Consider the following 65,845-nt stretch of genomic DNA (forward strand, 5'->3'; position numbering starts at 1 on the left):
CTGGACCTCCCTTGATTTCACTCTTGAATTCATATCCACTACCTGGTTCCAAAGGCTTAAACCGCAGAGTTATATCAGCGAACTGTCCTTGACAGCCTGATTGTTTCTTGTGTATATTTTACTTTTGACAACTTGGAAATACTCTCACGGTAGTTTATTGATCGTCGTGCCTTCGGACGGATTAGTAGGGGGTTTTCCCCCCATCGGGTATTTGAAATAGGCATTTCTACTTTGAAGGAGCTCTCTAGCGCGAACCTGGTTAAGACAACATATGCTAGACCTCCCGTTGTCGAATCACGACACGAAGTTCTTAAGCGAAATTCACCTTTAAAAAAAATAATGCACATAGTTTCCCATTTGCTCCAATAATGAATACTAAATTTGTTCTTTATGTTAATTTGGTTTGTTTTGTTTGGTTTATTCCAAAACGATTTAATGCTAAATTATTAGATTATGGCTCTTAGCTGGCCTAAAGTAAACATTCTTAATTGTGTTTTATTGAGTAAATTAAAGTATTAAACTATAAGTTTCTTTTTTTAGAACTTGATCAACCTTAACTTTTCTCTTTAATCGAGTTTCTCTGTGAGTCATTAATAACATATATTGTATAATTATGTGTATATATATATATATTGTATAATTATTTTTTTTATATTATATTATAAATGAAATGAAACTTGAACAAACTCAAAAATAAATTACTAATGGGTCAAATGTTTTCAGACGCGCACCGTTTGATTGACGAAAAACAAATAATAACACAATAAAGTAGAACAACGAAATCCAAATCCTAACGAAGCGGGATATGAGAAACGTATAAGACTTTATTCTTGAAAGATCGGTCTCGACGGCAAAGCAAAACAAGCGCCCCCCCCCCCCCCCCCCCCAAAAAAAAATAAAATAAAAGATCTCTCAAGAGAGAGAAAGACAATGTTAACTATTACTAACATGGTCTAGTCAACGAGTGATGGAGAATATTTAATCTCTTAGTTACCTTTGGATCAAGAACTGGGTGAAGAAGGTCCCAATGACATGGAAAAGCTGGAAAAAGATTTATTTTTTGTAAATAAATAGCTATAAGGGTGTCTATAATTCAATTGGTGTATGTAATGGGGTTTATTGTTTAATGAAAAAGTCATTCAAAAAAAACTAATACTAACATCTTTAATTAACAATAGAGTATATGTTTATTACACAAGTATGATCTACACAGTAGTCAAAGCCGGAGCCAATCCTTAAAAAGCGTAAAGCTGCATGTCTGCATTCTTTTGAAACAAGCAAGCTATTTGTTAATTCCTAGAACTGCTTTGACGGACCAAAAAAAAAAAAGGTTGGTTCTATGAGCGTACCATCATTCATGCGGAGTGTACAGGGAAAAAAAAAAGAAAGAAAGAACAAGAGAGGCCAAAGATCTAGACACCCCGACGTCTCGAAGTTTCACAACATATAAAACATAGTGGCCAATTTGACTCACTAATGAAGTCAAAACAAGAATATTAAGAACCAGTACTTTTTTTTTTTGAAAGGAACCAGTACTGAACCACCTTTCATGCAACCACACTAACAAATTTGGATTAGTCAGATACCAGATAATAAGTAAATAGAACACTATGAATCAACACCCAAGAAATAAGGTACTTGTCACCAGATTGTGTTGCAGGTCCTGCTTCACTCCTGCCTGGTATTCACTTTTGGAATGCCAAAGGGAGCCAGCAGTTCACCTTCCGAGCTAGTTCTCCCTTCATGAGACGGAATTACAGATTTTGAGAGTTCTCATTTTCAAATAGAACTGAATCAAATATATTTAAGATGATCAATTCCATTAGAATGACACCTTTGACCATCTTTACTCATTTTGGAAGGAACATTTTCATAAAATTTACATACCTGGAAAACAAAATTGATTTTGTTCAAGACTCTTAACAGTTTGCAACTCTTTTTTACATTTAAATAACCTCAAAGAACACGTTGTTTAAACCTGCTGCTACTTTTTCATTGTTATTTGAGTTATTAGCAAAACAAAGACAATCAAAAACTCTTAGATGGGAAAGGTTTGATTCAATAACCAAGAAGAACAAGCTGTCTAGCAAAGTCTCGAGCTCCCTCGCTCTGCCTTCTGAACAGGACCCATAGAAAATCCATACACCTAACGCCTGCCGACAACCGTAATGGTATACTACAGACATAAACAAGCAAGTACTAGAACTCTAGAAGTATGGAATACCTCACAACGATGACATCCAGAGTACAGGCATCAAAAACACAGAACATATCAAGATAATGCCAACTTATAGCCTCTAATACCACCCGTATCATTTAAAGTGAACATAAAGTTGCAAGGAACCATCAATTTGCCAAACAGAAAACACTAACTAGATCTTGCAATGACAGCATAAAAATACTCAGCATTAGTATTTCCGTTGCACCTTCAGCTTTTAGAAGACAAAGCAATGTCACCAAAATTAAATTTGAAAATTCCAGTTTAAACAAAATTAACAGATAAATTGATGGCTTTAGACCCGAGAAGAATGATGATCAAAATCTACGACCTAACATCATGGATCCCTTGCCTACAAACACACATGGAATATCTAACCAATTGTCATTGTGAAAACAGAAACAAAAAATGCAAGATGAATGTATAACATCATGAGCAAGTACTCGACCGTAAAAACTGGTCATGAGACCTTGGGAACACAAGTCCATGAAAAAAACATACCCAAAGATTCTAAAGTTAGCCATGAGGAATCATAGATTTAACTATTTACGGACCTTCTTACGCTACCCAGCAACTCCTTGTAACTTCTTCTCCCACGATCATTGTGCTCTTTCTTTTAGAAGTTTCACGACTTTGATCTTGGCCATCTTACGATACCCAGCAACTCTTTGTAACTTCTTCTCCAGCGATCTTTGTGCTCTTTCTATTACAAGTTTCACGGCTTTTATCTCGACCTTCTTACGATTGCTAGCTTTTTGTACCTTCTTAAACTTTCGGGCAGCTCTATGTGCTCTTTCTTTTAGAAAAGCCTGTTTCTCGATGTCTCCCAATTTCCTTTTTTTTGCCCGATATGTTGGGTCTATAAAATTAGCCTCCTTGTGCACTTCTTTCATCAGCCTTCTCACTTCAGTGCCGAGAAGTAAGAATTTAGACTCCATGTCAGACCTAAATCTAACATGATTATTCTTCGCTTCTGCTAAAGCCACCTCCAACAAGTCAATCTTGATAGCTTCTGCAGCAACCAGCTTTTGACTTCCCTTGAAGTCTCTTTTTGCCTTGACAACTCTTCCCAGTCCCTCCACATACGTTGAGTCCACAGTCTCATACACCTTGCAAATCGCCATCTTTGACTGCACAAAAAATCCTAATTAGTGACAGAAAATTTCATAAAAAGGATACTCAAAATATAAGTAGTAGTGTTAGCTTAGATTGATGTTGGTCAATAACAACATAAGGAAGGGACATATAGCATAAAAAGGGTTATTGGGACTGTCATTCATGACATATGAGACTTGTTAGCTGCAGCGGCGGCTGACTTATGGATGGCAACTTAGAAAGGCTGACTAGAAATCTACAATTCTGTTCTCCCAAGTGTATGAACATTATAATCACTACTATTCTCGACCGATAAAATTTTAGCATCTACCACTAGGCTACTTGTTCTACTTGTAACTCCTATACTTAACTGCCAACCCAATTTGCACACTACCAAAATGCTCCTATTTACTTACCCAGTCAAACTTGAAGAGCTACCAAACTCAAACTGCCATATGATTCAAACCCGTATCTGACCCATCTGTGTGATTTCTTCACACGTCATGCATCCAGAGTGGATTAGAATAGATGATCCAAAGAAAGTGTAAAGTTGCAGGAAGCTCAACGGATGATGCAAATGCTAAAGTAACTTAAAGAGTGTGAGGCAGCACGAAAACCTATTGAAGAAGCTCCTCCAGTATTTAAGAAAACCTCAGTCATAGTTCAGGACAGAGAAAAAGTTACCTTTTCAACTGAGGTTGAAAGCTTGAAGTTAGGCAGGCCCTTTACCTAAGTTATGGTTCATTTAGATGGTTGGGAGGGGTCAAGTTGTTTTAAGTTTAGGATAGTATCAGGTACTTCACTGGGATGTGGTAACTCCATCTATTACGTTGTGCAGGCTTTGCTGCTAAATCCAAAGCAAGATGTAGAAGAGACTAGAAAGTCTTTGATAGAAGGTGATACAGAAATAACGATCTAATGAAAAAGTTTGAAGAAGCTGAGAAAAGAGCAGACCAGCTTCAAGACTCTACTTAAAGGTTTGTGGTCAATCACTAAAAAACGATATCCATATTGGATTTTTATATTAACGCAGTCATGTAAATGTATCAAGGTTTGTCTGTTGTTTGAAAGGGGAGTTGGAACAAGTTAGGGGTTTAGTAAAAGGATTGGGGATAAACAAGCCGAGATTTCTCATTATTCGACGTTTTAGATACTGCTAACAATAATGATGGAAATTATAGTCAGTTACAGAGTTTACATTATATCTTGGTGATGTTTGGATAGATGAGAGATCGTTGCTTAATGCTAATTCAGAAATGGATACAGATTACATGGATAGAAGGGCTTTAACAAGGGTTTATTTTGATATGTGTCTGGCGAAAGATAGGAGAGCGTTAATGAGAATTAACTCTGAAATGGGGACGTTCCAAATATATATGAATAAGTTTAGACAGTTAGGTTTATCAGTTGGTGGTGATTATGTGAAGAAAAAGAACAGGCCGCCAAAGGCTGATCAATATTATAGGAATTCTGATTTCCTAGAGAAACAAAGATTACCTCTTGAGAGTAACAAAAGGCTAAGTTTAATGCAGCCATGCAGGAATAAAGTTGGATAACTCCGTTGGTATTGAAAGACATAAGAATCAAGCGTTTAAGAGTTGCTTTAATTTGCTTCAGAGGTTGATCAAACACGACCAAGTTGAGTGTTTAAAGAACATGTTAATGCGAAATTACCCGGGCTTCGTAATTATCATGACATCATCAAACATCCAATGGATTAGAGAACGCTTAAGTGTCGATTATCTCAGAACTTTTAGAAGACACCTGGTGAATTTGCGGAGTATGTGAGACTCGCATTTCGTAAAGCAATGACATATTTGAAGAAAGATGGGCAGTGATCGAGTATGACTCGAGGTGTGGAGCATTTCATTGTTCTCTTAATAGTGGGACGCTGACGACCCTTTGTATGGAGATCAATTAACGGCTGAAGATGGTGACAAATGCAATGCTGTGCACTACAACAATAGGCGCTCCCACTGGCAACATCCTCACAAGACTAGACTACCACACTTCTTCAAGCAAACTGAGTATCACACAGTCATAAAACATATGTTGGGATGTATGTAACATGTTTGTAAATTTTTTTATTTGTAATATATGTTATGTTATAAAGTTTCTTCAGCATATAACCTACTAAGTTATCAATGATTATTATAGTTTATTTGTTTATATAGACAATCCCTAAACCATTTATCAGTAAATATGCCATAAACACTTGCCATAGGGGATTTATTCATTATGGTCCTTTGGAATTTATGGTTGCCATGGCTTATATATGGATAAAGGATTTCATGTCTAAATGTGATATTATTGAAGTTTAGGTTCTCATGTTCCAGGTGAATGTCAAAAAATTTATTCAAAGGGATGGTCTTGATGTTGATGTTTCAAGTTTGCATATAAAAGGAAGTGTTATTTTTTGTGAAACAATATTGTTAGCTTTCAAGTAAGTTAACCTTCTAAATAGGCCAGTTTGTTTTAATATATTGTAATTTACATGACTGGCCAGTAAAACAGCTTTATCCTAAAATTACCTCTGGAATGGTGTAGAGAACCATCCTCCAATTAGTTGTTCTCTGATCCACATCTTTATAGCTGAAATGTTGGAGTTGTCCTTCCTGAGCTGTATAGTCCGAAAATTCGCAGGAGATGGTGGAAGAAAAGCAGGTGGCTTCCCATAGACCGTTTGTCTGATCTTGGATATGTAGGTACCCAGTTTTATCACGAATGGTATTGGGTACCTCGCAATAAAACAAGAAGTACTCTTGTGTGTCCAGCATACAGGGATGTAAATCACGGTTTCCTGGTGATATTAAACAAGTTAAATGATGATATTAAACAAATTGATGATAATGGCATATACATATACACACACACACACACAGAGAGTCTTATTGAGCTTACGAATTATTACGGCGGGATGCATCTCAAATAAGTTAATGTGTGATACTTTGTCTGGATGGGTATCAGCTCCATTATTCAATCTGACAAGAAACTCAACTAACTCTTGATCGGTTGGCTTGAAAGCAAAATGCTTGTTAACGTAAGTCACACTAGAAGTGTGTGAGTTGGCATGTTGTGGTGAGTGGTGGTTGCTGAAGGTGGATGTGTTATGAATTGAAACCCGGGGCTCTGTTTCGCCGTTAGCTTTATCTTTATTGACAACTACATATCTATGGGTCCATGTAACTTCACAAGTTTAACATACTCCACTAGATCATCTTCTGACCGTATCATGTTGATGTTGTTTGAAGTATTGGGAATTCTATAGATAATATCCTCAAAGTCATCACCTGTTTTGGCCTTGATGGATTCAACCAAATGATCATAAGTTAATAGTAAAAGAAAAGAAATACATCCCCAAATAAACTATTATACTCACAAATCTCTCCAACCAAGTAAATAACAAATATACTCAAGCTCATCTTTTGGTCTGGATTAGACAAATATACCCTTTTTTTTCTTTAATATAGTTCTATTCCCTTATTAATCCACTAATCAATATGGTATTTCTTTTCTTATAAAAAGTTTGAGCCATATGCTACTTAGTGATGTTCATTGGCAATTTATAGTTATGATTTCTGTGTTGTTCGGAAAGAAAAAAACTTATCTTGTCTAAAGGAGCAAAATAAGAGGAATGATTCAATTATGACGGCGACTTTTTTTTAGTTATGAGATGAAAAAATTTAAAACAAGTAATCTTATTAGTAAAGAAAAATTGTTGCTTGTGATTTCTTTTTAATTCTTTTGTATTCGTTAGACCATCTAAATAAAAAAATTCATTGTAGTTTAGCCGTTTAAAACCAAGTATGTAATCCAGGAGGGCGAGTTTGTTGCTTAAGCGTAGATTGATTTGTGTTCAAATCCACTTAATGGTATGACAAATGACAATAAATACACTTTTGTGCTCCTTACCTTTCAAGTTTATTTTATTAGGGTAAAACTTACCCTTTACCCAAAGAAAGACCTAACAACAAAATTGATACCTTAACTCTCGATGACTCGACCACAGGTCCATAACACCTCTTGACTTTATAGGAAAAATCATAACATTTTTTCATAATAAACACGTACATTTCAATAAGCGATCAACGATTCATTTGTATATTTTAATGTTTATGGTCATCGTTATTGTTTATATAATGTTTTTAACTTCAATTAGAGAGGCACTTGCACATGCGACAAAAAGCGGTGGTGGTGGTGACAGCGTCGACTATTGGTAGTGGTGGCAAGTTAGGCAACATTGAAGTGATGAAGTAGTGTAGATAATTAATGTGAAAAACTCAACTTGTCAACAAAGTGGGAATATAATTTTTAGAAAGTGATAAATATTAATGAATGAATGAATATATAGTATTACCGTGATCGAAATGGTTATTTATATTGGAAATATGTTAAAATTAAAAAGTATTGATTTTATGTTAAAGAGTGTAGACAATGGGTTAAAATGAGTAAATATCAAGACTCATTTTAACAAAAATACAAATTGGGTAACCAAAGTGATAAAAAAAAGTGAAAAATTGATTATATCATAATAAAAATAAAAGATGAATGACTAAAGTGGTTAAAAAATCTAAAAAGTTACAAATAAAATGCAAATAACAAAAATAAAAAATAAAATAAAAAATAGTGAAAGATTACATACAAACGAGTCATTTTTCAAGCTCTTCCAAAAAAAAAGAATGATTTTTTCAGAAACCAAAACAACCAAGTTTTTTGAAGAAATTTTTAGTTAAACACCCAAATGTACCCATAAGTTGTTAATGTTATTTTTAAAATATAGTTTTAATCATAAATAGACTCAAAAGGACACATGTCATTCAAATAAAACACCTAGTATCAAGTCTTAATATTGTTTGAGTACATTGTTACATTAAATAACTAGCTAATCAATTCGGTTTCAATATGGACTAATCAATTAAAATTTTAAAAGCTAAAAAATATGTATAAAAATATATGTAATCTGTGTTGTGGGTACATCAAAACTTGTAATGTTGATAGTGAATCAACTAATACATTTTTTTGTAAAATAAGAGTAATAAGACATTAACATGATCAAACGTGCAGATTGAAAATATATATCAAAATTATACCACATTCTAGCCCAACGAAATAGGGCAGTGTAGATCATCATTGCCAATCCTCATTACACTATGAGACGGTTCATTGGTTTGCATATAACCAAACGTGAGAGGTGTATTGAAGGTTTAGATTGATCAAAGTAAACTACGACTCTCCAGCTCACAAAGAGCCTTCTTCATTCTATTTGGGGCATTCGTGGCATATCGGGCACACTTCACCATTCAAAAGGGTTGCAACAACAATCAAATCTCCAATTACCACCGAGTAACAATGCCCTAGATACCATCTGCCCACAAAAAAATAAAAAAAATAAAAAATCCGAACTATTATCAAACGCATAAGCATTAATTGAAAATTACCTTTTGATAACACCTAAAGTATGACTGTCAAGTAACATGGAATTATAACCACCGAAATTCAATATACATTAGTGAGACCGGCAGTGACAAGTTAATGAAAAATCAAACTTATGAGTTATTGGTGAAGGATTTTATTGGAACTTCAATTAATTGACAATATAAGGCGATGACATATTTGACAAATCAAAATGGGTATAAACTTTATGTCCACATGTAAGAGATAACGGGGTACATGGATGTACTTATACTTTCATGTGCGATATCATTAGATAATAAATTACACACTCCATTCAAATTATAACCAATATTTCTGCTGGGATGAGAACAAAACTTGAGCTTAGCTAAATGGAGAATGCACGGTTTAAGTAAATCATAAACCCTTTTTAATAAGTGTACTGAAAACATACCTGCTTCTTTAGTAACAAAGTTCAAATAGAAAAATTTATGTAGATATGCTTGGTCAAAAATACTTACTCCAGATAACAGATTATGGAGAACTACAATCGCCTCACTCATATGTCCAGCAGTCCAGCACTATTATGATCAAAAGGAAACCCAGAGGTTTTCTACATGAATATAATTACTTTCAAGTGTGTATCAAATTAATTTATATAGGAAAAAGTATTTTAAAAAGTATTAAAACGCATTAAAATATACTGCTAACAAAGAGGAAAAGAGAGAGATAGATGTAATGTTAACGAAGAGAAAAAAAGATTGAGCTTATGTGATCTACTAAGTAAATGCCCCTTCCTATCTTGTATTTTAGAAAGTATTAAAGTATACTGTCAACAAAGAGGAAACAAGATTGAGCTTACATTTCAAAAAAACAGCATATATATAGGAAAAATAACATAACTTTAAGAATTTGGCATAACTTTTTGAAGTTGGGCCAGAATCCTATTGGAAAACAGAGAGTAGAAAATAACTGTACCCATACGGCCATACATAATAATAATGATAATAATAGTAAAAGTTAACAATAAGTTGTATAAAAAACTAAAAAAGACTACCATCATGAATTTCGGTAAGAGAGAGCATGATGTCATCAAGTAAATACTCCAAACCGTCCACATAATGTTTCTCAATACAGACCATGATAAATAGAGTTAAATAAGGGATGAAGGCAGATAACGATACACATGGTTCATACCGTTAACAAACTCAAAATCTTAGAAAATGGACAAACATATAACTTGAAAACAATGAATAGCTGAGAATTTTTAAACAGGTAGCAGTAGTAACATAACTCTTGACATTGATTACATCATTACAACTAATTTCGTCCATACATCATCATATGCCTGTAAACAAGCCTTAAAATTCAACAAAGACGAATACGATTTGATTAATGAGACTGTGAATCACATGAATACGTAACTATACCAAACGATTTACTGTGAGCTAGCCTTAAATCTTAAAAAATGTATAAGTCAAGCTTGATACCTTCCGATACACACACAAAACGGCTTAATTTCTACCAATAAATTCAAAATATAATAGACGGCTAAATCTCCAAACTATTGGCATCACACTTTTAAAAGTGAATGCTTAAAGCTTAAATTCACGTATGTTGAAGCAAAGGTGAATAACTAAAAATATAAATACTCAATTTCAATTGAAACTTATTCATATTACCGATTGATGTGTTTTTGGATGGTAAGTGGCCAACAATTCTGCCAACAAATTGGCATCTACTTCCTTCTCTTTAATAATTGCTTTAACAAATTCGAAAAATACATATTTTTTAAAAAACTTCGGTGTCGTTTTTAAAGGCTAAATCAATATCTAAGTTTTTTGAGAATTTAAGATTCGAAATTATCTGTTGGATCTGAGACTGCATTGAATGAAATTAGGTTTCTTTTATCAAACAAGGATTTCATGGTTTTAAATGGGTTTTATGTTTTTGTTTTACGTGTACCGCAATGGAATGAAATTAGGTTTCATTTATTGAACATGGATTTTAGGGTTTTGAAAGGGTTTATGTTTTCCATTACACTACATTCTCCAGTTTTTTTGATAGAAAGGAAAGGAGGGGATTAGACATAGAAATAAAAGATAAGAAATTATATAGAAAAAAATGCATTCTTAAGTTGAAATGAAAAGATAAGAAATTATATAGAAATTTAATTATAATCTTAGTTCATAAGAAAGGAAAGAAAAGGAAAAAAAAAAAAAAAACTTTACAATTATACCTTTAATTGGAGAGTAAAAGTTGGTTTAATTAAGCAAATAAGTAACTTTATAAAGACTATTAACTTTTCCTCCCAAATCAGCCCACTTTTGGTTTTAAAATTTGGAATCCAAAAAGGCTTAATTTTTCCCATCATATCTTTTCTTTTCAGTTAAGAAAAAATAGTCAAGAATTCCATTTTTTGTTTTATTTCTTTTTCTTTCTCATCATTTTCAATCTAAAAACAACTAGAGAATGCAACGTTACGTTTATATACCATGCCAGATCAAATTTGGGATCTACGTTGGTTACCACGTGGTTTGTGACCATAGCTATCGACTCGTTATTTCGATTCGATTTGAAATTTGGTTTTTGATCCGTGACTCGGAACGTGATTTGAATCGTAAGAGTTAGGCAATTTACTAATATATTATTTTTATAATTATATATAGGTATCTATTATTAAGTGTGTTTACATTGTTTTCAAAACGAGGAATAAAAAATGATGTGTCATTTTAGATTTTGTTAAGATAAAGTAGACCATATGAGAAAGACTATAGATGGTGGTATGTTTGACTACTTTTGCAATCTCAAGATGTGGCCCAAACTCTTGTTTTGATTCAGGGTACACATTTAACATATCCTTTCGGTAAAAGTAAAAATAAAAAACATATCTTGTTTAGGTGACATTTCAAATAGGGATGAACACACGTAGTGTCATTTAACATTTTATATAGGATTGCTATCAAGATATACATTATATAAATATATGACAATTCTATATTTAGATCGGGGGTTCAAGTCTTGTATAGATTAGATGATAGATGTTGTGGTTGTAACTTGAAAGATATGACAAAACACACCAGCCACCGAAAACTGTAATCGCGTTAAATTAAAATGATATTATTTTAATAGTCAGGTATAAAAACGTATATCTAGAATTAATCACCTATAAAAAATATTTGTTTAAAAATAATCGAGTTATTCTTAGAAAAGTTTAGAAAAAAAACAATCTAATAAAACAAAATTTACAATGAAACTAAATGTTAAAAAACCATAAACCACAACACATATGTAATTTTCATAAAACATAAAACTTATGGTACAAATACTTAAAATGTTATAAAAACCAAAAATGTAAAATATATGTTAAAAATAATTGTTAAAAAATGTAAAATATAAAAATTATAAAATACAAAATGTTAAAAATTAAGGAAAAATAAATAAATTTAATAATTAAGAAAAAAACAAAATGTTAATAAAACAAATATTACAAAACATATATAATTCTATGAATTAAAAAGTTTTAGGGTTTAAAAAACATTAAGAAAGAACTTAAAAAGTTGCATTAAAACTTAAACATCTATCAAAACAACAGGGGATATTATGTAACTTTAAAAAATAAAGAGAAATAAAAATAAAGTATGGTGATGGCTACTTTGTAACACCCCGTAATTTAAGGTATTATAATAATGATAATACTATTACTTTTACTATTATAAAATGATTTTGATAAAAATTAAAATATGATAGGTGACCGTATATAGAGTCGAGATTATACTATTTAATAGCCGGATACTTTAAGTATCTAGACTTATGTTTTAAAGTAACGGGTGTTTAAACGATTTGTATTAGAGGGATTAGGAGTGTAAATACCCGTTAAATTAGTAGATAAACATGATATAGTGGAGCTTTATGGATTATACACATATACACCTACATACATACTTATCAGACTTCATCTGATACTCCCTCCAAAGAGAGAAACACAGGAAAATCAAGAAGAAAAGAAAGGAGGGCTGAATTCATGTTTAATTTATCCTCTTTATATTGATTTCAAGTGATATTCCCATCATTTAATTCAAGTAAGTTGTTGTTCATAATTCTTAAGCAAAAAGTCTTGACTTTTGATGAGATATAGAATAAAAGACTGGAATTGAGCTAAAAGATTTTAGGGTTTTGTTTCTATGATGTTAACAAACATATAGGAACCATCAATTTTAACTATTGTAAGAATTTTTATGAAAGATGATTTTATGACCTAACTATGATTATATGAAAAATCATGTTTAGTGAAACAATAGAAGTTTTTCATAAATTAAAAGGTTTAATGAGCTTATATGATGATATTAATGTTGTTTAGTTAGTGGGTTATGGTAGAAAATTCACTAGCCAAGATTATGAGTTAACTAGTAAGTTGTACATGAAGTTTGACTTTTAAAAGTCAAACTGGTCAAGTTAAGATTTGTGGTGAAATTTGTTTAAGAGAAGTTCTTATGGTTATTATAATGATATTTATATGTTAATTGTATAGGTGCTAAAGTTGGAAGTCTCATTGTGATTGAATTGCTAGTAAGCGGCTAAGGTGAGTAATATGGGGATTAGACGGGTCACATGACCACATGACCCCGAGGTGTCATGTAGTCATGTGATAGTTACAGTTAGACTATATGACCCCGAGGTGTCATATAGTTCTTTGATAGTTATGTTACGTGTAATGCGATAAGAGTTGTTTGTATCATAGGGATATTCTAGCTTTATTGTTAGATTAAAGTTGTTATGTGCTAAGTTGTTATATGTGTTGCATATGCTCGGATCCGTTGCAAGATAAGAGTTGTAAATCCCTATGTTTGCCATTGATAAGATGTTGATATGCTTGTTTAATTGCTTATATTGCTCACTAAGCTTTTTGCTTATTTCTTTAGTTGTTTAACTTGGTAGGTGCAAGCGGGTCAGGTTTTAAGAAAGAACACCGGGAAGGAAAGGCTAGTGAGGAAGCTTAGCGTGGACTTACTTGTGCTAGTAGGTATATGAAAGTCTCTTTTTGAATTGCCGAGTTGATGCCCAACTTGAATTAAATCGCCCTGTATTTTGAGTTAGTATGTAATGGAACGGGTCGTCCATATTTTGATTAACCTTGTTGGTCAATGGCAAGTTGGGGTCTTCTTGTAAATTATGGTAGTTAAGACAACTCTACAATATTTTCATGTAAGTTTAAGGCCATGTAATATGGTCATGTTGTTTATGCATGTAAAAGTCTTAGTTTTACCCATTTTGCATATCATTGGGTGGAATAACCTAATTAGGTCTTCTTATGGGTCAAAAAGGATATTTTGAGTTGAATGTATTCTAATTATGGTACAAAAGAGATCTGCACTTAGGTAGGTTTATGTGTAGTCATTTCATATAAATTTTGGTTAGTCAAAGTCATATTGCGTCTAAGTTAGTATCATTGACCCGTTTGAACTCAAATTCCGGAACAGAAGGCTCAATCAAGTCACATATTGTATTTCAATTTATTCTGTAAGTTTTGGTGTCTTGAAGTTGATTTTTGGTCGATTTAGGGGTCGTTGACCATCTTGAAGAAAAAAATGTCAAAAATGACTTTCAGGTCAACTTTGAAGGCCTGTATCTTTGAAATGGTTCAGTTCTGGTTCAAGTGGCTTACGTGGTTGGAAAGTAGACTTCGAGGGCTTCGAAATGGTATAAGATATGTTTAGTTTTGTCCAAAGAAAAGTGGGTCAAACTGTGTCGTAAAACAGCTGCTAGGTGCTGTTTGTTTTCTGATCAGCAAGTTGCTGTATTTTTTCAGCAACCTTCATGTTCCTGGGCTGTTTTTGAACTGCTGTAATTTTGTGTGTGTCTTGTTTTGGGTGAAACCAAAAACAGGTATTGAAAGTATGGTTGTAGCTCTTTGAAATGGTACAGGTTTCATGCAATACGGATGTGTTTAAGTGTGTCAAATATACGTCACAAAACTGCCCGTTGGAGCAGTTTTCTTGTAAGTCAATTGAATTTAAAATGGTTATAACTTTCAAACGATAACTCCGTTTTTAGTAAATGAGCTATCCACGGAAAGGGGAAGAAGTCTACTTTCTAATGGTTATGGTATTAAAGTCTAAATCAAAATTAATTTCAAGTTATAAGTTGTTGAACAGCTGTTGTCCTAGTCGGTCGCCCCATTTTAGTTTGTATAAGAGTCGGGACCTATTGTATACATATGTATTGATAAGAATACACATGTTTCTGTTATTAAACCATGTTTTTTTTATAAAAAAAAAAGTTGGGCGTTTCATACTTGGATTGAAAATAAACTAAAGAATGCTAAGCAATATAACCAACTTCATGCTTGTTTCATTACTTGGTTCTTAAAATTTATAAGCGATATGAATTTTATGGCAAAAATAAATAAATAAACACTGTTCACATAATCTTACCCCTTTTATAATGATCAAAAAGCTAGATAAGACTTTATGAATCTAACGATAAGGAGTTTCAAATGCATTATGCTTTATGCCCTTGATGTGTTAACTCAATGGTCAAAGAGTTTTTTATAATAAGGTTTCTCCTGCAGGTTCAAATCCTGTGGTTAGGGTGAACCGGCGTATACGCTTTCGCATGAGAGGTGTTAGTCATTTATCCATTGATGCCTTTAAAAAAATGCAAATAACGACATAACGTAGCACGTTTTTCTTTTGTTCAAACTACTAATTACAATATCCTTGATTAGATTAATCAGGAATCAGTTTTATAGAAAATAAGATTACCATGTATGCAACATAAATCCCTTTAATTTTTTTTAATCATAGTTTCATAACCATAATAGTAATTGTGTATAAAAACATGGGAAAATTACTTAAATTTTAGAGTATATATCCTAATTTGAACACCTAGAAAATAAATTACCCATCTAGTCAAATAATCCTTGGCATCTAACAATACTAGTAAGAAACATAATTAATCAATTAAATAATGCCAAGTGTCCATGACTTATGATTATAAGCTAACTATTATTGTAGTGTCTCATCTATAATTCTTTATAATAATTATCAATTTTTTATTCTTAAAAAATACTAGAAAATGGTTAGAATCAAAAGAACTAAATTACCTTTAATAAACATCATTTATAGAAAGGATTATTTATAGAAAGGATTATTTGAGATTACCAACTTTGCTCTTAATGAATTAATTTACACTTTAAACCTTTTTTTTTGCTAATTTACACTCTAAGTCCTTATTTTCTAAAATATTTCCACTATCACCATTACATCAACTTACACGGTTACACCGCTCGACACCAATTGTTGATGTCATCACCCCGTCACCGACACCACTAAACCACCATCGCTGTTACCACCGTTGCATTGTGCGGATACAATATTAGTTGAAAGTCTATAAATGCTTCGTGCAAGCTCGGTTCATTTATGGAAAAATCTTTTCCAGCCATAGAAGGTAGGGGAGCTGATCAATAACTTGGACATATAGTTGAGTGGTTTAATGCATTGGTTTGCTAAACAAATTTATTAGTTGCACTCTCATTCCCTCAATGAATCACTGTTTAAAGCTCATTGAGACATTTTTTATATTGTTTATTTAAAGTTCACATTGCATCAATTTTGCCTACTTGATTGTAAAATTTTCACAAGTATACTGGTATTATGACAAAATAAATAACAAGTTCAACTAGAATTGTATTCTTCTTTTATGTAGATGAATATTTAGTTGCAAGATAAGATGGGAGCTTCGATAAATTGGCCTCCGCCGGAAAGTTTGATTGAAGGGATGTTAGTGTGATGAATTACTCATCTTTTTAAGAACAACGTACTTCAAACACGAATAGTAAAGCTATTGAAGTCGATGTAATTTTGAAGTATTCACACAGTTGATCACGATGCACTTATGGATGGTTTGTTGGTTAGAGGCTCACGTTATCTAAAGTCAATGATGCAATATTCAACAAGTCAATAGTCCATTGGAGTAGGGCAGGTAATTTTTGAGTACTATCTTATTTTGAGTTCATATAATTTACACATGTGAAAGTTAACTTATACATATGTAAGTTGTGGTGGCGGTGGTCGTCGTCGCTGAAAAATCATGGTGGTGGTCGGAAATGATGGTAGTGGTGGTAGGAGATGGTTGGAATTTGAGAAAATGGAAGAAAATTAATAGATTCAAATTAGATTCAAAATAAGCTGGACTCAAAATAACTTTTCTTCATTGAAGTAATCTCCCAATAACTATAAACCAACCCTTGGATTAAAAAAAAATAATCTTCACCGTTGGATTGCTTTCCTAACATGTTTCTATCTTGCTTTAGACTAAGTCCTCCAGTTTTATGTGACCTGCGATTGTTGCACATATACTCTTGTGTATCAGAGTTCTAAAATGTATGGTTTGTGTATGATTTAGCTATCCTAAAACCTGTTGATGGACCATCAGCCAAAGATTAGAGAGGTGGAAGATCTACTTCGTTGAACATCATTTCTAGATATGGGTTTCTTTATTAATAAACTTGAAACATCATGTGTAGATATGTGATATTGATGAAGCTGGTCCATAAAGGTCAGAACTAGCCTTATGCATTGTTTCATTGTTTGTCTAGGGATATTTGGAGGCTTTTTTTTTTTTTTTTATTGTTACATACTTTTTAAGGTAAACAAATGTTGACAAAGAAGTAGTGTAGGCAAAACTTTAATCTAATGGATGTAAAATAACATTCTCAAACCTTTTTATCTTATCTTCATCTTCTACTGTTGGTGATATCAAGTTTCATAAAAGTCGATGCTTTGGTAAATGGTTGATTAGTAGTCTTAAATACATGTACATGGTGATAGATGCTTTCACTTTTAGTGAATTATCTTTTTTGTTATTAAATTCTCTCAACTTTGCCTGGCTTGATTTGTCTCTTATAATATAATAAGATTTATTGAAGTACACTTGCAAAAGTAACCTTTGGCTATCATGATAAGATAAATTATTTCTCACAATTGTAATGTTTTGACAGGAAAAAGCTCTGTGATTGATGGATATGTATGAAAGAATTCATGAAACTCGCAAGAAGTAGTATCTTTTATTTTACAACTCATGGTATAATTTTGCAATCGTCAACCCGTGTTTTCACACGGGATCTACCGCTATACCTTTAAGAGTTAATCATAGTCTTAATATTATGGTTTGTAAACATATAAAATAAGGCAACTATTTTTATAAGACATATTTTAAGTTATTTATTAAAGTTATATTTCCAAACATATCCCCTTTTTTCATATGGGTTTTACATCTAGTTACTAAGAGTATATCCCATTTCTCTTTCTTTCTTATACTATTCTTTTTATTCTTCCATATTTTCTCTACACGAGAGAATCCTTTGACCATTTTCTTTGATTACTTCGTGGATTTAAGAGGGGTGGTCGGCAATTTGTATCAATCAAATGGGTGGTCGGCGGTTTACCTTAAAGTGTGTGGTTTATGCTAGCGCAATCAATAAAAAATGATTCGCGTCCGGCGATGACAGTTTGAAGAATTCAAGATCGGGACTTATTATCACCATCAAACCCACAAATAAACCCTCCATCAACATTATATGGTTTCTACCTTTTTTCTTATTTATTTCGTTTGATAATAACATTATAGATTACAATAATAAGAATAATAACAAGTCTTCATCAACATCCTTTCGTCTAAGCCATCAACAAAATAAAACCCACCGATTAAACCCAAAACTTAAAACTTACAAATTGAATCCACACTTCAAAAATATCAAAAAAAAAAATCATTTATTCAAAGAAGCCAAGAACACAAATCAAACCTGGTAATGAAAGAGAAAGAAAAGCAGAGCAAGGAATACCAGAAAATATGGTAGAGCGAGAATAATTAAAGGTTTGAAAAAAAAACAAAAAAATAAATAAAAAGTAGCCGTTTAATTTTGAAATGGTAATAAAAAATGGTTTTTTTAATTTGGGCCCCACATCTCTCCCTAACGCGCGTCTGATTTTGGAAGTGGGCTCCCGGACGCACCAAAAACGCAGCCCGTGCTAATAGGCTCTTCCACCCTGTCGAAGTCGGACGCAGCCAGACGCATGGGGAAGAAGCCTATAAGCACCGGTCTTAGTAGTTTTACCCCATGGATTGTTTTTCTGTAACCAAACCCACTGTCATATATCACTATTTAATACAATAAGATAACTAACAACGGAGTTTCAATTTCCAGCAAAAGCATGCATCCTTAGAAAACTATATATCATACAACAAATAGTAGACAATAAAGAAAAAAATATATAAAATTTAATTATAATCTTTAGTTCATAAGAAAGGAAAAGAAAAAAAAAAGTCCACGTGACTTTTCTTGGAAGGCCACAGTAAAAAAGGGGTTCTTTATATAATATAAGTATATATATATATATATATATATATATTGTAGTTTAGTCTTTCTCAAATTCAGTATATATCTTGTGGTTATGATGAGATCAAATAAGAAGTTTGATAGAAATTCAAACCTGAGCGCTCGTAGAAACTCTTTTGATTTTCTTTGAACTCTTCTTCTTGGGCTCAGTCGTCTTCTTTGAAATCTTCTTACTACTACCGCATCACCAATCTCCACCTCAACCCCGGGCTGACCACCATCATCTTCAACAACTAGGAAACAAATCCGGATGTTGTGACTTAATCAAACATTTCAAATGGCGACTAAAGTAGCTTAATCTTATATCTACTCCTTGTTTTAACTCTTGTTCTACTAGCATCCACATGAACTTTGAAAGGTCAAACTATCTCGGGTGCACATCCATTATACTATCCACCATCTGATATCTTTCTTGTGACATGTAGTAGCAGAACTCAGATACATCACTTTGAGAACAAATTCATGCAAGAACAATGCATACTCTTCGTCATTCGGATCAACTGGAGGCATATAATCCTCGTATGGGGCATCAACATAAATTTTAGGCACATTAAAGGCAGCAGCTAAAGCGCATCTATTTATGTTCACGTGCGTTCCCTGACTACCGATTGATGTGTTTTTGGATGGTAAGTGGCCAACAATTCTGCCAACAAATTGGCATCTACTTCCTTCTCTTTAATAATTGCTTCAACAAATTCGAAAAATACATATTTTTTAAAAAACTTCGGTGTCGTTTTTAAAGGCTAAATCAATATCTAAGTTTTTTGAGAATTTAAGATTCGAAATTATCTGTTGGATCTGAGACTGCATTGAATGAAATTGGGTTTCTTTTATCAAACGAGGATTTCATGGTTTTAAATGGGTTTTATGTTTTTGTTTTACGTGTACCGCAATGGAATGAAATTAGGCTTCATTTATCGAACATGGATTTTAGGGTTTTGAAAGGGTTTATGTTTTCAATTACACTACATTCTCCAGTTCTTTTGAAAGAAAAGAAAGGAGGGGATTAGACATGGAAAGAAAAGATAAGAAATTACATAGAAAAAAATGCATTAAGTTGAAATGAAAAGATAAGAAATTATATAGAAATTTAATTATAATCTTAGTTCATAAGAAAGGAAAAGAAAAGGAAAAAAAAAACAACTTTACAATTATACCTTTAATTGGAGAGTAAAAGTTGGTTTAATTAAGCAAATAAGTAACTTTGACCTATAGCATTTTGCTAGTTTGGTCTTCTTTAATAAAATTCTTTTTGTCGTTAAAAAAAAAAAAAGTTTCATGTCGATAATAATATATTGTTTATAAAAACATGAACGAACGAAAAATTATTTCGAAATGCGTAGAATGAGGGGATTTCATGTGGAGGACACATGTGATAATATTGCAGCATTAATGACGGGCCACGTGGTAGTAACTGTACGTGCCCCTTTTTCTTCATCATAGGCCGGTTGGCCCATTTTTCGTCATGGGGATTTTATCTTATCTAATTTTGTGTACAATGAACTTGATTTTAATGCTAACATGTAATACTCCGTAACAACATTCCCACAAACAATAAGCATAAACTAACTTAAAAGAAAAAACATTTACAAAAGAACTCTTCAGCCAAGTTTAACACGATTATTTATGTCTAATGGTCACCAAAATCGAATGATAAAGAGATTACTATTTAATTTTGCTAGATTAGACTTAATATTTATTTTATTTTTTAAACTGCGAATTAGTTGTTAGCGTTCGAGACGCAACATAAACAACCAATTGAACAGTATGAAAAGCTCAAACCACACGTGTTTAGACTGAAATAACTCGGGGCTTAAAACCCCCTTCAGTTTGACTTCTTTTTAGTTTTTACGGGTCTACCCTTTATTCCCAACACAACATATGTATTACATGGTACATTGGGAAGGGACTCATGAGTCAAAAACATATCGACATACATATACACCATACAAGTGAACTGAATTCCATCATCCGATCAACTGGTGTTTAATTATATTAATTATACCTATGATCGTATTTTATTAAAATCTTACCTAAGGGGGGAGGGTGTGGGCTTCGGTTTGATGTGGGTGGATATGAAACTGACTAAATACTCCATTTCCTCTTCATCGGCTTATAATTAGTTTGAGTGACTTCGGTTTCGGAAACCAAATGTCATAGTGAAAGAACGTATTAAATGGATGCTTTTGACTGAGTGAGAAGTAACATTTGAATGACTTGAACAATTAAAAAATGTTGTTTGGTAATAAAAAAACTTTTCCCATTTAACTTTTATCTATATAAAGTATAAACACAAACACAATACACAAAACATAAGAAATGACTCCAACACAAAACAGTTTCTCGATCCACATATATTACTCCTTAAAAAATAATGTATTGTATAATGTAAAGTATAATGTAATGTATTTTTTATATAATTATTCATTATGTATATTAAAAGAATAAAATTTTCTATGTGCGTATTCAAAGAAAGCAAACTAGTCTAATAAAAATGATGATTTTTTATATGATAAATACTAAAAGAATAGAATTAAATACTAAGTTATATCATGACACCCAATAAAAGATGAATTTTTAGATTAAAGGATTGAAATGACTTGGAAACATATTATTGGTTTAAGGTATAGGTTGATGAGGGTTGGTGTATCATGACACCTTCCCCCCTAAAGCTTTTGGTTTCAAAAACTATTTTAAGACATGAAAAATGTGTTCCATCAGAGCATCCCTAATGGGTGGGGTGAATACTATACAATACATTGTCACGTCAGCGCCACATTAAATAAACTTCTTTCCAGTACATTTTTCTCAATTCACACCCAATACCCAATACATCCAATACATTCCAATACACTCTAACATATTTATTTTCAAATTTTTAATAAATATTAATACTAAATAAATTAATAATAGAAATAATAATAATAATAATAATTTTTAAATAGTTTTTGAAATATATATATGGAACTATAGGTTCAAAAGCGTATATATACAAAATTATAGGGTATAAAATGAAAATTAATAATAAATATATAAATATGTATGTATTGTCTTCAACCTCGTCTCCCCTGCTTGCTGCCGGACTTCTTGCCGGAAACCGCACAAAACACAAATACACACACATACACAAAACACACACAGTCACACACAAAGATGTCTCTCTCTCTCTCTCTCTCTATATATATATATATATATATATAAATCGATTTTAAAATTTAAAAAATAAAGGTTCCGTATTCCCCACCACGAAAGGGACCAATACGCAATCCAATACGCTCGAATACGGCCCACACCCAATAGTGAACTGTATTAGATGTCGAATACGGCCATAGTATTGGTACATTAGGGGTCTTAGTGGTATACTTTAATGAGTAACTTTCACCTACAGCACACCTCCAACTTTTGATGCATATAAAATTGGTTCTTTATTGTGGCTTTAGCTCGATCATACGTAGTTATATATTTCATCACCCTTTCAAATGATCATGCAAGATTTGGATGATCTCACCTTGTACTTTGCTTAAAATGATAATGGGGGTGTTTTTAGATTAGGTCGATCCCCCCCCCCCCCCCCCCCCCCCCCCCCCCCTTTTTGTGTTTCTTTTCATTTAAATTAAGCATGACATATGATAGAGTGTATTGACCACACAATTAACACGATTGCACGTAACCTCCTTTTCTTTATGGTTTTAAATTTGACATGTGAGAAATTTTAAATACAAACTTAGATACAAGATTGTCACATATTCTCTTCCCTCATGAGTATATACTATTTCTTATTTTGAAATAAGTTATGAATAATAACTCAATTATATTGAATAATGATGTATGAATCTTGAATGATGAAATTCTGTATACCATAGATGTTATTTTGATTTTTGAGTAAATTATAGTGTGTATAATTTCACTTTCGAAAAAAATTTAGAGACTACAAAATGAGACACATAATTCAAGTTTAATAAATTTAAATCTGATGTAATAAAATAATAAACCGATCAAAGTATTGGAATCAATATTTCCACATAAATAAAATAACTAGTAAGTAGTAACCATTATAAATATTGGTCTATTTTGGGTTTTTTTTTCCAACAAAGTATTAAGGGTGAAGGCTTTCTACTATGCACTCGATTAAGATAATGCAAGCTAGATCTCATATTGTGAGCAACTAATCCATACTTTTTGAGAAAAAAAAAAGAGTTAATTGCAAGATTGGTCCCTGTGGTTTGTATATTTTAGCAAGAGGGGTCCCTTTTCGATAATCGTTGCAATGGGGGTCCCTATTTTGAGAATTTTTTGCATAATTGGTCCCTTTTTGACGGATCCGTTAAAGGTGGCCGTTAAGTGTGCACGTGTGTCGCACGTGTGGGGGTATTTATGTACTTTCTACTCCACAGGGACCCCCATTGCTAAAACGGAAAAACCATTGGGACCAATCTTGCAACTTTTTTAAAAATTCATCAATATATAATACCTTTTAACTTTTCCATTAAATAATAAATCTTATTAAACAATTAACTTAAATATAATTTTTAACTCTTTTTAACTTTTCATGATTATTTGTTATTAAAAAACTAAAACATATTACCACTAAAAAATTTAAAACTTATAAATACTTCAATTTATGATTAACTCTAATTCACATAATAACATATATTTACTTTCTAAGAATATATCAAAAGATTTTGTTTTTGACACGAGAATAGATAATTAAAATACCACATATGACATTTTTATTATTCGAACCAGGTTGGTTTTTTTTTTTTAATAAATATCAAATTCTTAACATGCAATCTTTTATTTATATAATCTTATATAATAACAAAAATTATATATAAATAGCTTTCATAAATAAAAATATTTATATAAATAATATCTCCATTATTAAAATTTAAAAGTATACATAAATCTACTACTAGGGACTTAATGAGCATATAATTGTATGTTACAATATCTTGAATTAAATTAATTATTAATTATCATAATACTTGTAGAAAAAGTTTTATAAATTTAAAATTTTTAAAAACTCATCACTAAATAATACCTTTTAACTTTCTAAAAATTTTTATAAACTTATCATTTTCAAAAATCCACCACTAAAGAATACCTTTTAACTTTTAAAAAGTTTTATAAACTTACAATTTTTAAAAATCCACCCCTAATTAATACCTTGTAACTTTTTAAAAAGTTGTATAAACTTTCAATTTTTAAAAATCTATCACTAAATAATACCTTTTAACTTTAAGTGAATTATTTTATAAAATTATTTTTTTTTATAGAAAAGTTTAAAGGTATTGTTTAGTGATGGATTTTTTAAAAAGTTGCAAGATTGGTCCCTGTGGTTTTTCCATTTTAGCAATGGGGGGTCCCTGTGGGGTAGAAAGTACATAAATACCCCCACACTGCGACACACGTGCACACTTGACGGCCACTTTTAACAGATCCGTCAAAAAGCGACCAATTTTGCAAAAAATTCTCAAAATAGGAACCCCCATTGCAACGATTCTCAAAAAGGACCCCCTTGCTAAAATATACAAACCACCGAGACCAATCTTGCAATCAACTAAAAAAAAAACTATTATATTTTTGTTGTAATTGCAATCGACAAACGTATACATAATGTGATATATTATCAAGGCAAATTCTCACATCTTCCCTTCCTAAACTCTCCTAAAAAGAACTCGCCTATTTTTAGATAGTATTTTTATAGGTGATTAAATCTAGATATATGTTTTTATATCTGACTATTAAGATAATATTACTTTAATTTAATGCAATTACAGGTGCGAGTGGCTGGTTTGTATTGTCATATCTCTCAAGTTACAACCGCAACATCTATCATCTCACCTACAAGACTCAACCCTCAATCTAAGTATATAATTTTCATATATGTATATAATGCATATCTTGGTAGCAATCCTATATAAAAGGTTAAATGACAATATGTGTGTCCATCCCTATTTAAAATGCCACATAAACAAGATATGTTATTTTAAATTTATCGGCAACAAGGGATATGTTATGTGTACCCTGAATCATAACAAGAGTTTGGGCCACATCTTGAGATTGCAAAAGTAAGTCAAACAAACCTCCATCTACGGTCTTTCTCACATGGTCTACCTTACTGAAAACAAAATCTAAAATGCCACATCATTTTCCATTCCTCGTTTTGAACACAATGTAAACACAATTAAAATAAAAAACAAATTAAACAAACAAACACACATATGCATACACTGCATTGTATGTATTCTCTCTCACAATTTCTTCTCTTTTGGCATTAAGCTACTAAATTTAATAGGACTTGTCAGATTTTTTGATACGACTTGCTGCTGCTAGCTCTATCTTCAATACAACACTACACAACAAATATATATATCTGTATAGGATGATGTATCTCATTTTCTAGTGGCTGATAGCTCTTACTCAGGTACTTCTCTTTTTCTTTTTTAGCTCTTTATTTTAGTTTTTTATAAATGGTGGTTTTTTTACTTCATTGTGAAAAGACTGAGATCTGGGTTACTTTAGATTAAATTTGGTGGTATATAATGATTATATTGCATGACCCATTATGTCAAATATATAATGAATCTTGTTCTTGATATGGGGTTATTTTGCACAAATGGAAACCCAACTCATTATGGGTCTCAAGCTTTCATTTTTATGGTTGAAAAATGAAGAATCTTGAACTTTTGTTACAATGCGAGTGAAATGAGATCTGGGTTTTTGTGGGGTTTGAGTAATTGACCTGTTCCTGGCTTTTGTGTTAATTTATGATGTTAAAAGGTCACATTTTTATTGATTTAAAACCATAAATGGCACTTTTGTTTTCAAGTTTTAGTCAATGAAGATCTGGGCTTTGGTGCAATTTATATATATATATCTAAATCTTATGCATTAGTTTAAGTGTGGGCCTTCTTATTTTCCTTAAACAAATTATTTATGTTTAGGTGATGGATCTATGTGAGTTATTTACTTATCTAAACCCAATAATCTTCTAAACATTTTATTTGTTTTAAATTAAAAATGATCAAAAATGTCTTTTTCACACATGATCATTGGCTTTTTGTGTGATTCATTTAAATATATTTGAATCTAAAGAATCAAGAAGTATTATCTAAGAATCTTGAAAGCTTTTTAAGCTTCTCATTTTGTATGTTAATGTTAAAGATTGTCAACTTTTTCATAAATTCTTTTAAATATGTATTAAAGCTAAAGAATCATCCCTCCAAGAATCTTGAAACTTTGTTGCAAATGATTAAAGTAAATGTACTTTTTTTAAGGATTACGCATATAAATGCTTTTTGTTATGTTTTACTTTCTTGTATTTTGTCTTATGAGAAATTAATATTACCGGTTATTTCATATTGATCTTTTGGAGCTATTGGAAAGTAATGAGTTGGTTATTCATTTTCATATAAATCTTTTAAATCATGCTATGAACAGTTAAAGTGGCATGTGCATTTAGCTTCATTTTAGGGACCCTTTACTTTAACTTTCAGCAACTGTTGTATGTACTCCATCTTTAGATCTTATATTATATCATATTAAATCAAATAAACAATTCATAAATTATTTGTTTAAGGTTCATGGATCTGTCCTAAAAGTTAGATTAGCATAGTACGTTGTTTAAAAGTCTTTTAACCTTTTCCTAAATTTAGTCTAGATCTTGTACAACAAAAGATGATGATCACTCCTTAGGTGTTTTAAGTAAAACTAAAAGAAAAACAAGATCAGTTTTCAGTTCTCAAAGATAGAAATTTTCTAGTTTTATTTTATGTTTGAAATGAGGTTCTTCTTTTTCGCTTTCTTCTACTTTTTTTACATTAGATCGAAGAAGTTTGTATTATACAGTTTATGCGTATGTATTTAGACGTGTATAGAGAGACTTCTTTTTTTAGTCAGTAGTTACATAGCATTAATGTTGCTTGAAAAGTTGCTTATATATCTATGTAACTATGTTATGATTATTGCTAAGATAATTAGCACATAGCTTATGAGTACAACGTTAGTTTCATAGCACATGAGCAGTACACTTGTTATTGATATATTTCAATGTTATTTTGCTTTTCCTGAATTTTGAATGCGTTTTGTTGTTTTCGCTTTTTAACGTAATGGTTTTTTTCCTTCCTATTTTCAGGTTAAGCAAGCCATAATTCAGTATCCACTATCTGTAGTTCATCAGTAGTTGAATTCACCACTTGAATATGAGTCTCAAGCTTGGGGTAGATGTAGCTGGGGCCCATAACCTTCTTCCAAAAGATGGTCAAGGTTCATCAAGTGCATTTGTTGAGCTCTTTTTTGATGGTCAAACTTACCGTACAACAGTCAAAGAGAAAGACTTGGACCCTGTTTGGGATGAGAGCTTTTACTTCAATATTTCCGATCCTTCAATGCTCTCAAATTTCACACTCGACGCCTTTGTGTACAATAATGTCAAGGGTACCCATTCAAGGTCGTTTTTAGGAAAAGTTTCCATAACGGGAACTTCGTTTGTTCCATATTCGGACGCAGTTGTCTTGCACTACCCGTTAGAGAAACGTGGGATCTTCTCCCGTGTGAGGGGAGAACTTGGGCTTAAAGTTTATATAACCGATGACCCGACAATAAAGTCTTCTGAACCAGTGGTACACATGGCTCGAAACTCTGAAACAAAGCCCAAATTGGTTCAAGAGCCCGTTAAAAGAAGTGAAGTGAGGCATACTTTCCATCATCTCCCTCATCAGACTCAGGCTCCGGCCAATACTGCTGTTCCAGCTGCCCCACCGCCTATGATGCGATACGGATACGAGCAAATAAAGTCCAACCCTCCACCACCGCCTCCAAAGCTAGTTCATATGTACTCAGACTCTGCTTCCCAGCCAGTGGACTATGCGCTTAAGGAGACAAGCCCCTATCTGGGAGGTGGGAGAGTTGTTGGTGGGCGGGTTATTCATACAGATAAAGCTTCTTCTACATATGATCTTGTTGAGAAAATGCATTTCTTGTTTGTACGGGTTGTGAAGGCTCGTGATCTTCCTCACATGGATATAACTGGAAGTCTTGACCCATATGTTGAGGTTAGGATCGGGAACTATAAAGGGGTCACTAGGCATATCGAGAAAAACCAAAACCCGATGTGGAATATTGTTTTCGCGTTCTCGAGAGAGAGGATGCAAGCTTCTGTACTTGACGTTGTGGTTAAAGATAAGGATCTGCTCAAAGATGATTTTGTGGGGTTTGTTAGGTTTGACCTCAATGAGGTTCCGTTAAGGGTCCCACCTGATAGCCCATTAGCTCCACAATGGTACCGGCTCGAGGACAAGAAAGGCGACCGGATTAAGAGTGAGCTTATGCTGGCAGTCTGGATTGGGACTCAAGCTGACGAGGCATTTCCCGATGCATGGCACTCAGACGCAGCCACCCCGGTTGACAGTTCAGGGGCAGCATCAACATTGATTCGGTCAAAGGTTTATCAAGCGCCTCGTCTGTGGTATGTGCGGGTCAATGTGGTTGAGGCTCAGGACTTGGTTCCTACCGATAAGACTCGTTTCCCTGATACTTATGTAAAAGCTCACATCGGGAACCAGGTTATGAAGACAAAAACAGTCCAGGCCCGATCACTTAACCCGTTGTGGAACGAGGATCTGATTTTTGTTGCTGCTGAGCCCTTTGAGGACCATCTGATCCTTACAGTTGAAGACCGCGTGGGTCCCGGAAAAGATGAGATTCTAGGAAGGGTGATCATACCATTAAACATGGTTGAAAAACGAGCTGATGATCGGATAATCCATTCTCGGTGGTTTAATTTGGAAAAGCCCGTCGCCGTTGATGTCGATCAGCTGAAGAAAGATAAGTTTTCTATGAGGATTCATCTCAGGATTTGTCTTGATGGAGGTTACCATGTTCTTGACGAGTCAACTCACTACAGTAGCGATCTTAGACCAACTGCAAAACAACTGTGGAAGCCGACAATCGGAGTTTTAGAGCTGGGGATTTTAAATGCTGTCGGGCTGCACCCAATGAAAACCCGAGATGGAAGAGGGACATCTGATACTTATTGTGTTGCAAAATACGGGCATAAGTGGGTCAGAACCCGGACCATAGTTGACAATTTGAGCCCAAAGTATAATGAGCAGTATACATGGGAGGTGTTTGATACTGCAACAGTACTCACTGTCGGTGTATTCGATAACAGTCAGCTAGGGGACAAGGACTCAAGCAGTAAAGATCTAAAAATCGGAAAAGTCAGAATCCGTATTTCAACACTCGAGGCAGGTAGGGTTTATACTCATTCATATCCATTACTCGTGTTGAACCCAAAAGGTGTGAAGAAAATGGGTGAGGTCCACTTAGCTATTAGGTTCTCGTGCACAAACTTTGTCAACATGCTTTATACTTACTCTCGGCCGTTGTTACCAAAAATGCACTATGTCCGCCCATTCAGTGTGATGCAACTTGACATGTTGCGCCACCAGGCAGTCCTCATTGTAGCAACTCGCCTGGGTCGGGCTGAGCCACCACTTCGGAAGGAGGTGGTAGAATACATGTCTGATGTTGATTCACATCTCTGGAGTATGCGTCGAAGCAAAGCCAATTTTTTCCGGCTAATGACAATTTTTGCACCATTATTTGCGGTTTCAAAGTGGTTCGGTGACATCTGTATGTGGAGGAACCCAATCACGACGATCCTGGTTCACGTCCTCTTCATTATGCTCGTTTGCTTCCCTGAATTGATCTTGCCAACAGTTTTCCTCTACATGTTCTTGATCGGGATTTGGAATTTCAGATATCGTCCTCGTTATCCACCCCACATGAACACAAAAATTTCACAAGCCGAAGGGGTGCACCCTGATGAGCTTGATGAGGAGTTTGACACGTTCCCAACAAGCCGAAACCCGGACCTGGTTCGGATGAGGTATGACCGTCTACGAAGTGTGGCAGGGAGAATACAGACTGTGATAGGCGACATTGCAACCCAAGGGGAACGGATGCAGTCACTGCTGAGCTGGAGGGACCCTCGAGCCACTGCTATATTCGTTACCTTCTGTTTAGTAGCAGCAATTGTGTTATATGTTACACCATTTCAGGCAATTGCAGCCCTGATCGGGATCTATATGATGAGGCATCCTAGGTTCCGCCATCGTTTGCCTTCAGTTCCCATTAACTTCTTCAGAAGGCTGCCAGCTAGGACGGATAGCATGCTATGAGAACCTCATGTAGCTCAGCTGGATGGATGTTTGTTAGGCAACTGATTGACAAATAAGATATGTTGGTGTAATCCTTGATTTAGGTTTTGCTCTGAAGTCTAAAAACTTGAATATTTTGGTCCTTTAATAAATCTCTATATAATTCTAGTATATCATCAGTGTGATTAGTGTTTTTCCCTGTCTGACCCTCGTTTCCCCACTTTCTGTTCAGGTCTTTGTTCAGCCGCTAATTATTGAACTCATTCGTCACAATTTCTATCATCAGCATATGATGCATTATATATTTCCTCATTTATACTCTTATTCTGTTTTGTTTGCAACTTTTATCTCATTTTAGTATGGGCTTTTATTCATGGAAATTTCAGTTTCAATTGTTATACGGTGGATGACAACTAGGGTTGGCAAATACTTGATATGACCCAAAACCCGGCGTCAAAACTGACATGGAACTAGGGTTGGCAAATACTTGATATGACCCAAGACTCAGTCCTGCTGCATTACATGGATAGCTTGTATTTCTAAACGTCTTTGTCAACTATAAATTCTTTGAAAAGGGGGATGAAACCAGCCAACTATTGGTGATTGATGCAATGTTACAAATCTTGTAGGTTGAGATAATGTTGATATAATAATAATGGGTCAAAAGATTGGGGTTTGACATTTAAGCCATAAACTAAAGGGTAAATTACACTTTTCGTCCCTGAAGTTGACAACTTTTGCATTTTTTGTACCTAACATTTAAAAATTACAATTTTGACTTTAAAATTTGCAAATGAAGTCCTTTTGCCAAACGGTGTTAAGTTTCAGCCATTAACGTCCGCACGTGCAAAACATGTGAGGGCATAAATGTCTTTTCCCATTTCCACTTGAGAGACTGAAAGTGCAAAATGCGACATGTTCAGGGACGAAAATTAAAATTTACTTTATTTATTAGTCTCTTATCTTCTTCTCCAAACAAATCTACATCTTGATCTATCAATTAAATGTATTCATGAAACTGAGAGAAGCAACATACACCCCATATATTTTATAACACTTTTGACCTTTATAACACTTTTAACCCTGTTATTGTAGACCTAAATCGATCAAAACACACGCATCCCATTAAACTCATTCAAAGATTTTTCATATCAACAACAAAAACATCTCATATTATCATTAACTTCATCTATATATATACAAAATTACAAATATCTTCATCAACAACAAAAACAAAGAACTGGAGATGATTAAGAAAATTATATCATCAATAACCATAAACTCACAATTATATTATCATCATCATTCACCTTTAATTACTTACAACATCATCTAATTTTGTATTCATTTCACTTTTGGAAAATTAGAAAAAGTATCAAGACAATTAAGTATTTTGACATGATCATCTCTAAAAGTATTTTAACAAGATTAATAATGCATTGAAATTCGTGCAATGCAGGGCCAATTATGTATATTTCTAAATGTCTGTGTTAACTATCTACCAATAAACTAAAACAGGATCGACATATTCTTGAAACGACATGTGGCGTAATCATTGATCGACAAGTGTCATTTTAATTTATTTATTTTGTTAAATTAGTTTTTACAGTTGTATATAAATTCAATTTGTTCATTAGACTTATAAATAAACTCTAATACGTATCCTTTTTTTTTATTAGTTTTGTTATATTAGCTTTGCTAGTTATATATAAATTCAATTTTCTCATTATTAGACTTATAATTAAACTCTAACTTTTAGTTTTTTAATACAAAAGACATAATCTTTCGTGATTGATCGTTTTCTTATTAATAAATTGTCTATTTTTCTTTTTAAATTATTGAACTCCTATTACTTATATTAATTATAATAAGTTATTAACATTAAGATTTCAAAAATTTGAGTTTACCACCCAAAATCACGAGGCTATTTACATCATCCACAATGCTTACAAGTTCCGATTTTGATGTGGTTCTAAAATTTTAAGTTAAATCCAATATTCTAACTAAACATATATTATATTTATCATTACTGTTTATTATAATGTAGTTTCGTTCATTGATTTACTTTAACAACAATTTATTTCAGACTCACAAATCATGTATAAGGCGTATTCAAAATTCTTTATAATACAATCTATATAGTCACCGTACATCGTACGGGTATTAAAACTAGTAAATTAATAATTGGTGAAACTAAACCAGCCATCCATTCTTTGATGCAATATTACAAATCTCTTAAATTGAGATAATATTGATATTATAAAAAAGAAAAGTGAATATGAGGTTGTTCCTCATCTAATTAGATGGAGAACTCTTCACATAAAAATATTATGATGGGGCTCCATGATATTTATAAATTAAAAAAACAGATTGTAAGCTCCATATTCACTTCTCCATTATAAAAATGGTTTTGTGTAATTTTACACCTGCCGATAAAACTTTAATTAAAAAATCAACAATTTGTTAAGTTTAAATCCCTTAACAAAGTCTAATACTAATTAAAAACACCACTTTAATGACTTGAGCCGCTTAAATGAACATAATAATGAATGTAAGCAGCTTGATGATCGACCAAGTAAAAGTACACAAACCATTCCCACTAGTTAGTCAAAGATTGTGAGCTATCTAGCCTAGCTTTAACCAATCACCAACTAATAATTCTTTGTTTGCTGTTTGTTCTTCGATCAGGGAGCCAACTCGATCTCTATTCTCTCTTGCTTTTATTTGACCCAAAAACCCCAACAAAATCTGTTGGTTTTGTTCGACCAAGAAGAAAAATGAAAAAGTTGATAGACACGTAAAGAGATATCCAAATACTTTGTTATTTATTAGCCAAAGTTAGTTGCTTTTACAATGGGATGAAACAATCGGCCTCCCCCTCCTCTAATTTTATAAAGGAGAGATAGCCTAAGAAATTTTCTACAAACGACTTTTACCTAGACATTTCATATTAGTCTGTTACTTTGACATGCATTTCAAGTACAACCCGGTTTTACATATTTAATTTCAGTCTAATTTAAATTAACCATTAACCTACATGTTTAAGTTAATTACTCGTAATATATTTTTACAATCTCTACGTTATTAGCTAATTTCCATGTAGCTTCAGCTGCTTCGACCAACTTGGACCCTGGAAAAAAACTTTCCAGTCACAACCATCTGCCTACACGTCCAGCTTCCCTTTATTGCTTCTAATTAACAAGATTAATCATGCATTAAAGCTCGTGCATTGCAAGGACAATTCTAAATGTCTTTGCTTCTTAATTTAAAGCCATAAATGCACCATATATTTTTAGAAAAGCTCATGAAAAACTCATAATATGAACCCAAACCCAAACCAAGTTGCATTTTAACTTATAGAAAATGGTAGCTGTGTTGTCTAAGAGGAAATCTAAAGTCCCGAAAAAGGTTGAGCCTAAAAGAGGCTGTTTACGATCGTGTGTGACATGGTTTGTCTTTCCTCTTCCGGCTGCTCTTTCTTTCATGATTTTGATGTTTTTGTGGTCTTCTTCTACCACGTATATATCCGGTAGGATTGTTCATGTTTGTGTTTCGTCTCGTAAGCTGAGTAATCTCTATTGTCTCTCTGCCACCACCCAACCCAACGAGGAGTTCCATCTTCCTTTCACGAATTCTAGTTCTCAAGAGTTTCTTGAGAATACAGTTCCTACTGTTCAACAAAAACTAATAAAGAAGGAATCCCCGGTTCACGTGTTGAATGAAAACTCTGTTAAAGGTGATTCCAAAGAAGTTTTTAATGTTGTTGAATCCCCGAGCAGTTTTCTTGAGAAAAAAGCGGGGAATGATGATGTTGACCTCAAAGGCGAATCCAACAGAGTCTCTGATAATGGCATTCTTAAAAACAATAATCCTCAAAGGGAAAGTGTTGAAGAGATTAAGAAAGCAAGGGAAGTTGTGGAAGAGCAACTACGAGTTCATAGAGCATGGACCACGAATCAGAATTGGAATCAAAATCATAATCAATGCGATGGGAGGGGGATCTATGTCTATGACTTACTACCCAAGTTGAACAAGGACTTGGTGGCTCAATGTCATGACATGGTTCCTTGGGTCGATATGTGCAAGTATTTCGGCAACAACGCCTTGGGAGAGCCCATTCCAGAGCTCGGGAACCGTTGGTTTAGCACGCATCAGTACTCTTTGGAATTAATATTCCATTCACGAGTTTTAAACCACCCATGTCGTGTTTATGACGAAAACCAAGCAAAACTTTTCTATGTTCCATATTATGGTGGTTTGGACATCTTGAGATGGCATTTTAAGAATGTTTCTAGTGAAGTTAAGGATACTTTGCCTTTTGAACTTGTAAAATGGCTAGAAATGCAAAAGCCATGGGATAAGAATCTAGGAAAAGATCATGTCTTTGTTTTAGGAAAAATTTCTTGGGACTTTAGGAGGAATGAGCACACTTCTTGGGGAAGTAGATTTCGTGGATGAAATGAAGAATCCGATTAAACTCGTGATCGAACGACAACCATGGGAGATTAACGACATTGGAATCCCCCACCCAACTCACTTCCACCCAAAATCTGATGACGACATCCATACATGGCAACGTAAAATCATCTCATCCAACAGACGATGCCTCATCAGTTTTGCCGGTGCCGCCCGACCTGAAGCTAAAGACAATATAATATCAATCTTGATAGAACAATGCACATCTACAACTAAGGAACAATGTAAGTGCTTTGATTGTAAATCTGGGCATTGCGATGAGCCCCAATCATTGGTAGGGCTATTCACGGAGTCTGAATTTTGTCTTCAGCCTCGGGGTGATAGTGCTACTAGAAAATCAGTATTTGACTCATTGGTGGCAGGATGTATTCCTGTCCTTTTTGACCCATTTACGGCTTACTATCAATATCCATGGCATCTGCCCGAGGATCATGGGAAGTATTCCATTTTTATTGATCAAGAAGTGGTGCGAAAAATGAAGGTTAATGTGGTTAAAGAGTTGATGAAAGTGACAAGAAAGGAGAGGGATGATATGAGAAGATACATAGTGTATGAGTTGATGCCAACATTGGTGTATGGAGATCAAGATGCAAAATTTGATGTGTTTCAAGATGCATTCTCCATTACAATCAACAAATTGATTGAGAGAGTTAAAACATTAAAATTGGATTAAAAAAAGCATTGATGAGAAATCAAGTTGTTTTTTTTTGTCTAGTTATTGATAAAATTACGCCAGCTTTACTTATAAAGTTGAGACAACTTTAGAGAATCTCGATCCTATAGTCATTTCTTTAGATTACTTCTCAATTGTATAACTTTTTTACTATATATAAGGTGATTTATCTTGCTATTGTAGATTTTTTCTTTCTTATTATTTGAAAGAATAAAAACCCATCAAAACCAAAACCCAAAACTTGAAAAAGAGGTAGACCAAAGACCGGACCGGTCTCAGGCAAAAACCGAAAGGGTCACTTTCTACCTTGTGGACCGCCTCTGGGTTGCTTTTCGATGGGCGGGCACAGTAAGACTCATAAGCAAAGGGATGGATTATCACTTTAGAGGCTAATAGTTTGGATTTATTATGACAAAACACTTTTATTTTCCTTAGTATATGTAACTAAACTACCCAAACATTTTAGAACTTGGGTTTGTGACTTAATTTCTAGTTTACAAGCTTATCATGATTATGAAATTGCATAATAGACTTATAAGTCATAAAATAATTCACAACAAATGAGTTTTAACCAAACTAAACTCAAATCAAATAAGCTGAGTCAAAACACCTCCTAAAAATATTATAAAATCAATTGTACTCGCCCCTTATATTCATTCCCATTCGTATTCCACAACATAATATATAGTGATTTCCATTACTTTAGTTAACCAAAAGTAATTGTTGAAATAAGAGTTTGAAGGGAGAGAGTAACTTTTCTTTTATTAGCTTTTTTGAATCCTTTGAAGTCTTGAAATTTGTAGCTTCATAAGGTAAGTTAGTCAACCATGGCAAGTCAACCCAAACTTATCCATGATCTTGTAAACTCTGTTTATTCTATACATATTACAAATTACATACAGTAAAGTAATGATATTTGCTAGCTTGAAGTATATATTTTTACATGATATATTGATCTCATAAGCTGGTAACCACTGCAAGTAAAGATTCATATACCCATTAGAAAAGATTTGAGCTTTTTTGGTAATTATTTGGGAATCTGATTTGGTAATATGTTTTGTAAGTAACATTCCCCCAAAACCCCTACAATTTGCTACTATCAGTTTGACTTTTGAAGTCAAATATATTTCATGTAAAGTAGTTAAGAATACTACTAGTATTATAGTATAGTTAAAAGCATAGCAACGACTAATTTTAGAATAATGTAAAAACTTAAACTAAAATATCATGTAACTTTCAGTTTACAAGAATGTTTTTTAGATTGTTTACCCAATGGTAGCCTAGAGGTGGGGGACATGCAAGATGCAACATAAAAGTGGACGTCAGGAGTTCATATCCTGACCCTATGTCCCTTTAACCATAGTATTACACAATTTACGTTCTTTAATGTTGGCCGTGAGATCGGTCCCTGGTCCGATAATGGGTTGGTTATCCATAGATGTTGGTTATTTGTGGCAGCGGGTTGACAAATTCCAATTACTCTGAATAGGCAAAGTTTCTTGTTGACAATAATGGGCGACCTGTTGAACGTTAACAACTTCACCTCTTCCTATTGAGGTAAAAACAAAGCTTAATTTAAAGAATTGGTTTAATTTGTAAAGAATTTAATGATAGATTATTCATATTTCGTTAAAATATAACTAACACTTAATCTTTTTGCAGAGAGAGGTCAAGAAACACTTGGAACTTGGAAGTGCGAAAGGCTTCTTTTGTCATAAGACCAATGCTCAACTCTAAAATTGCACAATTTGAAGTTTGGTTTTTAGTTCAAGCTTCCTGAATGTATTTCTAACTCGGTTGTGTTTCGAAGAATCAGTTTGCAAATTCAACCGCCTAAATCACAAACCATATACGTTCTCTATAATCAAAGAAAGGGCATGGTTTCTGGATTAGTGATACAGAATCAAGCCATTAACCCGCTTCATAGACCCATTAACATTGAATTTGAAATGCATTCGTAGAAATAGATTGGATGAAAATACTATACTTTTATGTGCAATTTATCCTATAAGACATTTGAGTTCAAGAGCATCCACATAAGACACAAACATACGTATGAACACTTAAAAACATAATCTGCAGGGTACGACTAAAAGAGTATTCAGAAAATTGAACCGAATCTTGCATCAAATTAGCAGAGGAAAATCTTGGTTTTTCATCATCACATTTCATGACTAGGCTATCACTGAAACTAAATGCATCAACCCATTTGATCTGCTTCACCTGAAATCAACTTGTATGACCCAATGGCAACACCAACTTATTTTGTTTAGTTATGTATCAATTATATAAAACACTAGTCATAATACTCACACGATGTACGGTAGCTATGTCGTTTGTATCATAAAGAAATTCAGATATGCCCCATACATGAGTCGTGAGTATGAAATAATTTGTGGTTAAAGTAAACCAATGATTGAAGCTAAATTTTAATAAACAGTAAGGATAGATATAATATATGTTTAGTTAGAGTTTTGAATATACCTTAAATTTTTACAATCACATCAGAATACGAACTTGTAAGTATAATAGATGACAACAAATAACCTTATGATTCCGGATCGTAAATTCAAAATTTTAAAGTCTTCATGTTAATAACTTATTACAAGTAATATAAGTAATAGGAGTTAGAAGAATTAAGAAAGAAAAAGAGACAAGTTTATCAATGTGGAAATGATCAATTAAATAAGGTTATATTGTGTTTGTATCTATAAGCCAAGAGTTAGAGTTTAATTCTTAGTTTAATAAGGAAATTGAATCTATATATAATTAAAAAAGTTAATATAATAATATAAATAAATTAAATGGAGACGTGTTGATCAAGAATTACGCCTCAGTCCTATTTTAGTTTATTGGTAAATATCTATAAACGGATAACTAGTATTTCCAAACGTCTTTGTTAACTTTAAATTTGTTTGAAAAGGGGGATGAAACAAGCCAACCATTCCTTGATACAATATTACAAATCTTGTAGGCTGAGATAATGTTGATATAGTAATGGGTCAAATGATTGGGGTTTGACGTTTAAGCCATAAACTAAATTAATAATGTCCATACATGATCGTGCCTACAAGTATTCTAAGCAAGATTAATCATGAATTGAAGCTCTACGTGCACTCATGTTGTATTTGCGTCTTAATTTGTAGCCAGAAATGCACCGTATATCTTTCACTAGAAAAGCTTTTAAAAACTCGTAATATGAACCAAAACCCAAACAAGCTAGTTCCATCTTAACTTATAGAAAATGGTAGCTGTGTTGTCTAAGAGGAAGTCTAAGGTCCCAAAAAAGGCTGAGCCTAAAAGAGGCTGTTTACGATCGTGTGTGACATGGTTTGTCTTTCCACTTCCGGCTGCTCTCTTTTTCATGATTTTAATGTTTGTGTGGTCTTCCTCTACCACATATATATCTGGTAGGATTGTTCATGTCTGTGTCTCGTCTCGTAAGCTGAGTAATCTTTACTGTCTCTCTGCCACCACCCAACCCAACGAGGAGTTTCATCTTCCTTTCACGAATTCTAGCTCTCAAGAGTTTCTTGAGAAGAGAATTCCTATTGTTGAAGAAAAACTAGAAAAGACGGAATTCTCTGTTCACGTCTTGAATGAAAATTCTGTTAATCGTAACCTCAAAGGTGATATCAAAGAAGTTTTCAATGTCGTTGAAAACCCAAGTAGTCTTCTTGAGAAAAAAGTGGGGAATGATGATGTTGAGGTCAAAGATGACCTCAAAGATGTCCCCAAAGAAGTTACGAAAGTCGTAGTAAAAAGCCCGGCTGCTTTTCTTGACAAAACAGTTGAGAATGACAAGGTTGAGGTCACCCGTGAACACAGAGAAGATCCCAAGAGAGTTTATGAAGATGGCATCCTTAAAAACACCAATGCTCAAAGCGAAATAGTTGAAGAGATTAAGAAAGCAAGGGAAGTTGTAGAAGAGCAACTACGAGTCCATAGAGCATGGACCACGAATCAGATTGGGAATCAGAACCAATGCGAAGGAAGGGGGGTCTATGTCTATGACTTACCAACCAAGTTCAACAAAGACTTGGTGGCTCAATGTCATGACATGGTTCCTTGGGTCGATATGTGCAAGTATTTTAGCAACAACGCATTGGGTGAGCCCATTCCAGAGCTCGGGAACCGGTGGTTTAGGACTCATCAGTACTCTTTGGAATTGATATTCCATTCACGAGTTTTAAACCACCCATGTCGTGTTTATGACGAAAACCAAGCAAAACTTTTCTATGTTCCATACTATGGTGGATTAGACATCTTGAGATGGCATTTTAAGAATGTTTCTGGTGAAGTTAAGGATACTTTGGCTTTTGAACTCGTAAATTGGCTAGAAATGCAAAAGCCATGGGATAAGAATTTAGGAAAAGATCATGTCTTTGTTTTGGGAAAAATTTCTTGGGACTTTAGAAGGAAGGATTACACTTCTTGGGGAACTAAATTTCTTGAACTCGATGAAATGAAGAATCCGATTAAACTCATGATCGAACGACAACCATGGGAGATTAACGACATTGGAATCCCTCACCCAACTCACTTCCACCCTAAGTCTGACGACGACATCCGTGCATGGCAACGTAAAATCATCTCATCAAATCGACGAAGCCTCATTAGTTTTGCAGGTGCTGCCCGTCCTGGGGCTCAAGACAGTATTAGATCTATCTTGATAGACCAATGCACATCTACGACCGAAGAACAATGTAAGTTCTTTGATTGTAAATCAGGGCTCTGTGACGAGCCCCAGTCATTGGTAGGGCTATTCACGGAGTCTGAATTCTGTCTTCAGCCTCCGGGTGATAGCCCTACTAGAAAGTCAGTATTTGACTCATTGGTGGCAGGATGTATTCCTGTCCTTTTTGACCCATTTACGGCTTACTATCAATATCCATGGCATTTGCCCGAGGATCGTGGGAAGTATTCAATTTTTATTGATCAAGAAGAGGTGCGAAAGATGAAAGTTAATGTGGTTAAAGAGTTGATGAAAGTGACAAGAAAGGAGAGGGATGATATGAGAAGATACATAGTGTATGAGTTGATGCCAACATTGGTGTATGGAGATCAAGATGCAAAATTTGATTTGTTCCAAGATGCATTCTCCATTACAATCAACAATTTGATTGAGAGAGTTAAAACATTAAAACTGGAGTAATTTAAAGCAAAGCATTGCTCTAAGATGAGAAATCAAGTTGGTATTCTTTTGTTTAGTTATTGATTGATATAAATTTTTTGATAACTTGTCGGGTTAAAAACCCGTACATGTAATATTCATTTTAGTTCATTTGTTCATACTTTAAGTTGTTTATAATGCCAAATGCAATTATTGGAGAAAGAATATAGTCATTTCTTTAGATCATTTATCAATTGTACAACTATTGCTATGTATAGTTTGATTTCTCTTGGCAATTTCTTTGTGGTATGTGCATTGCAGTTTTTCTGTTGACCCCTTTGTTGTTTGATTTACGTGCTATTGTAGTTTTTTTTTCTTTTTTTTTCCTTAATTGAAAGAATAACTGACTAGACCAACCCATCAAAAACTGAAACCCAAAACTTGAGAAAGCGGTGGACCAAACACTGGACTGATTGATACTGATAACGGGCCAAAACCAAATGGGCTACTTTCTGCATTGTGGACTGCCTCTGGTCTATTATGCAATTTTATAATCATGATTGATAGCTAATGCTTATTGTGGTAAAAAAAAAAAAAAAAAGAAAGAAAACTTCTATTATTCTTAGTATACTCAAGTACTTAAGGAACCCAAATATTCTTTAGAGGGTGTTTTGCCTAGCTTATTAGTTTATCTGGTTTTGATTTATTTGAATTTACTTCAAAATTTTATGACTTAATTTTTAGTTTACAAGCTTATCATGATTATAAAATTGCATAATAAGACGTATACGTAATAAAATAATTCACAAAACATACCAAATCAAAGTATCAAACCGAAATTAACTAACTCAAGTCAAACCTCCTAATTTTCACCTCTTTTACATATACCCATCAAAGTATAATAATAACTTATACACGGTAATAAAAGATATTTTTTTAGAAAAAGCAAAAAGTAAATGCCCACCTTAAAATGTTAAAATCAGTGATACCATATATTCTATTTGACAATAATTAGTTTAAAACTCTTTCTAATTATTAGATGAATACACATGAAAAAATCAAAATGTAAATTTAAAAAAAATAATTAATGAATATTACTATATAATAGTTTTTGAAGGATTTTTAGAACCATACCTATACCTATACCCATGTGATTCTCAACAACAACCAAACAGCACCAAGTTTATTATTTTAGTTTACCATTTGTTTTGTTACCTGAAGCCTTAAAAGTCAGTCTACCATGGCAAGCCAACCTAAATCCATCCATGATCTTATAATCAAGGTAAACCCTGTTTATTCAATTCAATTCAATCTCATTTCTATCTATCTATACATATTAATACATATATCACATGCAGTAAAATAATACTACATAATATTTCAGCTTAAAGGAAATCTTTTTTCTTGAAATCTTGATTTCATAAGTTGGTAATCACTGTAAGTAAAGATTGATACCCATTAAGAAAGATTTGAGCTTTTTTGGTGATTGGTTGGGAATCTTGATTTGGTAATTTGTTCTGTAACATTCTCCCAAAACCCCTGTACAATTTGCTACTCTAAGTTTGACTTTTAAAGTCAAATATAACCCCAAATTCTCATATATGAACACTTTCATAGTCATTTTTAGAATAAACTGAAGAATTTACTACGTACTAGTATTGGCCGGGTTATATTGTAAGTAAAAGTATAGCAATGAGTCAATGACTAATTTATTTTTTTGGTATAATAGGGTAGAAGATACCCCGGGTTAGTTGTATTACACCAAAAACAATTAGAGATCAGGCAATATGACTCAAATACCATATCGACTATACACAAGGATTAATTACGTTGTGTAACAACCAGCACCAAAAGAAAAAAACAAAGGCAGACAAAGCCACTACCAAAACCTCATCTAGACCCTATGAACATACAAAACAATACATAAACGCCTAGTCAACACTATTTGTCCTTCAGCAAAGACAAAGGGATCTGCCATTCTGTAAGTGCACCTTCCATGTGAGGCGACTTCATGTAACGAAATGTGAGTAATTTAAGTCTCACAACCTCGACAATCTCCTGACCAACTCGCATAGCAGTCTTCTTTTGTTGTTTAAACAGCCTATCGTTTCGCTCTTTCCAAATGTGATACACCGAGGCTGCTAGGATCAGTCTAGATGTTATTGCTTTGGAAGATTTAGACTTTGCAGAAGAAAGTAGATTATCCACGATCACATCCCAAGTCGATGAGACATAGGGAAGACCAGCTTGAAAAATGACTTGTTTCCACACCTGCTTAGAATATAACAATAAAAAAAAGGGTGGTTATGTGAATCAGCTTGTGTTTCACATAATGGGCACACAAACACCGTATTAGAGGGCATGTGTTGAACGTCCCATGGCTGCAACAAATCCTGAGTTTTGAGCTTCCTTTTGAACACTAGCCATAGTACAAAGGCTAGTGTTGAACGTCCCATGGCTGCAATAAATCCTGAGTTTTGAGCTTCCTTTTGAACACTAGCCATAGTACAAAGGCATGTTTCGGGATACAATATTTATGCAGGTGTGGAAACAAGTCATTTTTCAAGATTTACCTGAGTCAATGACTAATATAGAATAATGTAAACAACTGAACTTAAAAAAAGCGGACGTCAAGGGTTCATATCCTGTCCCCATGACCCCATGTCCCTTTAACCATCGTGTTACAAGATTTACCTTCTCTAATGTTGGCAGTGAGACCGGCCCTTGGGGGACCGATGATGGGTCGGTTTTCCATTTTGTCTTAGATTAGTCAACGTCGACATACTCACTCGTTATCTTTATATGCAGGATGCTAATGGAAATGATGTAGATCTTAGCATCTACAATGGAAAAGTCCTACTTGTAGTCAATGTTGCCTCCAAATGGTATGTTTCCTTATCATGCTCTTGAACTACTCTGCTGCTTAAGTATATGATCATGTGGTGCCATTTCCCAACTGCCTTTAGGTTTCTTGGAAATATATTCATGGAATGTTGGTTCTTTGTGGCAGCGGGTTGACAAATTCCAATTACTCTGAGTTCAATCAACTCTATGCAAAATACAAAGATCAAGGTTCGTTTATTAGTATAAACTTATTTTTCTTGTGTAATAAGTCATCATCTGAAATGTGACTTGCTTAATGCCAAGTACAAATACACATGATAACTTTTTGTGCATTATTTTTTTCATATATGGTGGGTGATTGGTGATTTAGTAAGTCAATAACCAGAATGTTTGTTCATTTGGAACGCACGTGGAATGTTAAACTCAGGCAAATTGTTCAACTGTATGAACATTGTTCGAATGTTTGGTTTGTTTGGGTGTATTAAGTATGCTTGTGTAATTATCAGTCTTTATGCTACGTAGGTTTTGAGATCTTAGCATTTCCATGCAATCAGTTTGGGGATGAGGAGCCTGGAAGCAACGAGCAAATTTTAGAGTTTGTTTGCACTCGATTTAAATCGGAGTTTCCTGTTTTTGACAAGGTAAAATCCAATTTGATAGTTATTAGCATTTTATATTCCTATACAAATATACAATATGTTTTCAACACCAGTCATATACAAATGTATCTTAACACAATTTACTTGCACTTCTGCGTGTGCAACATTTAGTAGATTGAAGTGAATGGTGAAAACGCAGCGCCTCTGTACAAGTTCTTGAAGTCGGGAAAATGGGGTCTCTTTGGGGATGATATTCAATGGAACTTCTCAAAGTTTCTTGTTGACAAGAACGGGCAACCCGTTGAACGTTATTACCCAACAACTGCACCTCTTACTATTGAGGTAAAAGAGCTTGATTTAAAGAATTAGTATAAGACTAGATGGTTTTTGTAGAGACTTTAATGGTAGATGACATCTCGTTAAAATATGCAAACTTGATCTTTTTGCAGAGAGATGTGAAGAAACTCTTGGAAGTGTGAAAGGCTTCTTTTGTCATAAGATCAATGCTCAACACTAAAATTGCTCAATTTGAACTATAGTTTTTAGTTCGAGCTTCGTGAATGTGTTTCGAAGATTTAATTTGCAAATTCAACTGCCTAAACAAAGATTGCGCAACACATCACAAACCAGAAAAGTTCTCCATAATAGCATGTTTTCCGGTCAATTTTGTCCAAGTACTTCCAAAATATCAAAGAAAGGGCATGGTTTCTAAATTAATGCTACAGAATTAAACCATTAACCCACTTCAAGACCTGTAAACATTGAATTTGAAATGCATTCCTAGAGATGAATTGAAAGAAAATACTATACTTTTATGAGCAATTATCCCTACAAGACATTTGGGTTCAAGAGCATCTGCATAAGTGCATAACACACAAACATAAGCATGAACGCTTAAAAACATAATCTGCAGGGTTATGAAAGGACTAAAAGAGTATTCAGAAGATTAAACAGAATCTTGCATCAAATTAGCTGAGAAAACCTTGGTTTTTCATTATCACATCTCAAGAGTAGGCTATCACTGAAACTAGAAAATCTCCTAATTCGTTATGGTTGACACTGGTTACAGATAAGTTAGCCCAACCCATCTATAATCTACAAATAAGGAAAAATTACAGAGGGCATAATTATGATCTCTCTTTCTTGTAGTTCTCTGCACCATTCATTTACAACACACCTATACAGAAACATCAACCATTCTGATAATAATATATCATCCATGGGTTAGGTCAATTTCAGTAGGTGAGTTTCTCAGTCTGTCTGGTGAATCTGGTTCCCAAGGAACCGCTATCGGTCTAGCCTCATTCAGCTGAATATCAGAACTCTTCTTGTCTGCTGAGGGTGCTTCCGATTTGGTATTTGTTTTCACATTATTACCACCATACACAAAACTACATACCACAACCTACAATGCCAAAATCACAGTTTGAGGAGTTTTTCACACTTCAAATCACATGTATGTAATTTTGATAATCTCAAAATGATACCTGAACTAAGCTGGATGCGACAACACTACCACCAATGGCGCCTCCAAAGACATTACCATCACTGCTAGAAACTGAGATACTAAGACCACCTGTCCGGTTTTGGGCCCCACCATTTTCAGAAGGCAGATAAGAACCTGATAAGCATAATATCTGAAATCGGCCCTAAAAGAGATCAACACAGGAGCAAAGTCAATAGCCTGATTCTGGATCATGGAACTTCCCTAGATCAATTCTATATATACTTGCTGACATAGCTGAACACATTTAACCATGTAAACTTAGTCAGTTCAAAGTATGAAAATGCCCTAACAGCCTAACCTCATAGGTCACAGTGCTCTCATTAGATGAAAACTGACTTAGTGTCACTGCAGAAACAGATCCGTTGCCTGACAAGATGCATAGAGCCCTCGGCCTTTGTCGTGCAAAAGATAATATCTTTTCGGCAACATCCTGCACCATATAATTTGACAATTAGCATTTATACAAGGCAAAAATCGTCACGTCAATTTTTTCCTTTCTTTGCTGAAAAGTTCAATAGATGGAATACGATGGTCAGAAAGTAAATGTTGATGATACAGAGGTTCAAAAAATGCTTTCAAGTATTTTACTAGATTTCGATGATACTGAGGTTCAAAAAATGTTTTTTCCTCAAGGTTTAAGCAAAAGTTTTCCTCAAAAGTTTAGAACGTTCTCTTGAATTTCTAAATTGAATATCTATTTGACCTCAAACGTTAGAATGTGGTTCCTTTAATAAAGGTTATACCATATTATACGATCAACGAAACTGAAAGTACAGGTGAATGCAAAATTAGGTTAAAAAGGTTTCAGGGACCTCTAGGTTTTTGGTTAACTTGGCTAGCTTGTATATTAGTAATAGATTGTGCTATACCAGTAATAAACATCACTTTTACGTTCAATATTTCTTAGTCATCTAATACTACTATGTTTAGGTTCCATGTATGTGGCGTGAGAATAAATGTAACATGAAATTGGGGCCAAGGAAGATGAAATGGAAAACACCAAATTAGTGAAAAACTGAAAATGATATAGCACGATATATTTTTGGTTGTTCTCTAGCTATATATCTTGTCACTTAAGAACATTTCTCGTGTCAAACGGTATGAAAAGAGGCACTTACTAAGAATGGGATAGTTATCACATACCTCTCCGACTGGTACATGGATGATGTGAGGTGTAAAAGCCAACCCTGCTGAATTGTTCATCCATTCACCTGATTAAAGAAAAGAAAAACATTATTTGTGTATGAAAATGAAAGCGATGACAAATAACAGAATCTCAAATACACAAAAATGTCAATGACTATGCACTTTTCAAGTATAAGTGATCTGAGTAAGAAGTGCTAAACAAGTGATTTGGGTAAGAAGCGGTAGACGCAATGGGTTTGACACAAACTACAGTGTTTTCTGACACAAAAGAAATCAAGTGTGCGTTTGGCCGTTTGTTTTGAGGGTTTGAGAATAGGAGAATTGGGAATAAGAATGGTTGACGGTGTTATTTTACGGGATGGGTCCATGAAATCCGGGAATTCTCTAAAGCTAGCTAAAGGGTCAGGACAAGGAAACACCCGATATCTTTCCTCATACCAATTCCAATGCAAAATTTCTGCACCGATAGTTATTCCCGACAATGAAACAAAGGCCACCTAAGTATAACTATTTTAGAGGTTAACATTCAATAGCAAACAAATAATAACTGACTCTTTCCAATACCCAACATCTTAAACAAACTAAGGGCTACTTTTACTAAAATAATTAAACATGTACTTGCAGCTAACAAATCAACAATATAAAACAACCCCACATGGCATGCTAAACAATGTCATCAATTGGGAATAAACAACATGTATAATTGTCACACATTAGCAATACAATACAACATACCAACATTAGCAAGTCTTTGTTTCCATCCACTACCAGGAGGTCTCCCTCTGTTCTTTTTCGGGCTAAAAAAACCCGAAAATGGGACACCTATTAACTTGATATCAGGTTGTGATTGTGACTCATCTGGTGTATACTTCCTAGGCCTGCCTCTCTTTTTCTTCCCAAGAGAATCACTCCCACTCAAACTACCCCTACTACTACCACTACCACTAAAGTTAATGTAACTTTTAGATGATTTGGGGAGTTCCACTTTGGTTACTACTAGACCATGACCATGAGTCATCTTAGGGTTTGAATGGGCCTTGAAAGCAGGTGGGCCATGTAGCCCACCTCTTTGAACCCTTTCTCTATTGAGGTAGAAAGATGCCATTTCTTCCCTTCTATGATCCATGCATTCACCACCTAGATTTTTCACCCCTAGAAAAAAAAAACTTTTTTTTTTTGTTAAAATTTCAAGAAATTTCAACACTAAATGATATATTAAAAACCCACAAAAATAAACCAAAAAAGATGCAAATTTTTTCAAGATTTTTACATGGGGTTGTAAGAAAACATCACAAGAATCAAGAAAATACAGAAAAACTTGAAGAAATTTTAAAAGATTGAAGCTTTATGAAAATAAATGGTAAAAAAAACATGGGTTCAATTAATTTATATAATGCAGGAACAGAGAATGAATTGAGAGGAAATGTGAAACCCTAGATTTGAAAGATCAAGAGAAAATCAAAGGAGGTTTTTGGAAAGAGAAATGAGGGTAAAGACAAAAGTGGAAATGGGCATGGAAAAATTTTGAGCTAGGAGAAGAGCTTCTTTTTCTTTTTTCTTTTTTTTTTTTAAACGAAGCCTTTTTGTTAAATAATAATAATAATAATAATGATAATGATAATAACAATAATAAAAAATTTAACAAAAGCAGGAACCGACAAATTATGATTAATCTTACTTTAAATAGTAACGACAAATATATGATTGTCAATAATGTTGGTACTCATAAAAAATAATAAAAAAAATTTTTTTTGAAAGGTGTATTTCGACTCAAACGTGGTTGGAAGCAATTTTAACCAACAATTGTTGGACTTCACGAGATGCTGAGCATACGCTACAATCTCTCAACCCCCTCCTTGTGGAAAATTCCTAGATGGGAAACCCAAGGATTGTGTCAGCCGAGGCTCGAACCCACAACTTTGGGAGAAAACTCACCGAGGTTCTTAATAGTGGGAAGTGTAAATACCTCTAACCACTAGGGTTTAATAATAAAAAATAGTCTAATATTTTTATAATAATCTTTAATCATGGACATGCAAAATTCTCTTATTAATTTTTTTTAATTTTATCTATTTACTTATACAAATATCATGATCAAGATAATTAGGTTAAATTTTAAAATTTATATGTCCTTTCCTAATTGTAAATAAGTGAGTAAACATACAATGTAATTTTTTATGGATTTTGGGTATAATATCTTAACTATGAAAAACATTTGAGATTTAGATAACTTTACCTCTGCCTAGATAATGAAATTATTTATAAATTCTATTTAAATAATAGAAAAAAATATCGGGTTTTTGCATGAGGTGAAAATCAAGCAACTGGATTCTGTTGTCATATACAAAGGTGTTAAATATTTGATCCAACCATGATACTTTATTTTTTTATATGTAATTTTTACCGAATGATTATGTATAAGTATATTATGTGATAATTATTGTGGATAAGTTTAATCTTGTGTAAGTTTATCACTACTTTTTGTATGACAAGTGTAATAATTAAACTAAATTAACTACCACTGTCAATTGATATATCATATTTCTATAAAAAATTTAATAATTTTCATTTTTTTTTGAAACCTTACAAATTTTGTTACCTTAATTTTTATTTCATCATTTACTCATTACACACAACGTTTAAATAATTTTTTTTATTTTAGTCTAAGATGAGGTGAGAAAACACACGCCCTTAGGCTAAAAGGAGTGGGGCAAATTGGAGAGGGGAGATATTTGCCATGTGGCGCCACGTAAGCAAGGAAATTTTGGTAGGAAAAAAGGGGAGTGAGGCAAGTTTTGAGGTTGGAGGAAATTGTGACACTTGTCACATTTCAATCCGTTGGAAAGGAGTAGCACGGAAAACAAGCATTGGTCAAAGGTGATTTTGGGCGAAAAATAAAAACCACCTGGAGGGAGCAAGGGGCGTATTCGGCTAGGGGCGGTGTTCCAGGCGAGTTTTGGGCGAAAAAAGGGGACACACGCCTCACTCCGGATAACCTTGAACAAAGACACCTCACCGAAAAACAGATAAGGAGTAAGGCATTAAAGAGCTGGTCACATAGAAGCATGTTAAAGATACTCTTATTCCAGAAGTGTTGAAACAAATTTTACAAAAAGAGTAATTTTTAAAATAAATTTTACAAAAGTAACAAAATAGTAATAAGAAGTGGATCTTCTGGAATATAAGTTATTCTCATTCATATCTATCTCTTTTCTAATAACATGATCGTACTTTTCACATTATAACCAGCAAATATAGATTAAATGCTCAATACATTTGTCTTTAAAGAGTGAAAACAGAAGTCAAAGAATTTGATTCTCATTTTTCATAAAGTGGGATGTTATTTTTTTACCTAAAACGGAACTGAAATCAATCTTTCTATCTTAAGTAAAGGTAAAAATGATTACACTTCAACCTCTCCATACATTGTCGTAGACAGTATTATGACCCAAAAAATCCGAAAAAGTTGTATTGGTGTTTCTTAGCTTTTCATATATTTTTTCATAATATCATGTAAGTATCATGTCACTCTATTTATGCTCACTAAAAAATTTAATGAAAATTGATGCAGATTTACTCTCTGCATTCCTTGCACTACTAACTTTTTTTTAAAATGAATAAGAAAATGTATTTAATATGCACTAAATTTCCTAAATATCTATCCTAAAAATGTAAAATTCAAGCTTAATAAATGAATATTTAGAGAAAATAGCCTAGATACCCAAAAACCATCTTCAATATATGAAAATACCCAACTTTTTTTGAATTCATCAAAAATACCCATAAAATCGCAAGACCGCAAGGAGGAGATGCGGATCGCAAGGACACCTTGCGGATCGCAAGACTGTATTGCGGATCGCAAGACTGTCTTGCGTTTGACCCGACCCACTCTATTATTCTAACCCGGTTTCTATTTTAAACCTAAACCCTAAACGCAAATCGCAAGCCTCCATTACCAGTCCTCCAACCACTCTCTTCCACCCCAAATCACCACCGTCGTCCACCACCAATCACCACCGTCATCCACCACCATCACCAACCAGGGGCGCCACCGCTGATCTCCACCCTAAATTGTTGAGTGACTGGTATGTTTCTATTCTTTCTTTTTTTATATATATCTGATTGATTGTTCAAAATTGATCGAAACTGATACTAAGTTGGTATATAAATCTGATCGAAATTGGTATATATAGCTGCAATATTAATAGAATATATGTATATACATATGTTTGTATATAAATCTGATCGAAATTGGTGGCATGTATACATGTTTATATATATTTATATATTATAATATACCTGTATATGTATATATGTGTAAAAAAACCAACCACGCAATTGAGTAAAACAAAGAAAAACAAATTTTTACAGATTTTTAATTGGTCCTTGCGACAATTGAGATAGAAAAGGCCATGATATCTTAGAGACACTAAGATTAACGATATTGAATGTCTTTGTAATATTTATGCAAGATGTGTGCTTCTGACTTCTAAGTGTGTCTGTAAAGCAACAGCTCTTATTATTGTTTCTTTATGTATATATTTGTATAATATACAGATTCCATGATATATGGTTGAGATTATATACAGTTTCCGATTTTTCTATCGTTGATTGGTTTGACATAACTAGAACAGCAGCTCTTATGGTTGCGAATGTTAAGCCAAAATGCTTCGAGTTTTAGTTTGTCTTGTTGCTTAGTTCGCATTTAACTAAGATAGTTAATAATTGTATTGTTCAGTGTTTGGTTTATCGTGTAGTTAACAAGATAATGTAAGAAGAGATGGAAGAAAGCCAGGAAAGTCAAGAAGCATCACCACCTAAGGTTAGTTCGGTGATACTTGTTTTATCACGGCATACATATTATTCTTTTTGCTATTATAACAATACTCGTATTTATTCTTCTTGCTATCATACATATATGGATTTAATTGATTAATAACTTGGTTTTTTTGTGTTTTAGGAATATATCGAGTCTTCATTGACTTTGAGGGGTAGAATGAGCATAGTCAATGAAATTGCAAGGGCTCTTACACCGAAACAGAAAGAATTGTTTCAGGATACTTGTTTTGGTCCATGGTTGCAATTACAACAAACGAGTGGAGACCCAGCTTTGACGCACTATTTCTGCAACATATGATTGATGAGAATGAGCTACCAGTTGGCAAACGATGCTTCTGGTGACCCCCTCAACAGTTCCAAGGCATAACACTTGACTCTCCAAGCTTGAGAATATGAGATATTAATCTTGAACCGGACATTTATGTCAGTCATAATCTCATGACCCCTATATACCCTTCCTTTCACAAACATTAACTCCGCGAAAAATCCACCCAACACCTTTTTGTTTGCCTGGCTATGATGAGGATAAAGTTGGGTTCTTGAACAAGTATGTTGATCAATGAATGTAGTGACTTGAAACATTTCACAATCTTTTACCCTCCTTGACATCATACGCCACGTACAACCCTTTTGATCAATTTTACACTTTGTTTCAAAACGATGTTTATCTGATCTTGAAACAACTAGTTGGTAGCCATCTTCCACACATTTCGTATACAAAGCTATCTTCAAGTCTTCTTTTGTATCAAAACAATCACCTTTCTTGATACGAACAACTCTGGTGTAACAATCAACACGTATCTTTATCAATTCTTCTTCTGGTATTGGAAGTACTTCTGGCATATTCCAATAGTACTCACGTGGCTCTTTTTTAGCATCCCAAGCTCTCTTGTCACAAAATTTGTGTTTCTTTTCTTCATGGACTTCTTCTTCTTCTTCTTTTTCAGCGGCTTCTTCATCATCATCTTCATTTTCATCTTTTTCAGGGTTATATGAATTAAAAAATGGGTGTTCAATAGTTTCTTTCACATCAATATCCTCCCCATCATTATCATCATCATCATCACCACCACCACCACCACCACCACCATCATCATCATCATCATCATCAATGACTTGTTCCTCGACATGAACTGTTTCTTCATGTTCACTTTTACCAAAAAACCAATCTGAATTATCTTTAAAATCATCATATCGACTAATATCAAAATATTGATTTGGGTCTAAATATTGATTTAGGGTTGGATCGATAGATTGTGGATTTTGGTAATGTTGTAGATTTTGAATGGGTTGACTACGAAAATGATCAGAAATTTGTTGGTGATTAAATTGTTGTGGAACCATGAAATTTTGATTATGATAATTATTTAGTTGTGCATTGCTAAACAGGAGCAGAAGAACTTACTTGATTACTACCCGTTCAGATCCAATTTCAGTACTTCTAGATTCAACACACAATGTAATATCATTACAAACACCAATATAACTCATAAATCGATCAACATCTTCGTTATCGTTTATCAAGTAAACTTTACCATTTTTCAAATAAGTTAGACTCACCTCACTTTCAAGAGCTAAACTTAACTTTTTTGCAACATGTAAAATTAACTTTTTGTAAGTTAATTTTTTAACGGGCAATTTTAGTGAACGATTGTTAGAGTTTGTATACTGTAAACTACCATTTATGTTCTCCCAAGACCCTCCATAACACAAATCTATCCAAACGTTGTATATTTCCATTCCTAAATAAAAACTAAATTAAATACTAAATAGCTAAGAAAAACATACTTTTTACTTTGCAAATTGAAAGAAAAAAAATTTATGGTGTTGTTTATGGTGGTGAAAGGTTGTTGGTGTTCATAAGTAAAAAAAGTACATAAATATCCTGATTACTTTTTATCCTAACAAGTACAAGAAAATCTCACAAAAATTTGTATCCATAAGTCAAAACAGTCAAAATCGCAAGGACTCTTTGCGCATCGCAAGTCTGTCTTGCGGATCGCAAGTCTATCTTGCGGGTCGCAAGAAGTCCTTGCGATTCTCAAGCAAACCTTGCGATCCGCAAGACAGGCTTGCGATCCGCATCTCTTCCTTGCGGTCTTGCGATTTTATGGGTATTTTTTGTGAATTCGAAAAAAGTTGGGTATTTTCATATATTGAAGATGGTTTTTGGGTATCTAGGCTATTTTCTCTGAATATTATGTACATCGTGTATGAGAATTGTTTGGTGTGTTCAATGCATTTTTACCAGTGTTTTAAATACCGGTATGTACCTACCGGTATTACCCGAAATACCGGATACCGGGTGGTACCTCGGTACAATTATCCCGGTATTTTGTCCGGTATTTAATACCGGCCAGTATTTCCGGTATTTTCCGGTATTACCATTCTGGTAATACTGGTAATACCGGTATTTTGAAATTTTTTTAGAAAAATTTTTAAAAAATTATTTTATGATACTTTAATGTTATGTTTTGTTGTTTGTAAACTTTAAAACTTATATTTTGTTATGAAATACCTATTTGATATTATTTTTGAGTGGATTGATCTTATATGTTGACTATTTTCGTTAAATTGTAACAAGTTTTGTAGGATTTTTATAAAAATAAAAATAAAAATTTAAAATACCGTGCCGGTACGTACTGACCGGTATACCGGTACCGGGTACCAGACCGGTAAGACCAAAATACCGGTATTTAAAACATTGATTTTTACATACACCAAATTTTCTACTATACTTATGTTTCTTCCATTTCGGGGCTTTGTGTTAATTGTTCAGCCCATAAGCCCATTTTTTGTGTGACATATGAGCTATTTTCTCACAAAGTCACAATCCATAGAATTTGCCGTATCCGTGGATAAATTGTTTTTCTTTCTTTCTTTCACCACTGCAATAATTCAATATTGCCATCCACGCAAGCAAATTTTGTCGTGGTTTTTGCATTTTATTCCCTTTTCTTTTTACCCTTTGGAGTTTGGTTCGGTTTATGAATTTCGTAGCTATTCAACAAAAGAAAATCAAACCTGATATTGTATTAGGCCCTTAAAGCACTCGAGACTCCCCTGCACACTGGATACACATTTTATTGACAATTATAGATACATATAAGAATATGCCAAATACAAATGTCTTGAAATGAAATACAATAATTCAACATTTCATTTATAATACAAGAACCAAATTAATTATCACCATAACCCCAAAAATAATTAAACAGATATTACATTATTCATTCATTATTATATCATAAAAACGAAATGATTGCAAAAACAATACTCGCAAAATATATAGAATCGTAAAATGCAATAAAAATCATCAAAAAAAAAAACTTAATGTTGTTCATCTTCTTCTCCTTCATATTCATCTTCTTCGACATCGTCATCAGCCACGGCATCTTGATACTGTTGATATTCGGACACCAAATCATTCATGTTACTCTCTGCCTCGGTGAACTCCATTTCATCCATCCCTTCACTTGTGTACCAATGCAAGAAAGCCTTTCTCCTAAACATAACCGTAAACTGTTCAGAAACTCGCCTAAACATCTCTTGAATAGACGTCGAGTTCCCCATAAATGTCGAAGACATAGCAAGGCCCGTTGGAGGGATGTCACAAACACTCGATTTCACATTGTTTGGGATCCATTCAACGAAATAAGACGAGTTTTTGTTTTGTACATTCATCATTTGTTCGTCTACTTCCTTAGTAGACATCTTGCCCCGAAACATTGCTGACGCCGTGAGGTAACGCCCGTGACGTGGGTCCGCGGCACACATCATGTTTTTGGAATCCCACATTTGTTGGGTGAGTTCCGGGATTGTTAAGGCCCGGTATTGTTGAGATCCTCGGGAGGTTAAAGGCGCGAACCCCACCATAAAGAAGTGGAGACGTGGGAACGGGATTAGGTTCACCGCCAGTTTACGGAGGTCCGAGTTCAGTTGACCCGGAAACCGGAGACAACAAGTGACCCCACTCATGGTTGTTGATATCAAGTGGTTCAAGTCACCGACTGCGCGCATATAAAGTACGTACGTAGGTTAATATATATGGATTAATTAGTCGTATTTTTAAATTTAAGTGTTGTAATATATATATATATATAGTTTTTGTCTGATCGATGTTTTTTCAAAGCAAAATCTCCTTAGATAAGACTGTTTACAACTCTAAATCCCAAATAATTAAGTACTATATTGTTGTTCTTGTTGAGTTATAATACACACTAAATATTTTGAAAAAAAAAAAAAAATCTAAGTTAAAAACATATGATACAAAATATGTTAGTTTTTGAATGATCGACTTACAGCTTGGATTGGTGAGCTTGAGGGTTCGGAAACAAATATCATACAACGCTTCGTTGTCAAGAACCATGCATTCGTCAGCATTTTCGACAAGTTGATGGACAGAGAGGGTAGCGTTATACGGCTCAACCACCGTATCGGACACCTTAGGCGATGGGAAGACCGAGAAAGTCAACATCATTCGATCCGGATATTCCTCTCGGATCTTGGATATCAATAAAGTACCCATACCGGATCCAGTACCTCCTCCAAGTGAATGACATACTTGGAACCCTGTCACATAACAACATTTTAGACTTATATATAAGTAACAAAACTTTAATATAAAAAAACGTTACTTCACATATTTTAGGCTCATAATTTATATACAATCTATAATAATATTGATTAATAATTATAGTATATACCTTGCAAGCAATCACAATTCTCTGCTTCTTTGCGAACAACATCAAGAACAGCATCAACTAACTCGGCACCTTCGGTATAATGACCCTTAGCCCAATTGTTACCGGCACCATTTTGGCCAAAAATAAAGTTATCGGGTCTAAAGATTTGGCCATAAGGCCCGGCACGTAGACTATCCATAGTACCGGGCTCTAGATCAACCAAAACGGCCCGTGGGACATATCGTCCACCACTCGCCTCATTATAGTACACATTGACTCGCTCTAGTTGAACATGAGTGTTGCCATTGTATGCACCACTCGAGTCAATCCCATGTTCATTGCAAACCACTTCCCAAAACTTGGCACCGATTTGGTTTCCGCATTGCCCGGCTTGAATATGAAGAATTTCTCTCATTTTCTTGATGAAATGATATATAATGTGTTTTGTTACAAGTTATAAAATTTAAGAGTTTGGTTTTAGAAGAAGAAATGAGATGGGGTTTATGTAGAACAAAGCAATGAAGAGTTGTTGATGGGGACCTATGTTTTCTTATTTTTTTGTTCAAAAAATAGTTTAATAATAGTAATAATTTGAGTGAGGGATAGATCGAATAAATAATTGCATGTGAATGTGTTTTCTATATGTGAAAGAAATAACAAAATCAAAACAAGATATTATGGGTTGTACATGTGAGCAACATGACAAAGTTGATAATGCTATCTTGAGGGATTAACAGTGTACCCTGTGATTAACTTTTTTACTTTGAACAGTTTACCCTGTGATTAATTCTCTTCAAATATGATAACCGAAATAATATTTTAAAGAATACCTATCATAAGGTGCGTTTAGTTGCAAAAATAATACTTCTTAGATATTTCAACATTTCGCTTTATATAATATAACTATTGGAAAAATGTTAGGTAAAACATGTCGTACCTATCTTAGGTAAAGCAGAGGGTGATTATGTAAAATTCATGGGGAGTTTATGTAAAATTCATGAGGTTATGTATGTTTATCAAATTCAAAAGTTTAATCTGTAACTTTTTTTTAATGTGTCAGTATCTAAGCTTAAATAAAGTCTACAGTACGGATTATTTTTCCATAATTATTATATAAAAAAAATGAAATACCACGGTATGATTGTCGTTTGGTACTACAACTCATGTGTCATGTAGATAGAATTTCCAACTATTATTATGAATCACAAAGCAAAAATGCTTCAAGAATTTATACAAGTATGGACAGATATGTCACTTTCTTTTGGTATCTTTCTCATCCCATCATTTATGAATGTTTTACAACATCATGTTCATATGATGTTCCACACATTTCATAGAGATCGTGTTATGTTTTGAATGCGTTCCACCTATATATCGATGTAACATCTCAAATATAAGTTTGTTCATATGTAAACTTAAACACAAATTAATAGTGGCTACATTTGATATATGAATACCAGGTGTTTGATCATTTCATTGCAATTTTTTTGGTTTTTATGTCATATGTGGCGAACACACTCCGGTAAGAACACTCTTAAAATAAGAATGATGAGAACACTTTAAAACATCATTTCGATGCATTAAAGCCCATAAATCCAACATAGTGCATAAGTAATTATCATTATGTAAATGTTTAACAACACATTGATCCGTCAAAATCGAAAAAATCATGTTTTTGTTGGATGCATCATTTTGATGAATATGCATCCAAGATGGATGCACAAAACAAAAAACATGATTTTCTCGATTTTGACAGACCAATGTGTTGTTAAACACTTAAATAATGATAATTAGTTATACACTATGTTTTTATGGACTTTTAATGCATCAAAATATAGTTTTTAAGTGTTCTTACCGTGTTCTTATTTTAAGACTGTTTTTATTTGATTATCCTCGTATATATATATATATATATATATATATATATATGTTGAAGTATTGATTTTAATAGATAATAATTGAGTAGCCATAAATTCTAATAAGGACAATCATAATCAACTTGATCTAGAATCTATGATTATATATGAATATTAATAGAGGGCATATTGATAATTTAATTAAAAGTGGGTAGATACGAAAATGCAACTTGTAGTTGGTGTTGAAATAGCGTTTTCAAACAACAATAAGGGAGTCGTTGTCATCAAGAATTAAGGCAATAATCAAGAGGTAAGTTGTCAATTTCCTCTTATGCCCATCTGTTAATTGAATCAAGCATTGATGCATTATTATACTAACTTTAATCTATATGCAAAGTTCATACTTAATATGTGTATTTGAGAAGTGTCCACCACATAAATTTTGTGATAGAAAATAGGCCTAGAGATATGTTCAAGGAGATGACAGACGCATGACATGATAAAAAAGTGAAGATCGATAGAGCAAATGAATGAAATCTATGTCTCATCCTAAAGTTTTAAACATACCTATCTATATAAATATTAAAACAATAGGAATCCTAGTTTTTTAAAACTCTCTTTAATTTAAAACTATTTTTAAAATTTACCACATAAGATTTTATCCTATGTGTCATCTCTATAATTTTCCACAATATTTATTTATTTATGCAATAAAAAATATTAAATATATATTGTTATGTAAAAAATAAAATTATGAAATTAATAAAATTGATTTTGTTTCCTAAAAACCAACATTAGTTTCATATATAGATTACATAATTGTGTCGACACATCACACCATTGTCATATTTTTTTTCAAAAGTTGGTTTTTGATTTCATCTTCAAATTTTTTTCGACTTTTAATATGAAAAGTAATTGGGTTGTTAAATTTTATGTGCTTTATACATCATTATATTTCTCAAAAAATTTATATGCTTTAATGTATTATTATATATTAGTTCATGTTCATTTTTATTCGCACATCGTACGGATAAAAAACCTAGTATTCGTATATATCATTATCATACTCACTTGAAAAAAACAAAAATGAATGGGAAAAATAAATAAATTATATACACTAATAGGATATCCTTTGAATATGCTAAAGAGAGAGCTGAGAATAAAAGTTCGATCTACTAATTGTTTAAAAATATGTTCAACTTTCACTCAAGGTCTACGTTACGTTAGATAAAAATTAAAAACTTCATTCTAAATATTATTCATTGGAAATCATCAAGCATGTAATGATAACATAGACAAATAGATAATAAAAAGTTGGTAAAAACTGTATTATAAACGGTCAAATTTACTTTTTATTTTTGAACCCTGACCACAAGGTCGATGGAATTGCACCAAGTGTTCGTGAATCAGGCTTATTAGATACATACAGCAAAGTGTATGTTCTATTAGAAAATAACTTACAACAATAATTCTTTCAAAGTTAAATATTTCTTCAATGATTGTCGCTTCTAAATACTTATTTTCATGACTCTTTGGACGTTCGACAAAAACGTGTATGATCTTGAATTCTTGATGATGCATTATCACATTACTATTATTATACTCTTAATAATGTATTTTACTAGTTGCTACCTTAGCAATATTTTCAATCAGTTTTAAAACAATTCACTACATTACAGAGTCAATATTTGCAAAACAAGATTTATTTACGAACAATAATTAAATTATTATTATCATTATTAGTATATATGTATATTTGTATATATATATATATATAAGGGGAAGGAAATATGAGGATGTTAGGCACTCAAGTTGGGTGAAAAACCCCTCACATACCTTTTTTTAAAAGGTAAAAATCATGAGGGGCCATGTATTTATTTAAAATATTAAAATATTAGTATATGAAGGGTTTTTCACCCAAGTTGGATGCATAACAGCCTCATACTCACTTTTCCATGTATATATTAATCTTGAGATTTATTAAAGCACCCACCTCTCACATCATTCCAACTAACAACTTATTTAGGAGTAAAGTCATTTTGATCATAATTTAATTGGCTATCCGTCACTTTCCCATATCATTTTCACTAAATAATAATAATAATATAAAGTAAAGGTGCAATTTCAACTAGAATCATTTGGAAGGATATTTTTTTAACCATTATTTAGCCAATATAATAACTGATATCCTTCGGAAAGAAGTGCTGTATCAATATCTACAAATCTGTCTTCAACCATCACAGAAGATAAAACACCGACACCCAAAATGTTAGTATTACAAACGATAGTGATACCGTAATTTAGTATTAGAATTATTATTTTCGAAATGAAAAGAAGAATTAACTTTCCAAACAGCTCAAAGTGTGATAACTCATGAAATGTATTTTGTGTTGATATCCACATTAAGCTTTTCAGGTTAGACAATGATCTGAAGTAATAAGTTTGAAGTTCCAAACCATGTGTTCTTACAATGCAACAATAGATTTGCCACCTTCTGGGATCCAAGTGTCATCCGCTGACTGTTTGTGTATGTGTGTCTGGGTAGGGGAGGAACCATCGAAAGTAACGTTGTGGGGTTAGGGTTATAGAGTATTTAACCGTGAAGGGCCCCCCAATTGTGTAAGCAGGGGACACAGAGCTTATGCGTGAAAGAAAGAGGTAGGGTTGTGATTGTCTCGGATACATCTGATAAAATATCGCCTATTTCTAATGGCCTTACTGAATCTTGTATCTTTATACTCTATATACTAGACTAGTGAAAATAGCAACAATTTATAAAAGGGGTTTGATTTCAGACTTCATAAGATGAGAGAATTTCATCTTTTCCAGCAAAGCTAATATTGTACAATCTTCGCAGATAGAAGGAATCATATTTAACCACTATGCTTTTCAAGTGTCATTTGCATTACTATGATTCAAGCTAGTTACAAAATTCGATTTGGTTTGGTTCAGCCACTCTAAACTTAATCCAGTTTTCCAGACTTGTAACATTAACATTACGGATGTCAAAACTGCTTTGTTGACCATATCAGTTCACAAGATTGTCGGCTAAGATGGCTAAAGATGCGATGATTTTGCATATGTTGCCAATATTCGATAGGTTTCTTCTCCATAACATCAGACTCCACAAAATATAGCTATACTTAGCAGTTGACAAGACAATTTATCTTTGATAGTATCATATCATACAACCCTAATGCTTTTTTATCCCCCAAAATCCTAAACACAATCAGATTACGTGTGTACAACCAAATCATGAGATATAATACGGATCATCCAACAAGGGAAATTGGTAGACCATGTTTAGTTCTTTGCTTCCTGCAACTATTATCAAGTGTGCAATTGTGCTTACCACTATTGATCCTAACAGACACTCCATGTTCATATTAAGCATAAACTGTTCTTGGTGCAACAAAAAGGAATGCAGAGACTGGCCAAGAAGCAACAACTTTGAAAAATAAAATATTTATATACATATTACACATACATATAATACATATAACATAGTAATCCAATAAAGACTACCCCTTTCCCTTCCCCAATTATATGAACTATCAAGTGGCAGATGCATATTTCACCATTAAAACTGTACAGGTATAATATAAATTACCAGAAATCATCATCATCTACCGCCACCCGTGAAGAAGGAAGTGTTTCAGCTTCTTCCAACTCCATTTCCACTTCTGGTTCACCAAATTCAGAAGTTTCTATATCAGCAAGATTCTTCAAATCAACCACCGAAAGCTCGTCAAGCCGTCTCACCACCAGATCAGCAGCACTTAGCTCGTAAACCGGATGCTTACTTGCCACTGCTACACACTTCATTTTAGCATCATGAGCAGCTTCAACACTTAAATTCGAATTACCAAACACAATACACCTTTCAGGAATAAACTGCAACAATTGAGCTGCGTATGCAAACATCTCAGGGTCGGGTTTCCCTCTATAAACATCCTCAGAAGTTACAACAACATCAAAAACACCATTTATCCCAATTGCACCTATTGCCTCTTCAAGATTCTTTCGTGTACGTGTCGAGACTAAAGCCATTGGAATATTGTAACGAGTCAACACATCCATGAACTCTTGTGACCCATCACGAAACCTGTAAATCCCACCTTGTAAAGCTTTATAAATCTGTTCTTTTCTTAAAGCCATTCGCTTAAGTTGACTCGGATCTCTAGACCAACAAAGTACTTCCGAAATAGCCTGCTCATTTTTCATCCCTTCAATTCTCTTAAGCAAGAAGGCAGGAGGTTGAGACTTGCCTTCTTCCTGAGCAAGCGCAAGCCACGCCTGCTTCTCGTGATCAGGATTATCCTCTATCAACACACCTTCCCATTCAAATATAGCACCTAACCAACCACAACCCATCCGTTCTTGTCTAAGCAACGGGTTATGCAAAGACGGGCTATCAGCTTTATTATTGGGTGGCCACAACCCGGGTTTTCGTTCTAAACTAGTATCCATTTCATAATCAGAACCTTTAGGAAACCTATCTTCTTTTCTAAAATTATACACTTCTTTAGTCAACTCCATTGCTTGAGCTTTAACCTTAAAACTAATAGCCCGAAACCTAGGCAATCGATTCGGGCTAATCGCAACTCGTTTTCCATAATTACAATCTTTGACATAACTACCTAAAATGGGTCTATACCCTAACAAGGAAGTTGCAGAAATTGATTCAGCCATGTTTAGATTATCTTTCAACTAAAATAGCCCAAGATTTACCTGTATAATATTTTTGGAATCTTTTTTTTTTCTTGAATATATAATAAAGCTTGAAACTTTATTGGATTACAATTACAGGAATACAAATTGAAGGGAGACCCAGATATTGTAAGGGGGTAAATTAATGAAGTACAATGACAACCAGCTTATATTCAACTAATTTTATAGAAATTAAACAACAGAAATATATAACAATATGCACAAAAGTATACAAATTAAACAAAGATGGGTGTTAAAGATTAAAGCTATATAGATGTGTATACATGTGTGGATTGTGATCAAAAGAAAAAAGGGAAAGGAACCTGGAATTGAATTGAAAAGAAATGGATTGATTTTAGGAATTTTTATGAATTGAAGGGAAATGGATTGATTTTAGGTATTTTTATTTATTTATTGAGTTGAATTGAATTTGGGGGAAGAATAGAAATGACATTTTTATGTAATTTTATTTTATGTGGCATATATAAATAAGAAGATAGAAAATAAAAAAGAAGGGGGTTGCGTGCCGCCGGAACCCGTAGTTTTTTGAAATGTATATACGTGTTCGTCGGTGAACGTCAATCCTATATACGGTTTCCCTTTTTGATAAATGGAAAAATTTACATATAATGGGTATGTTTGACACAAAAGTGTGAAACTGAAGCGGTAGTTAAGGGCTTGGGACTGGAGCTTGACGTTGGGGCTAGGGGTTGGGGTTTTTTTTTAACTCTCTTTCAACGAGCTTTTATTTTAAAGACCTTTTGGGGCTTTTAAGAGTTTTTCAGGGATGGGGCTTTTGATTTCTTATGTATTACCAAACAGGACTATAATTTTCAGATTAGCTTATTTTTAAAAGCTAGGGGCAGTTAAGCCCTTAAAAGCCCCTAAAAACCCCTTGCCAAACAGTCCCAATATCTTGCTAATTAAATAGTATACACTGTTATTGTAACACAATATTAAACTAAAACAATAATAAATAAGACAAAAATTTTAGATCATGATAAAATAGATACACAAAGATTCACGAAACACAAATATATGATGATTTTCAAAACACATGGTTCAGTGAATAAAAAACTATTATTTTATTTATCTTATTTCAATACTTGTTTTCTTTTACCAGAATAAAAATGTGATTTTTTAAATTTTGACAGGTCAATGTATTGTTAAACACTTAAATAATGAAGCAAGGGGATGAAGAAAGATAATGTGTGGATTACACATGTCAAGATTTGTTGATATTAGGAGAATTTTTAAGCTAACTATTATTAGTAATACATTATGTTAGTTTTATGGAACTTTATTGCATCAAAATGATGTTTTTAAATGTTCTCCACCGTGTTCCTTAAAATAAGAATACGGTGAGAACAGTTAAAAACAACATTTTGATTCATTAAAGGTCCATGAAACTAACATAGTGTATAACTAATTATCATTATTTAGGTATTTTACAATACATTGATCTGTCAAAATTGAAAAAATCACGTTTTTTGTTTGTGCATCCATTTTGATAAATATGCATCTAAGATGGATGCACAAAACAAAAAACATGATTTTCTCCATTTTGACATATCGATGTGTTGTTAAAGACTTAAATAATGATAATTACTTAGTTTTATGGGGGTGTTTGATATGATAGAATGAAAATGGTGGAAATGGAATAAGAATCACTTTCCTTGTTTGGTTACATTAGAGAATGGAAATGCGAGGTAGATGGGGGAATTATTTTCATTCTCATGGTTCCTTCCAAAATGGTGTATAATGGTGAGAATGGAATCAAGTTACCTTCTTTTATTTATTTCTCATGTGTTTAAACTATTAATTTTAATTATTTATATCATGATACTGTAATTAGTTTTTGTTAAAATTAATTTTTCATATTAATTTGTTTATTTTTTATATTTCTCTTATGTTCATTCTCTGTTGTTAACAAACAATGTAATATATTTTCTTTCCAAATACTTATTCCATTTCCTACTATTTTATTTCTTTATTACATTTTCATTCTCTATAATTCTCTCCTGCCAAATGCCTCATTAATGCATCAAAATAAAGTTTTGAAGTGTTCTCATCATATTCTCATGTTAAGAGTGTTCTCATTTTATTGACCCTTATTTATATATTATATAAAAGAAGATTTTGAATATATGCATATATAGATAGATACAACATACTTATAGTATATTTTATTCTAAAGATATACCGTCTGTAATTTTAATCTTAATCTTATCTTAATATATACTATAAGACAGTTGAACTAATGACTAATTAACCAATCACATCGTTTGATTTCATCAAATTGATTTTTGATGATGTCATCATTTAGATAAACTACAAATTAAAAATCCTAATAATCCTTATCCAAATATATTATTATATTAATATTTATATTAATTTGTAGAAAAATTCTCATTAATTTACACTTTTTAGCCCTGAATACTTAATTTATATTTATTTTTAGCCATCAACTTGAGAGAATTTTTTAAAATTTACAATCATTTAATTAAATAAAAAAAATTTAACATATAAAATATTTTCTACAAAAAATTATTTGAAAACCTAATGACTTATTAACAAATATTAGAAGAGTCCTAATTGTTATCAAAGAATATAAAAACAATCTTAATTGTTATCATATTATCATAGAACAAGTGATTGAAAATAAATATATGCGTGTTATGAACGCGTATCATGATTAAATACATATACTTGAACGTTAAGTTCGGGATCACAAATATGTTTATATTTTAATTATTAATTATTTTTCATAATAATATCACATTATGAGTACATCTGTTTCAAAATATATTATAATGGAGAAATTATTATATATAGCATGTGTCTTGTGGAATGACTACGACAAACAATTCCATCAATATGTATAGGCTAATAATGACAGTGAGGAACCTATGATTATTGTACTACAACTTGCAAAATATAACACTTAAAACCGTGTTTTTTTTTTAAATTGTTAGCTTTTATGACTTAAATGTATGAAAATATAATGTTGTTAATATCGTAAATTCCGTGTCCAGTGTTGGACACGGGTCTAAAATCTAGTAATGATATATGTAAATGACATTTGATAGAACCATGTATTTATTCGGCCCAAATTTATTATGCTTCATT

The 65,845-nt window shown here is 33.2% G+C and overlaps 8 protein-coding genes and 1 long non-coding RNA gene across 9 annotated transcripts; 5 read left to right on the forward strand and 4 right to left on the reverse strand.

The window, feature by feature from the left end:
- Positions 1–2,453: 2,453 nt before the first annotated feature.
- LOC122585249 lies at positions 2,454–6,641 on the reverse strand. The gene is made up of 3 exons (XM_043757367.1): positions 6,215–6,641; positions 5,845–6,113; positions 2,454–3,348 (listed from the first exon to the last, which is right to left on the reverse strand). The coding sequence occupies exons 1-3, from the start codon at positions 6,234–6,236 to the stop codon at positions 2,818–2,820; spliced, it is 822 nt and encodes a 273-aa protein (XP_043613302.1). The 5' UTR covers positions 6,237–6,641; the 3' UTR covers positions 2,454–2,817.
- A 6,111-nt stretch (positions 6,642–12,752) lies between these two features.
- On the forward strand, positions 12,753–13,914 carry LOC122584680. Its single transcript, XR_006321577.1, has 3 exons — positions 12,753–12,786; positions 13,236–13,286; positions 13,643–13,914. It is a non-coding gene; the product is annotated as an uncharacterized LOC122584680 (long non-coding RNA).
- Positions 13,915–27,242: 13,328 nt separating this feature from the next.
- Positions 27,243–30,439, forward strand: LOC122585911 (FT-interacting protein 7). The gene has a single exon (XM_043758029.1). The coding sequence runs from the start codon at positions 27,308–27,310 to the stop codon at positions 30,287–30,289; it is 2,982 nt and encodes a 993-aa protein (XP_043613964.1). The 5' UTR covers positions 27,243–27,307; the 3' UTR covers positions 30,290–30,439.
- Positions 30,440–33,631: 3,192 nt separating this feature from the next.
- LOC122594226 (xyloglucan-specific galacturonosyltransferase 1-like) lies at positions 33,632–35,417 on the forward strand. The gene is given in 2 exon segments (XM_043766698.1): positions 33,632–34,716; positions 34,718–35,417. Coding segments are annotated over 2 exon segments (1,785 nt in total).
- A 3,244-nt stretch (positions 35,418–38,661) lies between these two features.
- On the forward strand, positions 38,662–40,572 carry LOC122596691 (xyloglucan-specific galacturonosyltransferase 1-like). The gene has a single exon (XM_043769315.1). It carries the CDS (start codon positions 38,662–38,664, stop codon positions 40,570–40,572), a length of 1,911 nt encoding a protein of 636 aa, XP_043625250.1.
- A 1,110-nt stretch (positions 40,573–41,682) lies between these two features.
- On the forward strand, positions 41,683–44,618 carry LOC122604769 (probable glutathione peroxidase 8). The gene is made up of 6 exons (XM_043777639.1): positions 41,683–41,812; positions 43,339–43,415; positions 43,541–43,602; positions 43,897–44,015; positions 44,148–44,315; positions 44,423–44,618. Exons 1-6 carry the CDS (start codon positions 41,771–41,773, stop codon positions 44,450–44,452), a joined length of 498 nt encoding a protein of 165 aa, XP_043633574.1. The 5' UTR covers positions 41,683–41,770; the 3' UTR covers positions 44,453–44,618.
- A 301-nt stretch (positions 44,619–44,919) lies between these two features.
- LOC122604761 (AT-hook motif nuclear-localized protein 5-like) lies at positions 44,920–47,985 on the reverse strand. Its single transcript, XM_043777632.1, has 5 exons — positions 47,362–47,985; positions 46,624–46,691; positions 45,779–45,910; positions 45,461–45,622; positions 44,920–45,378 (listed from the first exon to the last, which is right to left on the reverse strand). The coding sequence occupies exons 1-5, from the start codon at positions 47,750–47,752 to the stop codon at positions 45,187–45,189; spliced, it is 945 nt and encodes a 314-aa protein (XP_043633567.1). The 5' UTR covers positions 47,753–47,985; the 3' UTR covers positions 44,920–45,186.
- A 6,666-nt stretch (positions 47,986–54,651) lies between these two features.
- On the reverse strand, positions 54,652–56,684 carry LOC122600468 (tubulin beta chain-like). The gene is made up of 3 exons (XM_043773189.1): positions 56,172–56,684; positions 55,768–56,037; positions 54,652–55,475 (listed from the first exon to the last, which is right to left on the reverse strand). Exons 1-3 carry the CDS (start codon positions 56,563–56,565, stop codon positions 54,796–54,798), a joined length of 1,344 nt encoding a protein of 447 aa, XP_043629124.1. The 5' UTR covers positions 56,566–56,684; the 3' UTR covers positions 54,652–54,795.
- Positions 56,685–61,455: 4,771 nt separating this feature from the next.
- LOC122580861 (5-amino-6-(5-phospho-D-ribitylamino)uracil phosphatase, chloroplastic) lies at positions 61,456–63,138 on the reverse strand. The gene has a single exon (XM_043753015.1). The coding sequence runs from the start codon at positions 62,696–62,698 to the stop codon at positions 61,613–61,615; it is 1,086 nt and encodes a 361-aa protein (XP_043608950.1). The 5' UTR covers positions 62,699–63,138; the 3' UTR covers positions 61,456–61,612.
- Between the last annotated feature and the right edge of the window lie 2,707 nt (positions 63,139–65,845).

Source organism: Erigeron canadensis, chromosome 1 (genome assembly GCF_010389155.1).
Source record: "Erigeron canadensis isolate Cc75 chromosome 1, C_canadensis_v1, whole genome shotgun sequence".
NCBI classification, from domain to species: Eukaryota; Viridiplantae; Streptophyta; class Magnoliopsida; order Asterales; family Asteraceae; genus Erigeron; species Erigeron canadensis.

What these genes read in the sequence shown, in the direction of transcription:
- LOC122596691 (XM_043769315.1), top strand. Translation starts at nt 38,662, where the DNA reads ATGGTAGCTGTGTTGTCTAAGAGGAAGTCTAAGGTCCCAAAAAAGGCT.
- LOC122585911 (XM_043758029.1), top strand. Translation starts at nt 27,308, where the DNA reads ATGAGTCTCAAGCTTGGGGTAGATGTAGCTGGGGCCCATAACCTTCTT.
- LOC122604769 (XM_043777639.1), top strand. Translation starts at nt 41,771, where the DNA reads ATGGCAAGCCAACCTAAATCCATCCATGATCTTATAATCAAG. An exon ending in GTCAATGTTGCCTCCAAATG is followed by an intron (nt 43,416 to 43,540) that starts GTATGTTTCCTT and finishes TCTTTGTGGCAG; the next exon opens with CGGGTTGACAAATTCCAATT. An exon ending in TGCAAAATACAAAGATCAAG is followed by an intron (nt 43,603 to 43,896) that starts GTTCGTTTATTA and finishes TATGCTACGTAG; the next exon opens with GTTTTGAGATCTTAGCATTT.
- LOC122580861 (XM_043753015.1), bottom strand. Translation starts at nt 62,698, where the DNA reads ATGGCTGAATCAATTTCTGCAACTTCCTTGTTAGGGTATAGACCCATT.
- LOC122585249 (XM_043757367.1), bottom strand. Translation starts at nt 6,236, where the DNA reads ATGCATCCCGCCGTAATAATTC. An exon ending in GCATCCCGCCGTAATAATTC is followed by an intron (nt 6,114 to 6,214) that starts GTAAGCTCAATA and finishes TAATATCACCAG; the next exon opens with GAAACCGTGATTTACATCCC. An exon ending in TTCTCTACACCATTCCAGAG is followed by an intron (nt 3,349 to 5,844) that starts GTAATTTTAGGA and finishes TTTTTTGTGCAG; the next exon opens with TCAAAGATGGCGATTTGCAA.
- LOC122604761 (XM_043777632.1), bottom strand. Translation starts at nt 47,752, where the DNA reads ATGGATCATAGAAGGGAAGAAATGGCATCTTTCTACCTCAATAGAGAA. An exon ending in ACAAAGACTTGCTAATGTTG is followed by an intron (nt 46,692 to 47,361) that starts GTATGTTGTATT and finishes TTCTTTAATCAG; the next exon opens with GTGAATGGATGAACAATTCA. An exon ending in TCGCATCCAGCTTAGTTCAG is followed by an intron (nt 45,379 to 45,460) that starts GTATCATTTTGA and finishes TTGGCATTGTAG; the next exon opens with GTTGTGGTATGTAGTTTTGT.
- LOC122600468 (XM_043773189.1), bottom strand. Translation starts at nt 56,565, where the DNA reads ATGAGAGAAATTCTTCATATTCAAGCCGGGCAATGCGGAAACCAAATC. An exon ending in GAATTGTGATTGCTTGCAAG is followed by an intron (nt 56,038 to 56,171) that starts GTATATACTATA and finishes GTTATGTGACAG; the next exon opens with GGTTCCAAGTATGTCATTCA. An exon ending in CAAGCTCACCAATCCAAGCT is followed by an intron (nt 55,476 to 55,767) that starts GTAAGTCGATCA and finishes ATATGCGCGCAG; the next exon opens with TCGGTGACTTGAACCACTTG.